We start from the raw sequence: 68,717 nt of genomic DNA, 5'->3' as shown, positions 1-68,717 counted from the left end.
TAAAGACCATTTAAAGGTCCACGGGCTGTGGAGGCAGAGTCAGCATCTCTGGGCCGCAGCATCCATCACTTTCCTGGTGACCCACTCCATCTGTGTGTGAGCCCGGCTCAGGTTCCAGGTTTCCCCACCCCATCCCCACTCCAGGGCTGAAGACAAGGACCCTGTGTGGACGCTGGAGTGAGGCCGAGTGGCATCTCGGCCTCCACTGTGCCTGGCACAGGGCACGGTCTAGGAAACAGTGCTGTGTGAAGGCTGCGTTCCCCTCCCGACCCCACAAGGTTTTGCAAAATGACTGAAACGGCCTCTGCTTTGTGCAGACTTCTTGGGAGTTAGATGTTTCCGTGGCCTGATTTTCTGCATCTGCAAAACCAAGAGGCAGGTCCTGGTCTGCAGGGACCCCAGATGCTGTTCTCCTGGCCACCCGCGCCCACCCCCGACGTGGCCCCTCCTCCCCTCAGCTCCACAGGATTGGCTTTCAGACTTGCTGCCTCCGCGGTGCCTGGGGCAGCTGTCCCTCCATCATCAGACCTTCTGAAGAGCCCTCAGTCACCCTCCACCCATCTCCATTTCCCTCTAGGGCCACGGGTCCCACCCAGGCCTGTGCACCTGCTGTGCCTTGTCCCTGAAGCGCTGGCTCTGTGGGAGAAGCAGAGGGGCATCCAGGGATGGGGGCCCCAGCATTAGTGTCTCAAACTCAGATGCCCGCGGGCTCCGCAGGGAACACACGAGCTGTAACTGATGGGAGAGCATGTGCCCTGGGCAAAGGGCAGAGCCACCCCGCGCCTCAAACTGTCACCATGGAGCCTCGTCTGGGGCTGGTGGGGCCTCATCTTCAGATGTCTGGAGTTCTAAATAAGTTGTCCTGATTGTTTAAATGTCAGCAACTAAGCAACGTATAGCTAGCTGTCTTGACTGGCGGGTGCTGGCGGCTACTCTCAGTGAGCCATTCGCATGTGCCTGGTAACATTCTGGGCCTTTCTGTACAGTCAAGTCACCATTACTGTCGTCACACCTCACAAGTTGGGAAACAAATGCCCAGAAAGAGTAAGTCACCTGCAAAGATCACAATTTAATAAGTGGTATTTGAACACTGGCAGCCTGGGTTGAGCTCCCACAAGCAAACCTGGGGCTTTCACCCCTTTTTATGCAAGTTTCTGAGTCCTAACAGCTGTTCTAATGAGCAGCAGCTTCTACGTGCGTGGTGAGTACACACTATCATGTTCAAGTCTCACGACAGACCTGAGGTGCATATTAACATCCCTGTGTTAGGGGTCAGGAAGCTGAGTTCAGAGAGCATGACTTTCCCAAGATCTCTCAGCCTCCGTGGGGACGGCTACGACCAACACTCAGGTCTGTCTGGCTCCAAAGTCCCGCTCCTTCCACGCAGCTTGGTTTCTCTCTGAATCCCCTGTGTCCAGCCTCGGGCCAGGCTCAACAGGGCCATCGGGGATGGTGGGTGAGTGTCTGGATCTTGGCTCCTGAGGCTGCTGGACGGGACTCCCGGGCAGCCTCCTGCGAGGGGCTCAGTCCAGGGTGGCCAGGGTGGGCCTGGGTCTGAGCAGCGCCCTGGAGAGGCTCACTGCTCTCTGTCCCGCTCTCTTTTCTGCGGCGAGAGGCACTGCCAGATTCCCCTGTGCACCCTCTCACTGCCCAGAGCATAGTTGATGGCGTTGACCGTGGGCACAGCCTTGGCAATGAGAGCGGGCACCTGTTGTGACAGAAAAGTCCAGGAGAGAAGTTTCAGAGCCTCTGCTTCTCTCTCTGGTCCCAGCTGGTGACTGCAGTCCCCCATGCTCACCCCGACATCCCCCCAGCCACCAAGTATCTGTCCTTAGCTTGATTCTGCAACCTCTAAGCCTTCTCTGACTATGACACACGTTGGTGGATGATGCATGGTATCACAATCCTCTGGGCACCAATCTCAGCCCCTGGTCCCAGAGTGTACGTGTCACCATCTGGCTGGCTGTCCCTGTCATCTCAAATGAGGCCTAGGCCATGTCGAGCAGCGGCCCTGCGTGACCAGGGGACAAGCTAATACCCAGTGAGTTATGAGTGTTCAAAGGAAAAGAGAAAGAGAGAGCTTATCTTGGGGGCCATAAAACCAGAAAGAGAGATGGAGTGAAACAGAGGCACAAAGATGGGGAGAGCTTTGGGTACTGGCGGTGTCTGTACCATTTGCAGCTTGGGGGAGATGGAGGTCACATCCGCAACGGCTGCGTATAGATACAGGAGAGCGTAGGGGCCCCAGCCGAGCAGCAGCGTCCTGGCTGGCAGAACGGTGTTCACCTGGGGAGACATGGGTAAAGGAGGGAGGCATCGACTTACTCCAGGTGGTCGGCAGCCCCGTGAGGTCCAGGAACCAGGTTGGCACTCTGCAGGGCTGTGGGAAGATGCTGAGCCTGTGGAGGAACCTGGCACCAGATGAATCTCTCTTCTGTTTAAGATGCCTGACACTAGGCCTCTCGTTCAAGCTTACTTGACCTCAGCTGCCTTGTCTATAAAGTGGCCTGATAACGCCTGACTTGCCTGGAGGCCGGGACTGGCGTGGATAATGAGCTCTCTTCCTGGTCTGTGTTCTGAGAAACCGGGGGCTCTGTGAGTGTGAATGTGTGCGTAAGGGTCCCCAGGCTGAGCTGCCCTCACAACGCAGCCCCAGAACCAGCTGGCCATCAGTAGCTGCAGCCAACTTGCAGGTCAACCAGTCCTGGGTTCAAAGGGGCCGCTTTCCGCCGTGTGAGATGGAATCAAGCAGCAGGCGATGTGGTACCACCTGTGGCCACAGGAGGGCGCACGACTTGCGCTCTAATTTCAGGGTGGAACTTGCTAAATTCCAGCTCCCCACATACACCCAAAGGTTAAAATTCTGACGGTAAAAATCAGTGTCTATTTTCTTATTGACCATGTCGCCTTTTAACAAAGAAGGTGACTTAAGCTCGCAGCCGTGGTCCCTGGGACAACGCGTGGCAACCTCTGCTGATGTTACTGAAACGGATGGTTGAAAGTCAACCCGGAAAAATCCGTGTGGCAGCCTTGTCTCCTGGCCGATTGAACCTCCAATAAAATGTGGCGACTTTGAGCACCCAGGCAGGGATGGGGGAGGGCAGAGCTCGGAGGACAACCGTGGAGGCGGTGATGAGCCGGAAAGCCCCGGCACAGCCCTCGCCCTCCTTCTGTGACCAGGGGAACCTGGGTCCACAGCTAAAATCGATTTGTACAGTGCTTTTCCAATTCACAGAAAAAAAAAAATGTGGCAGATGAAGTTTCTCAACACAGAGAGTGTTTCTTTTATGCACTACGATTGCCCACTTGAGTGGTGGCGTCCCAGACCTGGGTTTGATCCAACTCTGCTATTACTAATTGCATGGCTTTTGAGTTGTTTAGCTAATAACCCCTTTCAGCCTCAAATTTCTAATCTGTGACATAGGGACAGTAAAACCTTCCTTCCTCGGGGAGTGGGTGCAAAAATGAAATGACATAATGCACATATAGTAACATTAGTACCTGGGTTTTTTGGTTTGCTATGTTTTTGTTTTTGAATTTTTGGTACTTCTTACGACTCATCTGCTAGAGACTGTTCAGTTGATAAAGTTAAAGGAAAATCATGGCAAGAGAATATTAATGCAGAAATTGAGAAATGACCAGGAGGGCTTCTTTTGAAGCATTGTTTTTCTTGGACAAATGTGCTTTCAGGTGTGGTTTTATGTTGTGGGTAACAGCCTGTGCCTGTGATTAAATGAAACATCTTGAAGCAATTTAAAAGTAGCATTTAAAATGCATGTAATTTCGTGCCAACCCTCACATTCTTGGGAAGAAGCAAGTGTAACAGCAAGGATGGTGTCCGGTAGGGCACCCTGGCTCTCAGAGTCATGGGGTCTGGGTAAGTCTGAGCAGTTCTGATCCTTCCCCCCAGGTCTTGGTGATACCCAGCAATGGGGAAGGTGTGTTTCTGCCCTAACACCCCATGCTTATTGTACGAAAGCTGGATTTCTTTCCTGATCGTTGAAAACACAGAGAACCCCTGATTGTTGTCACATCATTCATGTTCCTTGGTGTCCCTGAGAGGGACAGAGAGATTTCTCCTGCTCTAGGTGTTGATCCTTACCGGAGGACGGCCAGTCTTCCCGAGTTTCTGCTCCATGAGCCGATAGGATGTGACTGTGATGAAGAGAGGCAGGAGAAAGTTGAAAAAGGCCATGGTGAAGAGGAAGCTGGTGAAGTTTCTGCAGACAGAGGGGATGGAGGAGTCAGGATTGCCTCTCAGAGACGATCAGCTGCCCTAGAAAGCCCACCAGACTTTGCTCTAGACAGGCAGGTGCAGGGAACTGCTCCCATCAGATGCGTTTTCAGAGTGTGGGTGCTCCCAGGTCCCAGCTGAACTCCCCTTGGAACCAGAGAGCTACTAGGTCCTCCTGGAACCTGCCTTTAGGAGCCAGGGAGCTGGAATGAGGGATGGTCCTCCTTTAACTTGCTGATGGGTGCTTCAAGTGCTCAGCCCTGCTCTCTGGATGTGCCCCAAGCATAGAGAACAGGACACTTTAGTTTGGGAAACGTGTTTACCAAATGGAGATGTCAGTGGACCAGGAGGAAGGATCATCCAAGGAGTGTTCCTGGCATAGGGATTTGGAAGGACCCTGTGGATAAGACTGGACATTGTATCACTGAAGAAATCATTGAAGGGACCAGAGAAGAGCCTGGGGTCCCAGGTAGTGGTCATGGGGAGGCAAGAGGGCTGCCCAGAAGCAGGTGGGAGTCACAGGGAGGTAGGCTGCCATTCCATGAAGGGGAGACCATGTCACCTGGGTGCTGTCCACTAAGGAGGGGTGGGAAGGAGGGCTGCCAGAAGGACTGGACACCAGCTGGGGAAATACCTGCAGGGAATGCCCTGAAGGGCATTAGACAAGACCCAGGGTTCTCCAGTGGGTTTGACCAGGGAAGCGGGTCATCAATGCAGGTGCTTTATGAGTAAACATGAATAAACATGTAAAGCAGATGAATGCAAAGTGGCTCTAGTGGAAGCAAGAGGGGAGCTGAAGCCCATGTGGTCCCTCCCCAAGGCAGACCCTAGAGGGAGCTCCGGACTCCCCAGAGCCAGGTCGACCTGACAGTATACTAGACGTGTGCTCCACAATGGTAGGCTCCATCATGCATTTATTCTTGTCTCTCCAGGGCTTGGCTCACAGCAGATGCTCAGGGAATTCAGAGAACTGAACTCTATGCCAAGGAGGTCCCTTCCAATGCAAAGACCTTAACATTCCTTGACGCTATCGAACCAAGGATATGGCTCCCTGTAGAAGTTGGTAAGTCAGAGCTGGGACATCCGACTGTACTGAAGGTGGCAAAGGGGTCATGGGGCTCTGTGAATGTTATAACCAACACAGGCCAATAGCTCCCCGATAGGACTCCTTCTGGGGCCCAAATCTGTACCCCAATTTTCATAACATTCCCATCACTTGGCCAGTCTTTGGAATGGGCTTTCCTTAGTGGGTATCATGACTAGGGAGTTGAGATTGTCTGGCAAATGCTGACATGTCCCCATTTGGATTTTCAGCTGACACTGCTGTCCTACAGACTCAAAGCCAAGACTCCCATGGAAAGGAGCCTCGGAGCCGCTCGCCTCCCCTCACCTGTCCCCCCTGGAATAGTCCAGGGTGCAACATGTCCCCAGCGGTTCGTAATCATAGTGTCCCCAGCCCAGGAGGGGCAGTGTTGCCCAGAAGGCAGAAGACAGCCACACAAAGAAAACCAAGGAGACGGCCGTGTTCCAATCCAGTCGGCTGCCTGCATGGGACACAGGAGGAGGATGGTTGAGAGGAGGAGATAGCTTCGCAGAGTGAAAAATAGTGGACTCTATGGTCATGCAGAATGTCCCTAACTGCTGGCTCTGATGCTTAATAGCGTAGTGCCTCAGGCAATTAAGAGTTTCTCTGAGCCTCAGTTTTCTCCTTCACAAAGTGGGAATGATACTCCCTGCTTCGGACGATTGTTATGAAGAATAAAAGAGATAATTTTTATTATAACACACCGCTCTTCCCTCGTCCCTGGTCCCTGTTTTCGTGCTGCTCCCCTGTGCTCTCCAGCACGGGAAGGGCTTTGATCCAGAGGCCCATGGGACAGGGATTAATTGCTCTGTATTAAGGCTGAGAGCCTGTTGCCATCTGAGAAGGTGTGCATTCACGTGTGCACATGTGAGAGTGCGTGCGTGTGTGTGTGTGTGTGTGTGTGTGTGTGTGTGTGTGTACGCTTTCGTGCTGCTCCCCTGTGCTCTCCAGCACGGGAAGGGCTTTGATCCAGAGGCCCATGGGACAGGGATTAATTGCTCTGTATTAGGGCTGAGAGCCTGTTGCCATCTGAGAAGGTGTGCATTCACGTGTGCACATGTGAGAGTGCGTGCGTGTGTGTGTGTGTGTGTGTGTGTGTGTGTGTGTACGCATGCATGATGTCTGAGGGAGCTTTGGGGACAGGGCTGGGGTAGAAGTGGTGGGAGAGGAGCTCCAAGGTCAGATGGGGTGGGAAGGGCTCAGATAGGAGTTGGGATAAGAACAAAGGCTTTTTTTTTTTTTTTTTTGGCCTGGACAGAGGCATGTGACTTTGTGGAGGGCAGGGGGCCATGTGTGTCCGTGGCCAGGGCAGATTTGCGATTCCAAAGGGGAAATGCTCAGGTCTTGAGGTCATGCTAGCTATGGACCCCAGAGTAGCCTCTGTGCCAGGCAAATCCACAGCTCCAGGACTCAGAGCCCAGGAGACAAAGGGAGAGACTCCCTCTGGAGGCATCCAGACCATGCCCAATCCTAGCTCTGCCCCTATAGCTGTGTGACTTGGGGCAAGCTACTCAACTTCTCTGAGCCTCTGCTTCCCAGCCTGCAAGCTGGGGGTTTGCTGTGAGTGGTAACTGAGCCACGGCCCCCCAGATACATGTTTATGTATCTCTGTGGTGAGTGTTATTCTAAATGGTCTATGGGTGAACACGTTTTTTACTTTAATGTGTATTAAAATGATAAGGACATTAAAGTTGTGATTTCACAGATACTTTTTAGAATGAGACTAAGGCAGGTGTTTAGATTTTTAAAAATGGGTCACTTTTAAGAAAAAAAATAACAGAGCAGGTGGTACACTGATATGGATAATTATGAAGATGGAATTTGACAATACAGCTTGGAAAATCTAGAGCTAGTCTCATTTTCATGAAGCCTTCGCATGACAGAGGCTCCGTGGAAGTGTGGGGTGCGAAGGCACATGCCCAGTTTTACACACACACACACACACACACACGCCACCTCTCTGCCTCCCAAAGGTGCCTGTCTTCAAGGGCATTTTCTGTATCCAGGATCTCATTTGATTTTCAAAATAAAACTGTGAGGTAGGTTATAAAAATCATCCTGCAGAGGAGACTAAGTTCAGAGAGGACCTCTGACTTGCCTGAGGCTGTAGTGAGGGCACAGGCAACCTTCCCAGCATGTGCGTCAACACCTCTCCTGCACTCTCCCCCCACCTCCTTCCCTGAGTGCCCACACCCCACGCTCATGGGCACCTACACCCACCCACACGTCCCTGCACTGGGAAACACTGAGCAGACCTTCTCCCTGATCACCCTCAGTATGTGGATGTCCCTCCACCGCGGGAACCCGAAGACGTACGGGTGCAGTAGTGGTGATAGCGCCCCCAGGCGATGGCTGCGCTACTGCAGATGCTGGCCAGCACTGTTGCAAAGCCCTGGAAGCCGTGAGCCTGGCAGCCTTCTGAGCCATAGGGCCAGCGCCTGTGGGAGACACGGGGCACCAGTGACCCCTCCCCCCGTCCCTGTCTTCCTCCCTCACCTGCTCAGCAGCAGGCTTGGAAGGCACTTTCAGCTCCTTAGAAAAGGGCTTTAGTATCTGTTTTTCCTATGAGGAAACTGGGGCCTTAGAGATCGAGCCGCTGGGGTGAAGGGGTGGAGCCTGATGCCAACTCTCCAGGCTCAGGGTCCTTCACGGCACCTCTGTTGGACCGAAGGGTCTCCCTGGTGATCAGATGCCTGCATCACAGGAAATGGAACAACCTGGTTGGGAGGAGAGCTTGTGCCTGAGGCTCAGAGGGGAAAAGGTACTGAGCCAATGTCACACAGCAGATGAAGACAAAGACAGAGGGTAGATCCCAGGCCTCCCAACTCCCAGCCTCATGGGCCAAGCAAGGTGGAAGCTTCAGTTGTCCCTCCCCAGCCCTGGGAAGGGGTAGGAGGAGAACAAGGCAAGGAATCCTCACTGATTCAGACCCTACAGACTGCCAGCCCAGAGTGTTCATAGGAGGGCGGGGGTGGGGGGCGGCGGCTCTAGCTTTCACAGGAATGTTCTGTTTGCTTAAGAAAACAATCCGGTAAACACCTTCTGAGGCCACTTTGGAAGACCCTGGTTTGCACATAAGGTCTTAGACACTTGTCAAAATCCTGTTTGCTTTCACAAACACTTATTTAAGGCTTCCTAGGTGCCAAGCATTATTTTATGTTATTTACAAATAATAGGTCAATACTTCCAACAACCATATGGGTTAGGTAATAATATGCAATTTACAGAAGAAGCCGAGAGATAGAAATAATGAAGTCAGGATTCCAACCTAGGCAGCCTGGTTGCAGAGCCCATGCTCTTAATCCCCGCGGTCAGCCAGCTCTGATGGTCAGGTCCGAGCAACTCCTGCGTTCCAGAAATCGGCTGGGGTTCTACAGGGATAGTCTGGAATTCGGATTTAACCTAGTTCAGTCTGCCCACCCTCTCCCCTATAGTCTTCTACAGGTAGGCAGAATGTCTCTGGCTTGCTGCCCAGTGCCCAGAGGTCAGACCCCAGAGTCCAGGGACTTGGGAGGGGGCAGGTACCGGAGGAGGCTGGACGTGGCTGCCATGAGGGCATTCAGGCTAATCCCACAGTCAGACAGCGCCAAGCTCAGCACCAGCAGGTGGCTGGGAGTCCGCAGCTCCGGGTTCTTGCAGAAACAGAGGATGGTCAGGCTATTGAGGCTGAGGCCGGAGAGAGCTGAAAGGAAGGGGAGAGCTGGCACTGGGGCTGCAGAGGCCCTCCTGGGCTCAGAATGAGGGGCCATGGGGTGGATGGGGCCTCAGCAGCCTCCCCCGAAACCCTCAGCATCCATCTCACATCTTGGTGAGTGCAGCTCACCAAGCCCCTACACAGTGGCCTGGCCCTCAGGTACCGAAAGCCACGAGATGTACACCCTGCCCTCTACCAACGCACAGTCTGATGGGAAGACAGACAAGGAAGAAGTCCGATAAAATGCAGCACAGTGTGTGCCAGAACTATCACAGTGATGGACAGCCACTGAGCACTCATCACGTGCCCGGCAGGGTGTTGAGCATTTTATGTGGACCCTCCCAGTCAGTCTTCACCTGGACACTGTCCTCCCCACCTACAGCAGAGAGGCCGAGCCTCAGAGATGCTGGCCAGCTTGCCCGAAGTATGCAGCTAGTAAGTGGCAGAGCTGGGACTGGAAATCAGGTTTTTCAAATTCCAGAATGCCTTCTCCAAGGGCTCTGGAACAACATCAGGGAGAGCGTTGGATAAGGGGTGGCAATGTAGAACTGGGAGCTTCCCAGGACACCAGGCAGTGAGGTGAGCTTGAAGGGAGTGGTCTCCAGTGGTAGACAGACCTGACCTTGAATTTCGGCTTTATCACTCATTTGCCACCCCTTATGCTCCCTGAACCTGGGCTTCTCCCGTCTAAAGAGGAATGGGAAAGGATCCTGCATTCAAACTGTGAGAGTTCACTAGGAGGACAGGGTGTGGAAGAGCATTCTAAAAAGAGGGAACAGCACGTGCAAAAACATAAACTTGTAAACTTTCAAGGCATGTTTGAGGACCTAGAGGGATGCTAGATTGTAGGGTCCCCAGTGGAGAGGAAAAGGGGCTTCGGCCACCAGACGATCACGTCCAGGGTCTCTGGGACCAGCCTAGTGGCTGTGGCTCTCTCTCCACTGTCAGTTCTTGTTGTGTGAGAAAATGTGTTGATTATTTCTCTGGATCTGCTTTGAACAAGGGCTGCATCCCCCATCAACCTAGTCTTGGGCTGGCCCAACTCCAGGGTCTACCTGCCCAGCTCTGGCCTCAGTGAGCATCTTAGGGACTCTGGATTGAAGCTGGCACCTCATGGACCCAGGTCACCCCTAGAGCAGAAGGCCTTAGGGCCAAGGGAATGGAGATGGTGCAAGTAATGTGGGGCTGGAAAGGAAGGGAATGAATGAACTGAAAACCCTGGGTGACTATCTAGGCTAGCACTTTATGCCCTGATCCCATCTAACCTTTACCACCACCCACTTGGCACGTCAGGGCACCAAGGGTCAGAGAGCTCAAGTGTCTTGGTTTCAGTAACACAGACAGCAAGTGGCAGAGCTGTCTGCCTCCAGAACCTACCAGGGGCCTGATCTTATATGAGATTCTTAGCAGGACTTCCAGGGAATGGATTCAACTTTCTCTTGGCTGCAGAGACATGCAAAGCCCTGGTTCTTGGTCATGCCCTGGGCAGACGTCCCCTTCTCAAAGTTCCTCCCTCCCTGACCCTTGACCAGCTTCTCTCTCTTGGCTTCCCAGCCTGCGTGCTGCATCCTGCAGGTGCAGCCATCCGAAGACCCCATGGGTCTGGGCACATAGGAGTAGGGTTTGCAGACCTCTCCTTGCCAGCTTTGCAGCTGCGGCCTGGGTTCTGGGACCCCGCTGAGTTCCTGCTCCACCCCGGCTCCTGCCTGGCTCACCTTCCACCAGCAGCACCGTTCCCACTGCCAGGACCTCCAGCTCCCCGAAGCCAGTGGGCAGGGTCCCGGACTCTGCCATTCTCTCTGCCTGTCTCCCAGCTGACCCAGCTCTTCTCTGGCTCCCCCAACCCAGGCCCCTCTGTTATAAAGGGCCATTCCACGTGCTGGCACATGCAGGTTATTATGCTAGACATTGAGCTCCTTTTTGCTGCCTTCCCTGGCCCCTCCAAATCGTCCTCTTGGCCGGGACAGAAGGAACCCATTCACCAGTTAGACAGTGCAGCCTTTGTGAAGCCAGCACGGAGTCCTGCCTCATTCATTTCAGCTCCATCGGATTAAGGACCTGGAATCCAAATGGTGTATGGCTGAAAGCTAAATTAGAAGAGAGTTGCATAACGAAGGGAGGGATGGGGAGTAGAAGGGGGGATTTGAGCTGCAGCTGAGCCTGAGAACGGGTCAGGATCCAGGCCCTTCCATGTTTTCGGGTGCTGACAAGCCTAGCGCCTGTGTGCATGTGTGTGCACTTATGTGTGTGTGCCCACCTGCTCGTGTGTGTGTTCTCACAAGCGATGGGGAAACAATGCTGGTTGGGAAGTCATTTGCTGTCATAGAAAGAGCTCCACCTGGGACTAGAGACGGGTTCTGGTTCTGCATTAACCATTAACTAGCTATGTCCCTGGGGCGGGACCGCTGGGGTCATCTCAGTTGCCTATTTTGCAAAGTAAGCATCTTTGCTCCTGGCCTGTGTGAGTCTTGGTCAGAAGAATACATGGTGGATATAGCCTTTTGGGCTGCATTTCCTGTCTCCCATAGAGCACTTAAACTATGCAAGCATAAGCATCTCCCAAGGCACTGGATTGGGACAGAGGGGCTTCTGTCTTCTTGTAAGTGGCCCATGACCCACTAAGAGCTGTGCCGTCTAAAATGAGGGCCTGCTACAAGTTACACACTGGCTTATAGTGACAGTTACATCAAGAAACACTATTCCTGGGAATTTTCTGGGGGTCCAGTGGTTAGGATTCTTCGCTTTCACTGCCAAGACCTAGGTTCAATCCCTAGTGGGGGCAACTAAGATCCGACAAGCTGCACAGCGCAGCTTTAAAAAAAAAAAAAAAAGAAAGAAAAAAGAAAAAAAGAAAAGAAAAGGGAAAAAAAAGAAACACTAATCCAGAACAACTTAATTCATTTTCAGGTAAAGAAACCGAGGCTCAGAGTGCTACCATTACTGAACACAAGCTCATGTGCTAACAAGCGTAAACGTCAGTCTGGAGCAGAGAAAGTTTATTGCAGGCCATGCAAGGAGAAGAAGTGGCTCGTGTCCAAAAAAAACCGCAAACTCCCAGAAGGGTTTGAGCAAAACATTTTAAAAGGCAAGGTGAGGGAGGGGCATGGTTGGTTGCTGCAGACTTCTTGGCGTCAGATCCTTTGTTCTTGCAGCTGTCCACCTATGTCAGGCCACGAAGTTCTTGTAAACCTTCAACAAGACAAATGTTATTCTCTTTCTGCAACTCTTTATCTCTTTATGAATGGAAAAGTGTTATACTCTTAAAGGTCAGAGCTTTGAGAATGGGCTATTCTGTATATTTCAGGCTATAGGCAACATTCTTAACTCTTAGCCAAAGCAATAGAATAACAAAGTTAAAGAAACAGATCTAATACGGAGTCAGGTTTGTTCTTCCTTATTACACTACCAGTAATATAGCTAATATTTATTGAGTGCTCGCTAAGGACTAGGCACTGTGCTAAATGATCTTAGGATGATACTTACCACAACTGCACAAATTAGATACCATCATCCTTTTCCTTTCACACAAAGAAACTGAGGCTCAAAGCAGTGAAGAATTGGCCTGAGGTCATGCAGTGATTCAAGGATGGAGCTGAAACAGAAGCCCAGTCTCCTGCTGCCTGGGCTCCTGGTCAAGCAGCTCATTTTATCCTGTAAATGTTCATTTCCCATGCCCTTCCTCTTGTTGGCCCCCACTTTTATCCAAGCCTAACCACCCCTCAGGGCTGAGCTGACTGTCCACATGTTCCTGGAAGCCTTCCTTGATAACCCAGTTACCAGAGAGTGTTCCCTGCCTTTCCTGATTTCCATCTTGCATTACTGTAACCAGCAACATATGTCAGGTTTTTTTGTTCATGTCTGCAAGATCGCAAAAGACTTCAAGGGAGAAGAGAAAGCAGGACAGGACCAGGAACCAAGGGTAGAATTTAGGCTGGCAAAAGAGAGCAGGGTTGTTGCATCCCCAACAGAAGGAGGAAAAGCCAGCAGGAAGTCCCTGGTGGTCCAGTGGTTAGGACTCTGTGCTTCCACTGCAGGCAGGCACGGGTTCGATCCCTGGTCAGGGAACTAAGATCCCACATGCCATGCGGCATGGCCAAAAGAAGGAGAAAAAGCCAGAGAGGTGGGAATGGGCAGGGCTGGCTTTCTGGTTTGGGGAGGAGGTACAGGTGGGAAGCACTGAGAAAATCACTTTGGCTGAATCGGAAGAGAGGAACGAATGGGAACCAATGTTTCCTGGAAGCCAATATTGTCCAAACAGGCCTGGCACAGGTATTTTGTGTGTATACCGGGGCCCCAGGTGTCTGCCTTGGTCACACCTCACTGGTGTAGGTTTGTCTAGACGCATGGGCTGAGGAACCTTCTGGAAAAGCCATAGGAGCCAGGTAGGGTTTGCCGAGCCAAAGAGCAAAGCCTTGTAGTCAAACGTGAAGAATATATGAGTGAAAGGTGGTGTCTATGGTGGGATGAGGTTGGGGGTAGGGGACAATCAGTAAAAACCTACAGAAGCTTTTAGCTTTCTCTAAAAGCTCTGGGAGGGCTCCCCTGGTGGCGCAGTCACTTTGGCTGAATCGGAAGAGAGGAACGAATGGGAACCAATGTTTCCTGGAAGCCAATATTGTCCAAACAGGCCTGGCACAGGTATTTTGTGTGTATACCGGGGCCCCAGGTGTCTGCCTTGGTCACACCTCACTGGTGTAGGTTTGTCTAGACGCATGGGCTGAGGAACCTTCTGGAAAAGCCATAGGAGCCAGGTAGGGTTTGCCGAGCCAAAGAGCAAAGCCTTGTAGTCAAACGTGAAGAATATATGAGTGAAAGGTGGTGTCTATGGTGGGATGAGGTTGGGGGTAGGGGACAATCAGTAAAAACCTACAGAAGCTTTTAGCTTTCTCTAAAAGCTCTGGGAGGGTTCCCCTGGTGGCGCAGTGGTTGAGAGTCCGCCTGCCGATGCAGGGGACACGGGTTCGTGCCCCGGTCCGGGAAGATCCCACATGCCGCGGAGCGGCTGGGCCCATGAGCCATGGCCTCTGGGCCTGTGCATCCGGAGCCTGTGCTCCGCAACGGGAGAGGCCACAGCAGTGAGAGGCCCGCGTACCGCAAAAATATAAAAAAAATAAAAAATAAAAGCTCTGGGAGATCCTGCTTTGAGACCCTCCTTGGAGTGAGATAACTTGAGGGGAGGGGCAATCTCCACCCTCAGGCCAAGACACCTCATGCCTTTGGCATTGGTGGTAATGCCCTGAAGGCTCAGATGGCAGTGATCTGAGACTCGGTGCCATAGGGTACCCCAGGAGGCAGCTGTTTGCCCGGCGGGCTGGGAGAGTGCCTGAGTCCATGGGAGACACCTCTGCGGTTGCCCCCAGATAGATGAGTCTTCCCAGCTCCTCCGTGAGCAGGTGCTTGGAAGTGCTTTCCCAAGAAAGCTTCTGTTCCCACAGGCTGTCAAGGTCTGAGAAACTTGGGTTGTTTAATTTTCATAAACACCCTGAGTAGAGTAACATTACTTCCCTTTGGCAGATGAGGACACAGAGGCCACGAGAGGCCGTGTGACTTATCCGACGTCACAGCCTGCAAATGGAAGAGCTGGGATTTGAACCCAGCTGGCCTGGCCCAGCGCTTGGGTTCTTTCTAATGCCTTCACCGTCTTCATCTCAACGCCTTTTCACTATAAGACAAGGTCACTGGAGACAATTTCCAGTGGCCCTTATTAGAGGCCAGTGTTCTGTCTTCATCTCTTTTGAGCCCAGGCACCCTGTGGGGTCTGTGCAGCCGCAGCCTGGCCGGCATAGGGCAGTCTAGCAGCCGCTTGCCCCTGGGTGGCTGCCCACTTCCTGCCGTGCCCTGCGAGCTCTGGGCCTGAGGCTGTGGCTCTGGAAGGGGATCCCCCACCCCCATCTTCAGGACTGGGTGATTCCAGGAAGCAATAAGCCGCTGAGTGCTGTGGCCAGGGCTCCCCTCCTTAATCCCCAGCCTGTCCATGATTATCCGATGGCTTCAGTTGGGGGTGTGGGCAGCCGATGAGCCGGTGGGCAGCTGCTGGGTTTGCTGGGCCGGCAGGACAGAGCAGTCAGGGACAGGCCCCTGCCTGGGCTACAGAGAAGTCAGGAGCCATGAGGGTGGCGGTGGGCATTCTGTGGCTCCTGGCCCTCGGAGGCCCCCCGCAGGCCCGGGGCGCCTGCCCTTCTCAGTGCAGCTGCAGCCTCCATGTCCTGGGCGATGGCAGCAAAGCAAGGTATGGCACCAGGTGTGCGGGGTGGGTTGCCTAGCCTCCAAGGCTTCACCAGCTACGCTGGGCTGGCAGGGGTTGGATGCATGGCCCTAGGACCGTGGCAGGGTGAAATCTCCATCTCCCTGGCCCTCAAGACCCAAGGGTCTCGTGGGGCTTTTCTAGGCTGCATTTTCTTCCAGTCAGCAGGGTGTGGCTCTGTCTCGGGGGTGGAGTGGAAGTACCAGGTACCTTTACACATGGGGCAGGGGTGGGGCACAGGTGTGCCAGCTCCAGAGATCCTTCCTGAGTCTTCCTCCAGGATCCTGTGAGTGGAACCCTCTTAAAGGGCACAGGAAGTCTCCCCCTTACCTCTTTCTTTTCCTCTCCTTCCCTCCTGCCCCCTACCATCCTTTATCTCTCCAGCCCCTTCTTTCCCAGGACTCTTCCATTCTCTTGCCCCACCTCCTGGGGGTACCCAATCATATCCCAGGTATTTCTTACCACCCCACCCATGATGGGACCACCCGATTCCTCACGGTCTTCCCACTTTGGGTATCCTCTGGCCCAGCCCCCAGGAGCCTCAGCCTTGACCCCCTTCGATGGGCTCTCAGAAAGGCCAGGAGTGCCCATTCCATTGCAAGCAAGGGCCCCTCCAGCCTCAGCCTTTTCTTTGACTTTCCTCATCCCCCATCTGAGCCCTGAGAGCACCTCCGTCCTCTCCTCCTCCTCTCCCTGGGACGTCCCCAAGGCTCCCGTGGTTTGTGGACCCTTGCTCTTCCCCCGTGGCTCATTCCCTATCTCTCTTTGGCAGTCTTTAAACTATCTTTTCTCTGACCTCTTCAGCCCATCCATTAATGACCACTGCATTTCCCAACTTACTCAAAGATTTCAGTCCCTGGTTTAGGGTCTTTCCTACCATCTTTCCAACCTTCTGGAATTTCATCCTCCCTTTCTCCCTTGTCTTAGATGGGTGTTGGGGAGCCACTGATGGCTTCTGATCAGGACAGCAATGTTATCAGTGCAACTCTTTCAATGATCTTAGCAATAGGTGTCAGGCTGATTGGGTGTGAGGGGAGGTAGAGAAAGGTGAGGCACCCCCAAGAAAGGATACCCCATGTGGTCTGAAGAACAGGAAGAGCTCCATTTTTGGCCCAAAGCTGTGATGGTCCAGCTCATATGGATCATCAGAGGTAAGGATCTTCTCCCCAAGGGAAGCCAGGGCTAAGCCCTGAATATGCCAGGAGTAACCCATGGCCAGTGTGACCAGGGTGACAAAGAGCCTCCCTTACAACCTACAGAGAGCACAGGGCTCAAAGTCATACAGCATCAGTGGCAGAGCTGGTCCTGGAACCCAAAACTTCAGTTCCAGTTCAAGAACTCTTCTTAACTGGTGATGCTGCCATGGGCAGGGACCAGGGAGGGCTTCTGATAGCAGGTTGACTTTAGGATGGAAAATGAAATTCCAAGGGCAGTTTCCAGGGCCCCTAACATCAGCTAGTGGTTATGCTTCCTCTGAAGCCAGCGCTCTCACCATCAGTTCTACCTGCCCAGAAGTCCCACAGCTGATGGGCACCTGCCCATCTGCATGGAGTGTGAGGAATGAGGGGAATGAGGCTCTGAAAGGCTGTTGGGAAACCTGAGATTCCCAGTGGCCAAGGGCACAGGTTGTGCAGTCAGACAGAGTCTCCTTTTGTGTCTCAGACACCTTCCTCACCCCATCTTTAACCAGGGTCTCTCGGAGGGCCCAGCCCTTACATCTGAGCACCTGATGGGCCTGCCTGTGCTCCACGCTCCCCTGTCATAAACAGAGTGTGTGTACCTGTGGGTCCTGGGGTTTCCTGGGGCGGGGGTTGGGTGAGTCTGGGCACCTGGAGAGATGTGTCCCCTTGTCCTTCATGCCTGATTTGCCCCACCAGGAGCCGTGGGGTTGGCCCGTGCTAGCTCTTATCGGTTTCTTTGATCCCTCCATTGACCTTTTTCTCCCCCTTCCAGCACATGTTTTCCCATCAACTCCCTTCCTCCCACCTACATCCAGACCTTCCTCCCTGCAACACCCAAGCTTCCATTATCCCTGAAGGTATCATTGCCTCCAATGCTTTTTCTTCCTTTGCTGGATTATAAGCTGTATGGGGACAGGGGCTGTGAGTCTGATATTCTTCTGTCACTCAGTAGGGGTTCCATGTATATCGAAAGAATGAATACGAGTGGGCGGAAGTAACTGGGGCTTTTGTGGGCACCATTGACAAAAACAAGCCAAGCCCAGCTGACTTTGAGTACTGTATGCAAGTTAAGCTGAGGGATGCTGGTGGAGTGAGTGAGTGTGTGTGTGTGTGTGTGTGTGTGTGTGTGTGTATGTGTGTGTGTGTGTGTGGTGTCAGGAAGAATGATATGAGCAATGTGTCATGACCTAGTAGGGGTTCCATGTATATCTAAAGAATGAATACGAGTGGGCGGAAGTATCTGGGGCTTTTGTGGGCACCATTGACAAAAACAAGCCAAGCCCAGCTGACTTTGAGTACTGTATGCAAGTTAAGCTGAGGGATGCTGGTGGAGTGAGTGTGTGTATGTGTGTGTGTGTGGTGTCAGGAAGAATGATATGAGCAATGTGTTATGACCTTACAAGAGAACAACCTCTCTTAGCAAAGCTAAACAACCTCCCCACCTCACTCCCACCCCACCTCCTTCAGTCTGAGCAGAAACATCCTCCAGATGAAACTGGGGCTGCACAAGGGCTGGGTCCCTCACGCCCAGACTCAAAGTTTCGTTCTCTTGAGAATCTTTCCCTTTTTACCGTCTGTGTGTGTGCTGCTCTCAGTGATAGCATTTAACACAGTCCTGCATTGTCAGCTCCTCGAGGGTGGGGACTGCCTCCTGTTATCTCTCTATCTGCTTTAGTGTCAAACTTAATAGAATGAGGTTTAAGAAGTCACTGTTTGGGCAGAGGATCATTGGAAGGAGCTGGTAAGACTGACCTGATGTACTTGCAGTGCTGGGATGCAGAAACGTACAACAGTGGTCAATAGCAATGGGGCTTCGAGAGGTGACAGGTATGCAGAGCTGGTACACAAATGAACACATTTAAACACCCAAACCACCCTGTGCGGTGGAGTCTATTATTCTGGGGAAACTGAAGGAAATAGAGGTTACATAATAGACTCAAGGATACACAGCCAGCAAGCAAAGAGCCCAGAGGTGAATCCAGCTGTGGGGCTGCAAAATTCCAGCTTTTAAACACCTTGATCATCTCACGGTCCCTCAGTGTCAGGAGAGGCTTGAGGCATCCCGTGTGTGGCTTCCAGTTCTGATGCCATTGCTATACACATATTTTTTAAATGAAGAAAAGCCAAAGCAGTCACAAAAACTGAGCTATAATTTAACAAAGGAACCCTTTTAACTCATAGATGCAATGCTGCAATGCACAAAATGATCTCAGGATTTATAAATACTATTCATTCTTAGTGCACTGCAGGTGGTGTAGGCTGTAAGGGGACATAGTAGTTCAAGCTTGAGGTCCTTCAGGCCAGTGACTGAGACCAAACGGCCCTCCTGGGACACTTGTGAGAGGCTCTGCAAGCAAGAAGCTCCCAAAGAGAAAACAGAAGGAATCTTGTTACTAGCCCACCTCCAGGGCACACCGCAGTCTGGGTTTGGTGTCCTATGAGGCCGTGCGCACCAGGGGGTCTCTTGAAAGGAGGTTAAGTAAGGGGGAATCTCTGACCCCGCAGGACCTTTGCTCAAATACTCCCATTTCTGTAACCAGGACAGTGGTGTGCAACGACCCTGACATGACCCTGCCCCCAGCATCTGTCCCTCTGGACACCTCCAGCCTGCGCCTGGAGCGGACGGCCATTCGCAGGGTGCCCGGGGAGGCCTTCAAGCCGCTGGGCCGCCTGGAGCAGCTGTGGCTGCCCTACAACGCGCTCTGCGAGCTGAACGCTCTGATGCTGAAGGGCCTGCGCCGCCTGCGCGAGCTGCGCATGCCCGGGAACCGCCTGGCCACCTTCCCCTGGGCGGCGCTCAGGGACGCCCCCAAGCTGCGGCTACTGGACCTGCAGGCCAACCGCCTCTCGGCTGTGCCCCCGGAGGCCGCGCGCTTCTTGGGGAACCTCACCTTCCTTGACCTCTCCAGCAACCAGCTGTTGAGGCTCCCTGAGGAGTTGCTCGCCACCTGGACTCACCTGCAGACGGGACCCTTCTTTCCCGGCCACCACGCCAAGCTGGTCCTAGGTAAGAGATGGCATCCTTCACTTGGAACCACTTTAGTGAGACTTGGGGATCTTAGGCAAGTTTATTAAAGCCTCTTTGAGTCTCAGTTCTTTACCTGGAAAATCACACTTGCCTTCTGGGTTTGAGTAAAGATCGAATGAGAGGCACACATTGGTAGGTAGGTTTAGGGGCTCAAGCTCCCAGCCAGACTGCTGCAGTTGAGACCCCAGCTCTGCCTCTTTTCCCTGTCCCATGAGGGTCTGGGAATCATGGTGAGGCCCTGGCAGAAAGTGGGTGGTAGAGAGTGGGTGGGCAGTGTCAGAAGAGAGGTGTCCTGGCAGGTGTCCCTGGAGCATGCCTTGGCTCACGTGAGGTCCAGCACTGGGGGCTGGAGCAATCTTAGAGCAGTTTGGGGCAGCTCCTGCCCTGAGGCCTGGGAGAGTCTCTCAAGGAGGGAATATTGAGACCCCTCACTTTCTGGATGTGGGGTAGGGAACAGCAAAGCCCATTCCAGCTCCATCTACCCTACAGACGTTCTCACCTGATAAAGGACATTGTATAGTGTAGTACTTACATGGAAAGACGTAGTTTCTTTGAAAATCAACTTGGAATGTCCTATATATATATATTTATATTTTATGCCCTCTTCTGATTATCATTCCTTCTCCCCCTCCTAAAAGGTAGCCACTGTTACGTTTATTTGCATGTTCCCTGTCATTTACATTTACATACACATGCATATACAAACATACATGCACATAGAAATTTTAGCAAACATACATGCACATAGAAATTTTAGCTGAGTGTTTTGCATAAAATGTCATCATATCATATGTATCAACCAGCACTTTTTTTGCCCCGCAATATGTCTTGGAGATCTTTGTAAGTTACTACAAATGGATCAACTTCATTTTTTAAAACTCTGGCATAATATTCCATCATACAGTTATACTACAGTTTATTTAGCCATTCCTCCTTTTATTGGCCTTTAAATTGTTTCTATTATTTTGTTAACACCTGTGATGCTTGAGAACATTCTTGACAATGCATCCTCTTGCACCGAGACAAATGTTTCTCTAGAATAGGAACTGAGAAGTGGAATTGCTGGGTCATGGAGTATGCACGTTAGATGTTTTAATATTAATCATAGTCTCTAAAGTGCCAGTTCTTACCCCCCACCAGTAGTGTGCACCACCATCCATGCTTGTGTCCACTCTGCAAGCTTATCTGAATGCCAGCCAATGTGTGGGCTCCATTCTAGGTGCTGCGGATACAGCAGTGAACAAGATGGATGAACATCTATTCCCTCATGAAGCTAACAGTTAAAGTGGTCAGAATGTTTAACGTTTGCCAGTCTGACTGGTGAAAGTTTCATTGCCCTTTAACTTTGCCATTTGTGTTAATTCTTTGGGGATTCTGTGTGAAGTCAGATAGCTCACCACCAGAGCTGGGCAGTGATGACTCTTGGGGTGCAGATGCATCATGAAATGCATTTAACCAGTGACACAAGGTAGCAGTCACCTGGATGGGGTGGGGCTGGGGAGTAGGAGAGGAGCCGGCGCCTTCCCAGCTAGGGCTGTAAAAGACCCGGGAGTCATGGATATACAAGCAGGTCTGAATCCACCTTCCCCAACCCGAGACATTTCTATTTCCAAATATATCAAATACATGTATGCAAACATATAATATGCTATTGATTAGATGGTATCAAATTTACTAACAATCTGTGGAGGGTAGAAAGGACATCACATTAAATGCATTCATTTTGTATTTAAAAATGCAAACATATGAAAAGGAACTGTATATTAGAATTGAGGACCCACAATACCTCTCTATATGTTGAAGATTATTTGACAGGGTAGGTGCAGTGACCTGCTTTCAGCTCTATAAAAGTGTTCAATTTTAAAGTAAAGAGGGCTGGGAATATAACATAAGATTTGATTCCCTGTCATCCTCACTCTTGTCTTTTTGAGCCTGTGTCAAAGGGACCATGGCTCAGAACAGCCACACTCTTTGCTGGGGTGATGCTGAAAGTGCCACTTATACTGGAAGGACAGGGGTCAGGAATTCCCTGGATGTCCAGTGGTTAGAACTCCAGGCTTCCACTGCAGGGAACCAGGGTTCGATCCCTGGTCAGGGAACTAAGATCCTGCAAGCTGCAAGGCGAGGCCAAAAAAAAAAGGGGGGGGGGTGTCAGGGTCATGAAGCATTTCTAGAAATGGATGGATTCTGGCATATTGCAGTTATTGCAGAAATACCCACTGCCCGGCCAGTAGCCTGAGAGGATCAGTCCAAGAGCGGCAGCAGTAACTGCCAATTTTGTCGGCATGCCGTATGCCTTACCCAGTGCTTAATATCATTTATCTTTATTTATGCTTATAGCCACCCAGAAACGGGAGTAATGCTGTCATTCTAGATGAAGAACCAGGCTTAAGGTTGTAGTGAAGCGAGGAGCTGGGTCTGGAGGCCAGTTCTGCTGACCCTGAGCTCACAACGTGCCTTGTCCTCCCTGGGGGAGAAGGGGGGCTGGGCCTGGGGATCTGAATATCTAGGGCTCACCTCCTGCCCTGCCTTTCACCCCTGCAGGGCTGCAGGACAACCCCTGGGTGTGTGACTGCCGACTCTATGACCTGGTCCGTCTCCTGGAAGGCTGGGCCCCAAACCTGGCCTTCATAGAGGCCAGGCTGAGGTGTGCCAGCCCGCGCAGCCTGGCCGGAGTGACCTTCAGCCAGCTGGAACTGAGGAAGTGCCAGAGTCCGGAGCTCCGTCCGGGGGTGGCCAGCATCAGGTCCCCCGTGGGCAGTGCAGTATTGCTACGCTGTGGGGCCTCCGGGGTCCCCGGGCCGGAAGTGAGCTGGAGTAGGGCCAACGGGCACCCACTCAATGGCACAGGTGTGTGAGCTCCGGGGACGGCTGTGCTGAGATCCAGACTGGGGCGGGTGGGTCATCATCCCACATGGCGGGGGGAATGGGGCTTCAGGTTTGCCAGGGAGAGGGAGGTAGGCTGAGCAAGCCTCTTTACTCCCATCCTGTCTGAGTGGAGTTGGGGGACTCCGCCCAGAGGCTGGGCGTGGGGACAGTGGCTTCAGTAATAACAATGGATCTCAACCTGTCCTGTCATATTCCACCAGCCACTCTATCAGAGACTTGGGGCCCACCCTGAGAGGAGCAAAACGCTGGCTTTTTGGTAGAAGATGCTCTCTTAGTGTATTTAATATTGATAGTAAGGTTCCAAGTTGTAAATATGAAGCCAGCATCACTAGGAGTAATTAATGCTAGGAGTTACCATCTATTGAGCGCTTCATGTGTTAAATGTATTACGTACAAGGTGTCACTGAACTTTAAAGAACAAACTGCTTATCCTTCTATTTGGGGTATAAGTAAACTGAGGCTAAATGGTTGGTCTGCATCACACAGCTCGTACAAGGAGGAACTGCCTGTGCCCTTTTTGCTGTGCAGACAGAGGTGGTCCGTCCCTGGCACTTGGTGGGGGAGGTTTGCAGGAGTCACATCCCACCTACATGCAGAAAGAGGGTGAAGGAGGAATAATTTCTTGGCACCTGACCAGAACACCTCCCATCCCTCGCAGCTTTCTTCTGTGTTTCCCCCAACTCGGTTGGCAAGCGTTGCTCTAGGACTGTGGGCTTGAAATCAATGTACAAACAAAACTGTGTAAGGAGCTCCACTAATGTAATACAGAAAGTTGGAGATGCTGTGATTGAAGTGGCAGTGGGGCCAGGCAGGGGTGTGCAGAGCACTTCTAGCTGGGCCTCCGCCTCAGGTTCACCAAACCCACCGTACTCCCAAAGCATCAGCCTGCCACCCCTGACGGGTCAGCTCTGTAGAACTCAGGCCCTTGAAAGACACAGTTGGAGCATCTCAGATTTAGAAGGCTGATCATTCTTAGACTCTGCCTCAGCCTGTGTCTCCCCAAATTTGAGCCCAGGTGATCTCCATCCCCATGGCTAATCTAAGAAAAGTTCAGTGATGCCCAGTCTGTTCTCGGGATAACAGGGTGTTTGGCAGAAGGTACACAGTCCAGGGGCCGTGAGCTCGGCCCTGGAAGGAAGCTTGGGGCAGATGGGCGCGTTCATTCTCCCACACGTGCCTCTTCCCCACAGTGCACCAGGAAGTCTCCAGTGACGGCACGATCTGGACCCTGCTGGGCCTGCCTGCTGTGTCCCACCTTGACTCTGGAGACTACATCTGCCAGGCCAAGAACTTCCTGGGAGCCTCGGAGACTCTTATCTCCCTGGTCGTCTCTGAGCCCCAGACATCCACGGAACACAGTGGGGGCCCAGCGGCACTGTGGGCCAGGACAGGTGCGGGGGCAGAAGCAGCTGCATACAGCAAGATGGTGGCCAGGCATGTCCCCCACATCCCCGAGCCTGCCGTCCCAGCCACTCGGCCCCCTGGGCCCGACACAAAGAAGCAACTGATCCTCCAGCCCTTCCAGATGGGGGCCCCAGGAGAGCACTTGGATGTGCAGGCAGGACCCCAGGAGGCCCAAAGGGTGAGCTCTGTCAAGGTGGTGGGGGACACTTACCAGAGCGTGACATTGGTGTGGAAGGCCCCCCAGGCTGGGAACACAACTTCCTTCAGCGTCCTCTACGCGGTCTTTGGGCAGCGCGACATGCGGCGGATGGTTGTGCAGCCTGGGAAGACCAGTGTCACCATCCATGGGCTGGTGCCCAAGATCAAGTACGTGGCGTGTGTCTGCGTGCAGGGCCTGGTGCCCCGGAAGGAACAGTGTGTCATCTTCTCCACTGACGAGGTGGTGGATGCTGAAGCCACTCAGTGGCTCATCAACGTGGTGGTGATCAGTGTGGCCACCATCATCGCCCTGCCCCTCACGCTGCTCGTCTGCTGCGGTGCCCTCCAGAGCCGCTGGCGCAAGTGCCACACCAGGGGCTCCACCGAGGCCACAGGTGCCTACGTCAACCTGGAGAGACTGGGCCACATTGAGGACGGCTCAGAGGAGCTGTCCCAGCACAGCCTCAGTGAGGCCGACAGGCTCCTCTCTGCCTGCTCCAGCCTGGACTCTCAGGCCTTGGGCGTCAGGGTGGGCCGACGGATCAACGAGTACTTCTGCTGAGAGCCGTGCACACAGATGCCTACACGCCTGCTCCCGACCACTCGCCCTCTTCGCCTCCCACACGCTCACTCTGACACCTGAGTCCATGCTCACCCACTCTTACCTACTTGGGTATCTGCTTACTCATACATTTACACACAACAGCAACAACAGCTAACACTTATGTAAGCACTTACTATGTGCCAGAAAGTGTTCTAAGTGCTTTATATACATTAACTCATTGAATTCTTATGACAACACTTTGCAGCAGGCACCACTCTTCTCCCCACTTACCTGGAGAAGGAACAGGGTGAGTAAGTAACTTGCCTGTATCAGTCAGTTTTTGCTGTGTAACAAATAAAGGCAAAATTGCAGTGGCATACAGCAACAAGCACTTATTTTCACACAATCCATAGGTCAGTGGGTTGACTGTGGTGGTTCTGCTCCGTGTGTCCTACTTGGGGCTCAGGATGGAGACTCAGTGGCTACCTGGGGCAGGCTTCTTTCATGGAGATGTCAGATGCTATCAGAGAAATGAGCAAAAACATGTGATGCCACTTAAGCTCCTTAACACTGCCATTTCTGCCCATATTCTACCTGCCAAAACAAGTCTCATGGCCAAAACTAAACTTTAAACAGGGCAGGAAAGGACAGTTCTCTCATGGAGGTAATGGTAGGGCAGGACATATTTTGCTGAGCAGTGATCTAATCTATGTTCCCCCCAAGTACACAGCTAGGAAGTGGCAGCTCTAGAATTTGGACCATGCACTTGATTCCAGAGTTGATAGTCCTCGCTACTTTCCTATATGCATCTTGATTCCATTTATGCTAACTTGTAGGCACTCACACATAATCTCTTTATGCATTTGCCACATTTGTACAGCCACATACACACACATGCAGGGACCCTCGCTGTGGACACATGGATTCTAACATTTTTTTCTCCGGATGCCATTCTGCCTAGAGATAATCATCTGATTTTCAGTAAATACTAGAGGTTTAGATGATGCCCAGGAGACTACTGCTCATTTACTCTCAGAATGTCAGGCTGGAGGGATCTGAGAGACCCTCCGTGGCAGGTGGCACAGTACACTCAATGCTGTCTGGCACACAGCTCACCTCTGTCCCCATGTAGCAGCATTTGTGATTCTAACTGAAACTTACCTGGGTTCCTGAGGGTGTCTCAGAGCCTTCTGGGTCACTCAGTAAGCCACTTCAAAGGAAGATTCCTGTTCGGTTTGCTTAAAGCTGGGAAACCTCTGAGATGTCATCTCTGCACATGGGAGAAGACAAACATTCCCAGCAGAAGGGCCAATGTTCTGTCTTGTCTGAAGGAGTGGCTTCTAATGAAGGGAGCATCCAGGCTGTTTGGTGCCAAGGCCTTTGGGTAACAACTGAGGAAATTTGGGGACAGCAAGTGATGCAAGAAAGCTATCTTGCTAGTATCACCTAAGAGACCCCATATTGTCTTGACTCTTTGCTAAATATAAAAACCAGTGTGATGCAGTGATGTCAAAAGTTACTGTACTTCCTCTCACATTTACGAAAGACCTTACAACAGATGACCTTACAACTTTTTTTCTTGTTTTCTCTCATTTTGATCTTCACAATGACCTGTTTTGAAGGCTGGGCTAGTTGATTTTACAGACAAGAAAACTGAAACCCAAAGAGCTGAATAATTTATAGAGCACAGGGATGGATTTTCTTGGAGGATCCGTGTCTTTGATAATGTTCTGGCCAGGCTGAGGGTCTTTGTTCAGTATTGATCTCTGCAGTGTGACCCACAGCAGTTTTGCTATGGAAATGGATTTTTTTGAGCTACTGAAACCTGGGATCAGAACCATGAGAGCACCAGTGCATGTGAATGTGGGATTTCCATACACGGCTATTTCCTGCCCATCACCTGTAGGGTACGTCTGACTTTAACTTGGGGGCTGTTGCTATTGGTTAGAGAAATTATTTGGTTGGAAAATGACAAAGCCACTGTCTACAGCATAGGTTGGCAAACTTTTGTTTTTCTATAAAGAAAGCCAGATAGGAGATACTTGAGGCTCCATTACTACTACTCAACTCTGCTGATGTAGTGTGAAAGCAACCCCAGACAATATGTAAGTTAATGAGCGTGGATGAGTTCAAATAAAATGTTATTTACAAGAACAAGTGGCAGGCTGGATTTGGCTCCCAGGCTGTAGTTTGCCAACCGCTGATCTAGATTTGTAAAGGCATTTCTGCTATGCCTTGTGAGACTTAAGACTCAACTCTGATTGTTTGGTATATGAGACTGACAGACACTCCCCAAATCAGAACAAATATAAGTGCAGTGGATGACAGCAGCCATCTGTTGAAATGATAAAGATGTTTTCTCTAGATGATTGGCTGAGCCAATCGAGACTGAACAATTATTGACCCAACTAACATGCAGTCATTTTTATTGAACCCTGTTTGAAGAAAAATCAGGAACTTGAAAGCAAGAATGTGTTAGTATTTATCCAGTATCATGTGTGTGTGTGTGTGTGTGTGTGTGTGTGTGTGTGTGTGTGTGTGAAAGAGAGAGAGAAAGAAAGTTTCAACTTTCCAATGATTCATGAAGACCTACCTTGGTGGTCTGAATGGAATGGCTCCCAAGATGGTCAGCCTCCAAATACCCATATGTCGGCCTTTCTTTGTGTGTTCTGTCTTCCCTGGTTTGCTCTTGTAGAGAAGAATCATCCTGGATTGTGCTCATGAATATTCAAGTCACTGGAAAAAACAAATTCACATTGTAAAAAATAAAATGACATCCTGTTTATTATATATTAGTCTTTTGGTATATGAATCTGGTTAGTATGAGTCAGTCCCTGGAAACCTAATGTCTTCTTAAAATCCTGGGAGAAGAATTTCTAGGACTTCCCTGGTGGCGCAGTGGTTAAGAATCCACCTGCCAGTGCAGGGGACACGGGTTTGAGCCCTGGTCCGGGAAGATCCCACATGCAACGGAGCAACTAAGCCCGTGCGCCACAACTACTGAGCCTGCGCTCTACAGCCCACGAGCCACGACTACTGAGCCCTCATGCCACACAATTACTGAAGCCCGCACACCTAGAGCCCGTGCTCCACGGCAAGAGAAGCCACTGCAATGAGAAGCACGCACACCACAAGGAAGAGTAGCCCCCGCTCGCCGCAACTAGAGAAAGCCCGCGCGCAGCAATGAAGACCCAACACAGCCATAAATAAATAAACTAATTAATTTAAAAAAAAAGAATTTCTAGTCTCTCAAGTGCTGAAGACCAGCCTACACTAGGGTGATCCCACAGCACGTGGGCCTTGGAAGCCTTGTTAGGAGGTTGGTTGGAATCATGTCATCTCCAACATGTCTTTTTTTCTTTTTTTGACTGCAACATAGTTATATTCCTCCTGACCTCGGCAGAGGGTATGTCTGTTGTCACTTGATGTAGACGTGTAAACTTACAGGGAACCAAAAGGCAGACAACAGAAATTTTATCCTGGAAAGTGGATGTGGCTATTAAAACTAGGCTGTTAGTCAAGGGGCTCAGTGAGCAGTGCATTTAGAGGACTAGAGCTGGAAACTTTTGTTTTAACTATCATATAATCCAGGAGAGACAAAAATCAATTTACAAGTACTTGAGCATATTTTATTGTATGGGCATTGTAGTCAGGATTGGTTAGGCTTATGCTGTGCTAACAATTCTCAGATTTCAGTGGCTTAACAAAGAAACATTTATTCCTGCTCTCACAGAGTCTACTTGAGTGAGTGGGAAATGAGGATGGAGGGAGGGCTCTGCTCTCTTCTTCACTCAGGGACCCAGGCTGATGAAGACTTCACCACCTGGAATGTCAACAGTTACTGCAACAAGGGAAAAGAGAACCTGGAGAATCACATAGGGGCTTTTAAAACATTATTTCGTCCAACATTTCATTAGCCTGAATATTGGTCACGTAGCCCACCTGTTTCAAGGGGGCTTGGGGGTGCAGTCCTCTGTGTGTCTATCACAGGCATGTGGAGCCAAGAGGACCGTCTGAGACATGGTTGGAGCAGGTGGAGGAGTGAAGGAAAAACACCAGCTTGAGAAAGAGGAAGGACAGCCTATCTGCCTCCTGGTAGGTTGCCTAGTTCTCTGTCTGAGCTCTCCCAAAGTTCCAATCATATTGGGGGATGGGGGAAGGGCGCGTTTTCCAGTTGAATAGATAGGAAATCTAAGACAAGCCAGGGAGCTGCCCCTCAGAAGCCATTTTTATCTAATTAATTTCACAAATGCAGAGTAACTCCTCCCCCAAGACTCTGTCTCTACTAAAAATCCTAAGAGCCAAGCTCCTAAGAGCATCCTTCCAGAAGGGAGATGGGGCTATAATATCCTCAGATTCCTTCCTTCCTTCCCTTTGTTGTTTAGTCTCTTGAGTTTAGGGACACCACTTAACCATTAGTTGTTTAAGAGAAATGACACGAGCCAAGCTAACTTTAATTGTTCTAGTCTCCTGTTTTAACCGACAGCACAGCTACTCCCTATGCCTATATACAAAATAAGGAAACTAGAGGATGAGGGAGTCAGGAGAAAAGAAGGAGCAGTGCAGAAGTGACCTGGGTGATTCCAGAGATGACATACCAGTGGGTGTCCTTCTCAAGTTTCCGGCAGACCACTGGAAGGTTGAGTTGAGCTGGATTCATTTAAAGAGGCTAGATGGCATGAACAGAGAAGAAATTGTGGGGATGTAGGGCTCTTTAGGCCTTTCTATTTTGGGGTGAGAAAAGAACTCACTAGTCATTTGTGATACCCATGGATTGAATCACATTTTCCCACAAAGCAAGCCTGGCAAAATTTTGGCCAACCTGGTAGGGAACTCTGGAATGAGAATCACCCATCAGAGTTGCCCCCATCAGGCCAGACTGGCCAGGGCACTGTGCCCTCACCACCCTCAGTCTCTGCATGGGGCTGCCTGGGGAAGGGCATGACCTCATGCAAGCACTCCTTGGAGTTGAGCATCGACTCATCCCTTGAAGGGTGTCTAGGCAGCACCTCTCCACATCTGCCACAGCTTTGTGCTCATTGTACTCTCCTTGCTTTTTAAAATTTCACTTTGAGAGGAAGTCCAGAGATCTAGCCAGATTGTAGAGTTAGACTGTCTGGAAACTCCAGCAAATATATCTGGCTTGGATGGAAAGCCTGGGGTGTAATCAGCTTACTTGGTGACCCATTTCCCCTCTCACTGGTTAGCTACTAAGAGGATTTTCTTCCCTGAGGTCTTTTATAGGATATAATGTATATCATGAATCTTAGGGGAACCCATGGAATTTCAATAGTCATCAGAAAGTACCCCAAGTAATGGAAAGCAGGCTCTCTTCCAGAGTCTGTTGGTGTGGGAGGTGACTTAAACCTTATTGGGCACCTACTCTATGTTAGGTACTTTATTTTGCATAATACTAATATTTCCTAGAAACACTATAAAGAATTCATTAATTTTCTCACTTTGTGCAGGAGAAACCAACTTTCCAAAGATCTCAAGACTAGGAAGTATAAGCCAGATAGAAGACCCCATGGGACCGGATCTATAACAGTCTTGCTCACCATGGCCTTCCTTGCACCTAGCAAAGGTGTGGCTTAGAGCAGATGACCAATATATATTTGTTGAATGAATGAAGAAGGGCAGATCAAGTATACAAAACCACGTATTATCTCACTTAAACATTTTTAACATAAGAAATACACAGCATTCAGGGGAGATTTATAACTTGTGAAATACACAGCATTCAGGATAAACTATGTGATCCAGGATAAGAAACATGCTTTGATTTAATCAGAAAACACAATCTTGTGGTTTAACCTCTGTACCGTGATGCTTCTCTGATTCTGGTCATCCAAGCAGCAGGTGCAGCTGTCTTAACGCAGAAGAAAAATGAATCCACCACACGAGGTGCTGGGGAGATTACCACTGATAGGAGTGGTTGCCGAATTGCTTTGTTAACCATTATCTGCATTCACTTTTAGAGACTGGTTGAAAATTCTAGGTTTCAGAAGCCAATTGTGATTGATGAAGTATTAGATGGATTCTGGCCAAATCTCCTGAACCATAGTGCTCAGGATAGCATTACCTGCTTGTTTCTCAGATCTTTTTTTATGAGACTGAGGGGAGGCAGTATCAGGACTGACTTGGACATCTGGCTTATAGTTTGCTCTCTGGTCTCAAGAACCAGAAAAACGGTGAATCTTCTGACCTTAGTTAAGAGACATAGCTCCCTCTTCTGGGTTCTTACTGAGCTTGTGATCTGGGCCATAACAGACCTCAGAGCATCCAGGGGCTTTGCTGCTGCTGTGCTGACCTACATCATTATGGATTACCAATAATAGGATTTGCCACTCGGAAGCTTGGACTATACTTATTCAAGAGCTCATAAGGTAGTTTCTTACAGAAGAATATGGCTTCAGTTTCTCACTATTTCTTGCTAGTTCTGGTCTTTCTGGATTCACATGCAGCTCAGCCATCCTGTCTGCCAGGATGTACCTGCTCAGAGGAGAGTTTTGGCAGGTGCGCTGGGCTAACAAGATCCCAGAAGCTTGTAGGGGATGTGGGCTTTCTTTGGGGATGATGTAAAGTGGGAGCAGGCCAAGATTTGGCAGGAAATCAGCAAAACCTCTGTGAGACTCCCTCTAACTGGTGCTGAACGTTGATAAACTGTGCGCTTTTACCAAAATGGGTCTAACTCTTGTATTTCAAGAGAAGCGTATTTTTTTTCCTTCTAATTCATATGTCTAATGCCAGGAGAAGCCTGCTCCCACTTCACAGTTTTCCTGATGTACATCTCAAAGCTGTTCTGGTTTTTTGTACAGGACTCTGCAGTGCGTGTCTATCACTTTGGGAAAGATCCCAAGGAAACTTCCTGAAGAGTTCAAGCAAGTGAGAATTGAAAATTCACCCTTATTTGAACTGCCCCGAGGGTCTTTCATCAACATGAGCACCTTGGAGTACCTTTGGCTCAATTTTAACAATGTCACTGTGATCCATCTAGGAGCCCTGGAGCACCTGTCAGAACTGAAAGAGCTGAGACTGGAGGGGAACAAACTCCGTTCAGTACCATGGACAGCGTTCCGTGCCACCCCGCTTCTGCGGGTCTTGGACCTCAAACACAACAGGATTGATGCACTCCCTGAACTGGCTCTTCAGTTCTTGGTCAACCTGACCTACCTTGACCTATCCTCCAATAGGCTTACAGTTGTAGCCAAGAGTGTCTTCTTGAACTGGCCAGCCTACCAGAAACACGGGCAGCCTGGCTGTGAGGCCGAGATTCTCTCCAGCATGGTGCTGGCGCTGCACGACAACCCCTGGTTATGTGACTGTCGCCTAAGGGGACTTGTCCAGTTTGTAAAGTCCATCAGCCTTCCAGTAGTCCTGGTGAATCCCTACCTCATGTGTCGAGGTCCTCTCTCCAAGGCAGGTCAGCTTTTTCACGAAACAGAGCTCAGTGCTTGCATGAAGCCGCAGATCTCAACCCCCAGTGCCAATGTCAGCATCCGGGTGGGACAGAATGTGACCCTGCGATGCTTGGTACAGGCTAGCCCCTCACCAACTATTGTCTGGACTTATCCCCTGAGCACGTGGAGGGAATTTGATGGTAAGTGCATGCACCCTCTCCACGTATCTGGGGGGTTGGGGAGGTCTGTAGCAACCCTGTCCTCAATAGAGAAGTTCTAAACTGGGTCAATCATGAAGGAGGGGTGCAGGTAAGACTGGGACAGACCTGAATTATACTCACCACGACAGAAAAAATTCCGAGACAGTGTTCCACTATTGGCATTATTTTATTATTATTATTATTATTTGGTCATGCGACTCAGTGAAAGCCCGGAATCCTAACCACGAGGCCGCCAGGGAACTCCCTATTGGCATTATTTTACATGGTTGCGTACAGATCTCTATAGGATATAAGATGTAAATACATGTACTCCATATAATGTATATTTATATATTTGTTGCATACAGATCTATCTATCGATATAATATATATTTGTTACACACATATATGTATAATATATATTTATATATTTTTGCATACAGGTCTCTATAGGAAGTAAGATGTAAATATATATATTACATACATATTTGTTGCATATATATATATATTTGTATATTTGTTGCTTACAGATCTTGATAGGATGTAAGATGTTAATATATATGAATTGACTTAACAGTTGTATTGATATAAATATTATAGAATTGTATATGAACCCATATATTCTTTGAAAGCCTTCTAGATGCAAAACCCCGTACCGTGTATTTTTAAATCATAGAATTTCTGACTAGAACTGATTCTAGAGATTATCTATTACTTATTTCTTAAACTTGTCTGAGCAGACTCACCTGGGGTGCTGGTTTCAAATAAAATTTTCAGGCCTCTCCCTGGAGATTTGATTCAGTTAGTCCAGGGGAGGGCCTGAGAGAATGTATTTTAACAAGTGTTTCCTCCCTTTGCCATTGCCTACCCCCCAGCTAACTCTTACCAGGCAAGGTTGGGAAGTCCTAGACATTGACTGAATGTTACACTTCCTACCACTGTGTTGATCAGACCTTACTGGCTTGAAGTTGCCACACTGGGACCCAGGGAGAGGGAGTGATCTTCGTGGGCCCCACCGCTGGGATTCTAACCTGCCTCTCATTTCCTGAAGCTCATGCTCTGCTATCACACCTCAGCTGAAATCACCTCTAATGCCACCCTTCAGCGTTGGGGTACATCACAAAGCCAGGGATGGCCTCTTTAGAAGTATCTTGACGCTATCTAGAAGACAACTAGAAATATCTAAGTGAAACTTGAGAAGTACAATCAGTCACCCAGATATTTGTTACATATGGTGACAAACCTCTGGATGATTAAAAAATACTTAATTAGCTGAAATTTTGACTTTTTCCTATCATTTGATTACGTCTTATTGGCTTGAGGTTAAATACCAGTGAAGGAGAAACATAGGATCTGTTGTCATAGCCTCTTTGAGAATGATGAGATGCATCCAGATGTCATCTTTTGTGATGTTCTATTATCATTCTCTTTGGTACCATGTTAGATCCATTCTCTCAGTAATAATAACAGCTAACACTTACTGAGCACTTACTATCAAACTTACGGAGTAAACACTGTTATCATCCCATTTTACTGATGAGGACATTGAGGCCAAGAGAATCTAAGCAACTCATCCAAGACCATATATTTAGTAATGGATAGAATCCAGGCATTTGGCTCCAGGCTCTGAGCCACTCTGCATCCGGGAGGTAAAAAGGCACTTCCTGAAGCTCACAGCATTGTACAATCACACTGTTGTTAGAGAGCTCCTGGAAACCACGTGTTAGCTCAGCGAGGCTAAGGTCATTTGGTGGGAGGAGCTAGTGAAGTTAAAAGAGTGTGGTCTTCATAGACGGAAAAACTAGGTTCCAGATCAATCGACACCCCTGAACGATTCTCATTATAGGCAAGTTGCTTAATCACTCTAGTCCCCAACTTCCCATGTGTAAAATTTGGGTGCTTACCTTACAGGATTGCTGAGAGGCAACACCTGGCACCTAATACATGCTTAATAAATGGTCGCCACCACCTTTTAACAAAAAACTGGCATTGCTGGACACTCTCCAGCTGACTGTCTCTCTGAGCTGTTTTGCTGTCTCTCTACCCAGTGTTGACCTCTTCTATTGCAGAAGATGCTGCTCTGTCGGAGCCGGTCATACCTGCTGCCCACCTGGTAGACAGGGGCAGTTACACCTGTGTAGCCTCCAACTCCATTGGCAGGAGCACCTGTGTCATCTCCCTCCACGTCCAGCCCGCCCAGGCCCCGCCCACACGCCATTCTCTTTTCTCCACTTCGGAGGGCAATGCCTACGTTGACCTGCGGGTGGTTAAGCAGACAGTGCGTGGGACCGTGCTGGAATGGTTTGTGGCGGCCGACACCCCTGAGAAGTGGTTCACCCTCTACATTGGGTCGGATGAAGCCCTCAGGAAGGAGGTCGTTCATGTCGGCCCAGGAATCAGCACATACTTGGTGGATGATCTCCTCCCTGGAACAAAATATGAGGTCTGCCTTAGCCTGGGGCGCCAGCCCCCACGCCAGGGCCGGTGTGTGGTCTTTGTGACGGGCCGAGACCACGGCGGGCTGGAGGGACGGGAGCGCCTCCTGCACACCACGGTGATCCTGTGCGCCGTGCTGCTTGCGGTGCCCGTGGGCGCCTATGTCTGGGCAGTCCAGGCTCCCTGCAGCTGCAGGGAGTGGGGCCCGCGCTGCTGTCCTCATCGCAGGAAAGCTCCCAGGTGCCCCCTGGCAGTCCCAGAGCACAGGGATATCTCCTACAGAGACCACACAGCTGTCTGTGAAGATGGCCTGGGGCACGGAGATGCTGAGGGGGAGGGGGGCGAGGAGAGAGATGAAGCGGGAGACAGTGGCCCGGGAGGAATGGTGTGGGCCTCCAGCCCCTAAATTAAATCTCTGTGGCAGCTCACCTTGGCTCCACCCATTTAGTCAACAAGTATTTATTGAGCAGCTACTCAGTTCCAGGCTCTGAACTTGACACAATGATCCAGGAGACACAATTCTTATCTTCACAGAACTGGTGCCAATGGACCTTTGTCCAGTTATCCATGGTGACTCGAAATGAATAAATGTTATTTTCTGAATATATAACCCTATAACATATGTTTACATGGAACATTTACATATAACACATTTCACATGTGTTATCCTCCTGCAGAAAGGTAGGAGTCTAGCCTTTGTTACAGGTGAAGAAACAGAAGCCCAGAAAGTTACAATGGCTTGACCAATGTCACCCAACTAGTAGGCAGGTGGCACCACCCAAAAGAGGTTCTCGTTCCACTGTTTCCTTTAAATGTTTGCTTTGAAGTCTCTTGTGTCTCCGGTTGTTCAGAAAGTATTATTCTTCCTTTTAACAGCAAACTCCCAACTGAGATCACATAAGTTTGATGTTCTAAAAAAGCTGCCTTTTGGGGTGATGAGAGCCTGGCGGGTGATGTGAGTCTCCATTTGTGGGTGTCTGTGTCCCTGTGAGCAGTCCTTGGTGCTCCTGAGAGCCTGGTGCCATCAGCAGTGAGGAACAGGGGACTGGCTGCAGCACGGGGCTCATGGTCCAGTGATTGATGGAAAGCAGGGTCACAGGAGCCCTATTTGGAAAGAAAAGAATTTATATAAAATCATATAACTATAATTATTATTATTGCTCTTATACTTATTACAAAGAGGAGGCTACACAGTCCTGATTCCCACCTAGTTTCATGCGATTGTGAGATTAAGGCTTATTTTTTCAGCCCTGTGTCCCTAGTATTGCAGTGCTGAGTGTGACAAATGTTTTTATATGAATAAGGGTGTAATCCGCACTCCCTTCCCCAGTTAATGTTCCAAGCTCTCCTATTAAACCCCTGAGAGGTGGTTGTTTCCTCTCACCGGGCTCACGTGGAGTAGGGGGGGTCCCCCTGAACCTCAGGGACGGCTCAGTGTCCATCCACGCAGCCCTGCTAGTGAAGGTCTTTCCCAGGATTTAAACCGACATCTGTGTCCTCACAGCTTCTCCCACTGGCCACAGGGAAACGCTCTGAAGACTCAAATGTGAGCTGACCTCCTTGTGACATCCCCAGAAATATTTTCTCCCTCCTTCCCGCCTTCCTTACCAATTCCTACTCATCCTTCCAGACCTATCTCAAGTATCACGTCCTCCAAGTAGCCCTCCTTGACTTTACATGTCTAGGAAAAAGAAATAATGAGTGGTACAGGATGTGCAATGTTTTTGTTGCTTTCAAGCCCTTTGGGGCAGAGACTGACCTTTCTTGCTGTAGCTGCTGGGTTCATCCAATACCTCGACTGTGTTGATAATCAGTGTTGGTTATGATGAATTTAAAAAAATTGAAGACAGATCTCATATTCAGACCAATTGTTACCTCACTTCTTCAAGTTCTCCTCATTTATCTTTTTTCTGAGCACCAGAAGCTTTTTTATGGAAAATTTCAGTCACACCAAAAGTAGAGAAAATCTTGTTCTTCTCTTCAGTCAGCTTCCATAATTTTTTTTTTTTTTAACATTTTCCATTCTTACTTCGTCTAGTCCTTGCTCTCAACAGGTTTTTTAAACTGTTGTATTTATGGTAAATACAAAACTTACCTGTGAATATTTTAGTTCTATCTCCAAACAGATAATGAAGTTTCAAAAAGACACGACCACAATTCCGCTGTCACACCAAAGAGCATGCATTTTTGAACTATATGTACATATATATAGTTATATATACATATGTGTACAAATAACACACACGTATATGTAATGTAGCAGAGAATTTTTTTATGAGAGATTTCCCATGATAAATTTTGAAAAAAAGTGGTCGGAGCAGGGTAAGAACGTACTTCCATTGGCCTCTGCGTACTCCTTTCATAGGATCAAAGGCTGTCTGTGGGTCTTGAGGGGGTGCAGTCATCATGAAGGGGCCTGGGGCTACCTTGAAGGCAGGAGTGGATGATTGGCCTCCACTTGGGGCAAAGAAATCTTCGTGGTGGGTGTGGACGGAGGAATAGGAGGAGGGAAAGGGCTGTGGAAGAGGAGGGTGGGTAGCAGGGAGAGTCAGGGACATGTCCTGAGCAGGGGCAGTGTTCAGCTGCATCTGTGACACGGAAATTTAGGGAGAGGGAACATAATCTAGAGAGGATTTCTGAGAATCTGAAATTTTAAGACCCTTAGACTGCCCCTTAAAAAATCCTAAAGATGCACGTTAGATCGATTAGGCAATATGATGGTAGGGGTAGTAGCACAGACTCTGGAGTCCAGTTTCCTGGGCTTAAATTTTGGTTTTGCTTCTTACTGGCTCTGTGACTCTGTTTCCCTGAGCCTTAATTTCATCATCTGTAAAATGAGGATAATAATAGTACCTACCGCATAAGGTTGTCCTGATGCTTGTACGAATTTATACATGTAAAGATCTCAGAACGATGACTGGCACATAGTAAGCCCTCAATAAGTATCACCATTTAAGGCATCCATGTCCATTTGTGTTTTCTCTGAATGTGACTCAGCAGACAGACTGGTCATTTGGAACAGCAGATCTTATTAGGATTACATATGTGTGTCTATGTAGAAATACATACATATATGTATCCATACATATAAAGACAGGGTATCTATGCTAATGTCCTTCACATTCTGTTTAATTAATGCTTAATTAATGTTCTGTTCTGTATAAATAATGTTTCAAATATGCTATAGTTTTAGATTCAGTTGTCATGCTCTTGGGAATCTGTTTAGAGCTTAGACCATGTCTTTTTAAGGTAAGTGCCTTTGGTACAGGAGACATTTGTAAGCAGGGCTACTTGCTTTTATTTTTATTTTTATTTATTTTTTTTTGTGTGGTATGCGGGCCTCCCCTTGCTGCGGCCTCTCCCGTTGCGGAGCACAGGCTCCGGACGCGCAGGCCCAGCGGCCATGGCTCACGGGCCCAGCCGCTCCGCGGCATGTGGGATCCTCCCAGACCGGGGCGCGAACCCGGTTCCCCTGCATCGGCAGGCGGACGCGCAACCACTGCGCCACCAGGGAAGCCCGGGCTACTTGCTTTTAGAATGAAGCCATTGCTAGTCCTAGGCATCTGTTATTAGCAACTTGAGAGAGGTGTTTTGTCCTTTTTTCTTTTTGCTTGTTAGAGCCTGTGTCCCTAACACCTACAGGAGGGCCTGACACAGATGATATACTCAGAAATTGTGCTATTGAAAGAATGATTGAGTAAATTATTGATTAATAAATAAACGACTGGACCTCACTCAGCCGAAGAGGTGCATTTGTACAATTTTATAATGTCACCAATATCAGCAGCCCATTGCTACAAAATAAGGTCACTTACTTTATTGATCACATTATGGTTGCTTAAGCCTTACCCCCTTCATTCTAGAAACGAAGACTTTCTATTAAAAAAAAATTTATTTATTTTATTTTTGGCTGAGTTGGGTTTTAGTTGTGGCACGCGGGCTCAGTAGCTGTGGCGCGCGGGCTTAGTTGCCCCGAGGCATGTGTCATCTTAGTTCCCTGACAAGGGATCGAACCCACATCCCCTGCATTGGAAGGCTATTCTTAACCACTGGACCACCAGGGAAGTCCCAGAAACTAAGACCTTCTGAGCACTGCCCCCTCACCCAGTTATTTCTGTGAATCTCCTAAGGGGTCCTCCCTGTGTCCACATAACAGTCAGCAGCCTTAGTCCTCACATGGCATCCTCCCCATTCTCTCTGCCTATCCTCCCATGCTCGGGGCCCTTGAAGACTGTCAGGGAAGTAGTCCTGCTTGCCAACAGATGCCAACATCCATGCTGGGTGAGCTGACCCAGGATTTTTCTCAAGCCTTCCAGTCCTCATGGTGGGGAGGGATAAATTGGGAGATTGGAATTGACATGTGCACACTACTCTATATAAAATAGATAACTAACAAGAACCTACTGTATAGCACAGGGAACTCTACTCAATACTGTGTAATGACCTATGGGAAAAGAATCTAAAAAAGAGTGGATATATGTATACGTATAACTGATTCACTTTGCTGTACAGCAGAAACGAACATGACTTTGTAAATCAACTATACTTCAATAAAAATTAATTTAAAAATTTTTTTTTTTTTTTTGTGGTATGCGGGCCTCCCTCTGCTGCGGCCTCTCCCGTTGCGGGGCACAGGCTCCGGACGCGCAGGCCCAGCGGCCATGGCTCACGGGCCCAGCCGCTCCGCGGCATGTGGGGTCCTCCCAGACCGGGGCGCGAACCCGGTTCCCCTGCATCGGCAGGCGGACGCGCAACCACTGCGCCACCAGGGAAGCCCGGGCTACTTGCTTTTAGAATGAAGCCATTGCTAGTCCTAGGCATCTGTTATTAGCAACGTGAGAGAGGTGTTTTGTCCTTTTTTCTTTTTGCTTGTTAGAGCCTGTGTCCCTAACACCTACAGGAGGGCCTGACACAGATGATATACTCAGAAATTGTGCTATTGAAAGAATGATTGAGTAAATTATTGATTAATAAATAAACGACTGGACCTCACTCAGCCGAAGAGGTGCATTTGTACAATTTTATAATGTCACCAATATCAGCAGCCCATTGCTACAAAATAAGGTCACTTACTTTATTGATCACATTATGGTTGCTTAAGCCTTACCCCCTTCATTCTAGAAACGAAGACTTTCTATTAAAAAAAAATTTATTTTATTTTTGGCTGAGTTGGGTTTTAGTTGTGGCACGCGGGCTCAGTAGCTGTGGCGCGCGGGCTTAGTTGCCCCGAGGCATGTGTCATCTTAGTTCCCTGACAAGGGATCGAACCCACATCCCCTGCATTGGAAGGCTATTCTTAACCACTGGACCACCAGGGAAGTCCCAGAAACTAAGACCTTCTGAGCACTGCCCCCTCACCCAGTTATTTCTGTGAATCTCCTAAGGGGTCCTCCCTGTGTCCACATAACAGTCAGCAGCCTTAGTCCTCACATGGCATCCTCCCCATTCTCTCTGCCTATCCTCCCATGCTCGGGGCCCTTGAAGACTGTCAGGGAAGTAGTCCTGCTTGCCAACAGATGCCAACATCCATGCTGGGTGAGCTGACCCAGGATTTTTCTCAAGCCTTCCAGTCCTCATGGTGGGGAGGGATAAATTGGGAGATTGGAATTGACATGTGCACACTACTCTATATAAAATAGATAACTAACAAGAACCTACTGTATAGCACAGGGAACTCTACTCAATACTGTGTAATGACCTATGGGAAAAGAATCTAAAAAAGAGTGGATATATGTATACGTATAACTGATTCACTTTGCTGTACAGCAGAAACGAACATGACTTTGTAAATCAACTATACTTCAATAAAAATTAATTTAAAAAAAAGCGTCCGGTCGTCAGAGAACCAGGAGACTCTGGCTCCTGCCCAACTCTTGCCAAACTTCGCCAGCTGGACTCTGGGGGACAGCTGTTCAGTACAGAGTCCCATGGGTCGTCTTAGGGGCAGTCTCATTGGTTCCTAACTCCCTGGGAGCATAGATGCTCAACCGCAATCTGTAGGGCTGCAAAGGTCATAGATGTTGTGGCGTCTGCCCCGCCCTCCCCAACTTGCCTGCTGGCCGGCTCTCCTCTTGTCTCCTATCAGAGGGTGGAAACACCCTGGAGTTAGGATGAGCTGTAGGAATCCTTTCCTCAGGGTATGATGCTCTAGCATGGGGACCGTCAGCCGTCCTCAAATGCCCTCGTGTACAACTAAGAGCAGCGCCTGTCTTCTGAGCTTGCATCCGCAGAAACAAACCTGGTAGCAGGTGCTTTGCACAGATTAGCTCTTGTCATCCTCCTAGCGGTGATTTTTTTGCATCCTGTACTGATGAGGAAAGTGAGCCCCAGGGATGCTTGGTGTCTTGTCCCAAGTCACACTTAGGTGGCAGAACCAGGATTCAGACCCAGGGCTGTCAGACTGTAAAGGGCAATGTTTGTTTGTTTGTTGTCTTGTTTTTGTTTTCTCAGCCACACCACGCAGCTTGTGGGATCTTAGTTTCCCAACCAGGGATCGAACCCGCGCCCCCTGCAGTGGAAGCACGGAGTCCTAACCACTGGACTGCCAGGGAAGTCCCGAGCACGATGTTATTTCATATAATTAGAAAGTCTGAGCTCAACCACAGGAAAAAAAGCACACACAGTTCTACAGACTTCTTGGCAATATGATGGTAGGGGTAGTAGCACAGACTCTGGAGCCCAGTTTCCTGGGCTTAAATTTTGGCTTTGCTTCTTACTGGCTTTGTGACTCTGTTTCCCTGAGTCTTAATTTCATCATCTGTAAAATGAGGATAATAATAGTACCTACCGCATAAGTTTGTCCTGATGCTTGTACAAATTTTTACATGTAAAGATCTCAGAACGATGCCTGACGCATAGTAAGCCCTACAGTCACATCTGTTGGTTGTCCATCTATCCTTGGGGCCCAGGGGTGGTAGAGCCCACCCAATCTGTTACCCCTGCCTCCCAGCTCTTTACCTTGAGGTCTAACATTGTGCCTGTCCTAGCGTGACTGGGCAGGCAGTCCCTTGGCCCACACTGTTCCCTAATGCAGTGGCACCTGGCCTGGCCTCACTCCCACCGTCCAGAGGGTCTCCTCCAGTGCCACCACATTTGCTAGTCCCTTGGCGTTAGCCATATCTTCCTCCTCTTTCTCAGTATGGCTTGTGCTGGCAACTCTGCAGTTTTGCCATGCTTCCCAGTACAAGAGTTGCTCACATGCCCAGTTTCCAAGATTGCCTCTGCTTTGGTTCAAGTTCCTGGACTTGTCCTGGAGCCCCCATTCCCCACCCCTGGGCCTTGATACTGGCCTGAGCTTCCAGCCCAGGGGCCTTCATGTCCCAGAGACAGCACTGCTTCCTGGGCTTTCATGCCTATACCAGGCCTCCCAGTTCCTGCCCTCGCTGAGCTGGGCTGGGAGATAATTAATTTTAGCTCCAGATCCCATTCCTCCCCAAGCAGCCCTGCTGAGGCTTGTCCTGCTCATCTAGGCTCTGATAAGCCACACTCAGGTAGACAAGCCCCACAAACGTGTTGCTGTTACAGATGTATGCGCGGCAATTTGGACAACATTTTGCAGGCCCCCACAGTCGGATGTGGGGGTCGGGGGGTTGATCGCACCAAAGGAGCCAGGCAGCAGGCTGAGCTTGGCTGTCAGGACAACTGGTCTCTACAAGTCAGCTTACACTGATGTGAAGCAGGCAGCCAGAGGTCAGCTTGGCTTTTGGTTAACAGATTTTATTTACCATGTACAAAAGAGGTTGACTGCATGCAAGTTGTAAGGATGCTGCATTGCCTATGGAGGGCAAACATGATCCAGCACAGCCCTGGCCTGAAACCTGTACCTGTTTGTTCAGTCTGGGCTCCTGGGTTGTTAGAGCCCAACCCTTAATACAGCTTGGGTCGTGGACTGCAGAAACCCTGGCAAGGAGCCTGCACACCGGCACATCTGAGTAACACCTTCAAACACCAACTCAAAAATCAAGAAAACCACATGTGCATGTAATCTGTTTAAATAAAATCACGGACATATTCTAGAGAGGTTATTAGTGAGTGGAGTGAAACGTAAAGAATTGTTCCGTTTCTCTCTCTGGGCACACATTTAGATTTCCTCTTGGCAGATTTCCTTAAAGTCAGACGGAACTTCTTTGCATTAATAGAGGCCTGCGTGTCGTCTCTGCTGGAGGCCGTGGTCACAAGCTGATCAGGTGCGCCCCAGCTAGAGAAACATGCTGAGGGGCCGGGAGCCCTCAAACCAGGTCCCTGCCGCCAAGCTGCTATGTGGCCTCTGGCAATCACTCCTCTAGGGAACTCATTTTCGTCATCTTGGCAAAACGGAGCCTTGGCTGGATGTGCTGCCCAGCTCTGGCCCTCTCTGGCAACGGCTGTCCTGGGCTGCACGGGGGATGTAGTTGGGGGGTGGGGGTGGGGAGGGAGGAGACATGGAAGGGAAGCTACGCCATCACCCAGCTCGGGCTGCGGTGGATCGGTGGCAGCGCCCTCACCCAGCACAGCGCCTCCTGGGGGTGCTTGGAAGAATAGCTGAGGGGCTCCCAATACTTTGTGGAAGAGCTGCACCCCAGAGAACTGGGCTGCGGAAAAATACTTTACATTTGTGCTGCTTTGCACTTGGTTAAAGCCCCTGTCGCTACTATTTGTTTTGATCCTCGCCCCAGACCCATGAATGAGGCAGACTCACTTTCTTCATTTTCCAGATGAGAAAGAGGACGAACAGGAAGTTTAAACAGCTTTCCCAAGGTTATGGCATGTAAGCAGAAGAGCTGGATAAAAATGGAATTCTCCCCAGATCTCAGCCCTGCACTGTCTCTTCAAGGACTTCAGGTGGGACAGCTCCTAAGAGGACTTGATACTTTTCTGGATATCTCCAGGGCTGTCAGCGTGGCTCCAGCTATCTCTGGGAGCAGGGCAGGCCCATGTGGGCCTAGCAGGGGCCCACAGTCTCTGCCCAGACGCCATCCTCCAACTCCCAATGGCTTTTAGGCACAGGCCCACAGTCAGCGTGAGTTTTCAGTGCATCTTTGCCCTCCCCTGCTGCATTCGGTCTCCTACAGCCTGCAAGGCTCGCTGGCCCTCAAACTTAGTCAGCACTGAACCTCCTTTTTCCTGCCCCTGCTCTTAGCTGAAGACTTCAGGATCCAGGCTCTAGTTGGCCTTGTCACATGTGGCCAGGGCCCTGCTCCTGGACTGAGAAAGCTGGGGCCCCAGCAGGACCCAAGAGACACTGTGAGGTCTGGGGTTGGTGAGTAGAAGACATAGATCTGGCTCCTCGTCAACTCCCAGCCTCTGCGGAACAGGGAGCATTGAAGCTGTGCCGAGGATCTGGGTGACGGGAAAGCATTTGCCAATTTCATCCATAACCAGAGAAATAAATTCCTTGCCCAAGGCACTGTTCAGAGCCCTGGGTAATGGGGGCTACGCCATTGTACAAAGCAGGGCTGACCCTAAGGAGCAGAGCTGGGGAGTACGGCCCAAGCAGCTGGGCAGCTGGGTTGGGAGAGAGGGACCACAGGACACGTTCTAGAAGTAAGCTTTGCTCTGCACATTCTTCTCAAACTTTTGCCTGAGCTCAGAGACCAGAGCTGACTGGACGGGTCTTCCCGCAGCCTCGTGTTTTGCCAAGGCCTTGGGCTTTGGTGACGGATGGGGTTGCTGAGGGGCGAGTGAGCCGGAGACTGTAGGCACCACCCTACAGTGGGCTGGTCCCATGCTGGGTGCCATGCTGGGTGGTGGAGGGGGAGCGGGGGCTTTGGGGGGCGGTGCACTTCCCAGGCTGTTGTTGTTGCAGTTCTCATTGGGAGGATCCTCTCTGAGCGCAAACTTGTCAGCGGCCTTGGTCCTTCTGAACTTGAGCCACTCGATGCGGACGGTGCGGGGCGCAGGGCTGGGCCGCTTGCGGAGCACACGCCGCACCGGCAGGACCTTGCTGGACTTCTTGTTGCGCCAGAAGGTGGCGGTGGAGATGAGGACGGTTATGGCCACAGTAATGGCCATGATGCCCGCCAGCACACCCACGGCCTTCATGGGGTCGTCTTTGGTCTGCATCAGGAAGGCAGCCATGGGGTTTCGGGACAGCATCTGGAAGAAAGATGCACTCGGCTGCTCCTGCCTCATCCCTGGAGGACAGAGCAGGGGCCGTAAACTCCCTTAAGCCTGATGGTTTTTTAGCTTTCTGGGGTCAGGCATCCCTTGGAGAATCCGATGAGCACTGTGGGTTTCATTGCAGAAAAAATGCACACAGAGAAAACACAATGCATGCACCTCTGCAGAAAAATGCACACAGAGAGAGCATGATGCAGGCACCTCTTCTGGATGAAGAACTCCTGCATTAGCTGCTACTGCTTTCCTTTGACTGGGGGGAGTGTGTGTCACGTTTGCCCAAGTGCATTAGGAACCTCTTAAGTGATGACTTCCTGCCAGACCCTGAGCTGAGAACTACACATAATGATTTTACTTCTGCCTTTCAACACCCATGTGAAGGAGGCATCATTAGTCCCATTTTACAGAAAGGGACTGGGGGCTTGGCAAAGTTCAAAGTCACACCATTACAGAGTGTTGAAGCTAGGATTTCGACCTGATTTCAAACCCTGTGTGTTTGATGGCACAGGTGGTCTTCGAGAGCATTGGGTGGGTGCCTTTGGAGGAAGGTGGTCTTCCTCCCTCTGGCCATGCTGCAGCGAGGCCTGAGCTGGCCCTCTGGCCCTCCCCCCGCCACCCCAGATCAGGGCTCCGTACCCACCTCAGTGTCTACGATGTCAATCTTGAGTAAGGCCGTGGTGCTGAAGGATGGGGAGCCGCGGTCCTTGGCCTGCACCTCTAGGGACCACGTGTGGTCCCCGCTGGGTGTGATGTTGTGCAGGGCATCCAGGGAGCGGATGGAGTTCTTGAGCCGGATCTCCCCCGTGTGTGTATCGATGTCGAACACGTTGGCTGGCTCTGCGTGGGTGATGGAATAGTCCACCAGGTTGTTGGGCTCCTCTGCGTCCTGGTCTGTGGCCTGTGCGCAGAGAGGGACAGACAGAGCTGGGCTTCGAGGGCGATACTTGTGTACCCTGGCTAAACCAACACATCATATAGAGCTGGCTGGGCTGAAGGGAGATGGTCCTGATCCTGTCTGAGTGACTGGAGCTAGGAGAGGAACTGAATGAGCCAGGGTGGGTCTGTGCTTGGCTCTCTATGTGTGTTGTAGCAATTCATTCTCAGAACAAGTCTAGGCAGTCCGTATCGTCAAAAACCAGAAGCCTGCAGGCTGAGGGACTTGTCTAAGGATGGAGAGGTAGAAGCAGGGGAGCTGGGACCCAGAGTCAAGTCTGTTGGGTTCCAGGGTTCATGCTTTTTCCGTATCGGGAAGGCAGTGCAGCGGGGAGAGCAGTGAAAGCAGGCAGACCAGCTGTGTGAACTCCGGCAAACCAAACATGCAACCTGCCTGAGCCTTAATTTTTTTTTATGTGTAAAGTGGCAAAAATATCTTCTTTCTCCGAGGTTACTTCTGGGTTGAGGTGGGGATGAGGGTATATAAAGTACCTTAAAAACCCTTGCTTATTTCAGGAATCCAATATATTTTAAAAGAAATTCTTATGCTACAGTGCCGCTTGCAGTTGCAGGAACAAGACTTTTAGGGGAGCTCAGCTACCTTCGAAGCCCACCTCAATTTTCACTGGGGTCCCCAACACCATTGTCTTCTCCTGGACGCTCTTTCCAAACTGGGGGTAGTGGTCATTGACATCCAGCAGCGTGACGAACACCTCGGCTAGGCTGTACCTGCCCTCCATGTCCTCCGCCTTCACATAGAAGTTGTACCTGGCAGTGTCCTCGGCGTCCAGGCTGGCCCAGGGCTGGGTGTAGATGATCCCAGAGGATGGGTGGATCAGGAAGCTGTCGGGCACAGAGAGCGCAGGCAAGGGTGTGCACAAGCACACTCACGTACACGCGTGTACACTCACAGAGGTGCACACGTGCCTGCAGTTAGGAGCCGCCTACAGGAAGGGGCGGTAATGCATCAGGCAGCTTCCCCAAGGCACCCCGCCTGCTCCTCTCCGCATCCTTGCAGTCTAACTCAGGGAAGCAGGACCACCCACCTACTTAACAGTCTATCAATGTAGAACTTAACCCGAGTCACAGCCCTTCCCTCTCCTCCCACGACCTGCCCCTTCCTAGCCCAGCACTGCTTGCCTGGCCCCCAAGGCCACGAGCCCCAGCTCCAGGCCATAATGATGTCCCTTCTTCTCTCAGACTCACCTCACCTGGTGGGTCCCCACACCTCTACCTCAGGCTCTCTACAGCTCCCCTCCATTCCTTACTCCCAGGCTCGCCTCCCCGACCCAGGTCCTGTTCTTCCCAGGTTCCTCCTGCCTTTAGCACAGATCCTCCTCCACCCTCAGCCTCCCAAATCCCTTGCCTGAGGTCCTGTCCGCGATTCTGGATCTACTCACAGGTCTGCCCCAGATCCATAGATGGAGTATTTGACTTCACCCCAGGGACCTGTGTCTGGATCGACGGCCTGGAAGAGAGAAAGCTCCCAGTAGTGGCCCCTGCCCCTTTGTCAGGGCATGTTGGCAGCTCTTGCTTTCAATGGCAAAACAAGGATTTGGGGGGTTTGCCCAGCTGGGGAGAAACTGATCTGGAGGCATGCTCTGGAGCCCTGCTCTGGAGCCCTAGTTTCGCCCCAGGAGATCTCAAGTATTGGAGGAACCAGATCTGGAAGGCCTTATATTTCTCATCATATGTCCTCATTATAGTCCTGTAAGGTGCTGTTATTCCCACTGTATAGAAGAAACTGGGGCTCAGAGAGGGCAGGTTAGCTTGCTTAAGAACACAGCCAGTGAGTGTGGGCTTCGCGATTCAAACTGGAGCCCCAGTTTGCCTGACTTCACAAGGCCCCCTTCACCCCCAGTCCCTGGGTCAGCCCCAACCCACTGTGACAGCCAACACGTTGGAGCCCCCTGGGGCATTCTCGGGGATCCTGGCAATGTAGTAGTGGGAGGTGAACTTGGGGACATTGTCATTGGTGTCCAGGAGCTGGATCACGATGTCCGCTGTGGAGCTCAACTTCTCTGGGGTGCTCACTTCGATGGCCAGGAGCTGGGGAAGGAAGGAAAAGGAGGACTTGTCTGGGTGGCAGTCGCTCTGCAGAGATCCTGCCACGTCCCATCTCAGTATCATCCCTGCCCTATCTCCCGTTTTCTCAGCTGCCAGCCAGCTATGCCTGCCCCCACCTGCAGGGGGCACCTCTAAGGCACACATCATTTCCCTCCCCACTGACCGCAATGCCCCTTTCCTTATGGTTGCCATTTGCATTGGGACCAATTTCTTTTGCTCCGTTGATTTGTATATTCCTTTTTTTAAAACTTCCATTCAAAAAACTATTTTGCTTCATAATATACTTTAATATCTGTTAGAGCAAGTTCCTGACTCATATTCTTTTTTCCTGAATTTCCTGACTATTCAGGTTTATTTCTCCAGATAAAAACCAGTATAATTGTGTCAAGGCCCCTCTCTCCTCCCCTAAGGAAATTCTGGGTAAGACTTAATTGAGGTGGTGTGATTCTTTATTAATTGACGAGAATTTGCATTTTTAAACAGGGTGTGTCTTTATATTTCTTGCCTTCTTTATGTCCTTTTGTTAAATTTGTGCATTTTTTGTCATTTAGATGTGGCATATTTCTTGTTATGGTAATTCCTAGAAATTTTATCTATTAGTTGTTATTGTAAAAGTGATCTCTTATTCCATTATTCTCATTGCTTATTTTTTTTTTTTTTTTGTAGTACGCGGGCCTCTCACTGCTGCGGCCTCTCCCGTTGCGGGGCACAGGCTCCGGACGCGCAGGCTCAGCGGCCATGGCTCAGGGGCCCAGCCGCTCCGCGGCATGTGGGATCTTCCCAGACCGGGGCACGAATCCGTGTTCCCTGCATCGGCAGGCGGACTCTCAACCACTGCGCCACCAGGGAAGCCCCTCATTGCTATTTTTTGTACGTAGGAAAACTATTAGGTTTTGTGTATCAACTTTATAATCAATCATGTTAGCAAATTTGCTGTGTCTAACAGTTTTTTGATAATTTCTTTTAGATTTTTCTAAGCAAACAATCACATCATCTAAAATAATGATGATAATAATAATCATAATTTTTATCTCTTTCTAATGTTTGTACCTTTTGTTTCCTTTCTTTATCCAGGAATAATGTTATTCCAGGAATAGTGTTAAAGAACAGTGGTGAGAGCAGTTATTCATGTTTTGCTCCTGACTTCATAGAATGCTTTTAGAATTTCACTTTTATCGATTGACTGACTGATTGAAGTATAGTTGATTTACAATGTTGTGTAGAATTTCACTTTTAAGCATGATGCTAGCTATCGGTGTCTATGCATTTATAATCATAAATAATTAAAGCAATTTAAATAATATCAACAAAGTATTTTCTTTTTTATTAATATAAATTATATATTTATGTATAATATGCATTATTATTTGTTTATCATTTTAAATAATTACACGTACAAAGGAGTTTATTTTTCATCTTCTGCTAAAGTTTTTAACAGAATAGATGACATATGTCAAATGTGTATGAGAAAACATCTATCCTGAGGATCAAATAGTTTTCTTCTCTCAATCTATTCACATGGCACATTGTATTGGTAGTTTTTCTTTGGACACCCCTCCTTGCATTCCTGGGGATAGTCGGAGTTTAGAAGCGGGAGCTCAGTGAGGCTGTGTGAACAGCAGGAGAAGGTTCTTGTATCATGAGTCTTCTTCTCCCTTTCCACCTGCTCAAATCAGCAGGAGGGGCAGAGAAACTGAGAGGAAAGGAGTAGGGCCAGGAGGGGCAGAGTGTGACAAGGGACCCCTTAGGAATGAATCTAGGTGCTGCTGTGACCCCCCTATTCAGGGTAGTGCAAAGCATCACCTACCTTGAAGGTTAACACTTTGAACTTTTCAAAGTCAATGGTGGCTGAGTTCTCTACAATGATCGTGACTTGGGCTTCATTCAGGACCGTCTGGGGGACCACTCGGAAGATGCCCCCGGGGCCCACCAGCCGCAGGTTGAATTTGGCATTGGCTCCCTGGGCAAGGGTTTGGAGAAAGGAAACAGGGAAGATGAATGAGAATAGAAACTCATTAGAGAGTCGCGCTATGCAAGGAGCCTTCACGTGCCCTTGACCCCGGGAAGTGAGTATTATTACTTCTTTCTATAGGGGAGGTGATCAAGAATCAGAAAGGTTGAGAAGACTATGAAGACTAAGTAAGGAAACAAGCACAGAAAGCCTAGCCCTGAGCCGGGCACAGGAGGCAACAGGCCACGTTTGCAATATCTGGAGGGTCAGATGCAGAGGTGCTTTTATTTGACTGGCTTTTTCTTTTTAATTGATTGTGAATATATTTAGGCCAAGCAGCTAGTCTTTGATTATCTACCCTCCCTCCTCTCTCTCTTGGTTACCCACTCTTGCGTCATTCATTTTGTGACTCTCCAGGCCCCTGTGACATCAGCAGGAAAGGCTCATGCAGGCTCAGCTTTGGGACTTGGTCCCGTGTGGTTTGCGGGAAGACAGAGTGGAGGGCAGGACCACATACCTGGTCTGAGTCATTGACAGTGATCTTGAGGCCCCGCAGGATCTCCCCCTGGGGCGGGTGCTCATACATGGACAGCTCAAATCGGTTCTGGGGTCCACTCTCTCCATAGAATGTCGGTGGATGTTTGTTGAGGTCCACGGTCCGGATGGTGACAGGGGCCATGGCCTGGGCAGCTGGGGTCCCTGCAGAGCTGACCTCAGTCACCTGGGGTGGGGACAGGTGGCTATGGCTGTGTGGCAGGCTGATTCTAAGATGGCCCCAATGATCCCTGCCCTTATGTAATCTCCTCTTTTTCACTGTGGCCTGGCCTAGTGACCTGCTTCAAAATGATAGAATATGGCAGGGGTGATGAGATATCACTTAGTGATTAGATTAGGTCATAACTTCTATCTTCTAGCAGACTCTTTTGCTGGCTTGGATGAAGCAAACAGCTGTGTTGAAGAGGCCTGTGTTCCTAGGAACTAATGGTGATGTCTAGCTAACAGCCAGCAAGGAACAGAGGTTCTTAGTCTGACAGCCCACGAGGTACTAAATCCTGCCAATAACCACGTGAGCTTGGAAGCTAATCCTTCTCCAGTTGGGCCTTCAGATGAGAACCCAGTCCTGGCTGAAAATTTGTTGGCAGCTACGTGAGAGACCTTGAAACTGAGGACCCAGCTAAGCTGACCCTGTACTCCTGACTCACAAAAGCTGCAAGATATAAACGTGTGTTTTCTTCAGACACTAAGTTTGTGGTGATATGTTACAACAGTCATAGGAAACTAGTATAGTGCTATTACTAGTCCTGTTTTACAGATGAGGCAAGAGGGGTGAGGCAGTCACCTGGGGTCACACAGCTGGAATAGGAAGAAGGTAGATGTGTCTGATTCCTTAGGCAGTGCTCTCTCCACCTCACCGCACTGCCCTCTCCTTGCAGCCAGACGTGGGTTCAAACCCTAGCTTTACCATGCTCTGCACTTGTGTCCACTTGTCCAGGGAGAGGCTGCAGGGAGGGGAGGTGTGGCGATGCAGCAGTGGATGACTAACACAGGCTGCAAAGCCAGGACCAAGAGTCCACAAGCACCTCAGGAACGGGTGGCAAACACTATATGAGGCCCTGCAAGGGCTTCCTTCCGCTCTCCTATAAGCATGTCTGGTCTTACCTATCCTCAAATGACCCTCCCTGGCCCCTACTCCATCACACACTAGCTGCTTCCTAACTCTTCTTTGGTAGAAGCTTATGCCCTCCGCCCCCTTTCCTCCCATTCAATGCTCAGCCCGTCCCCAACTCAGATACTTCACACTGACTTCTATGCTGCAGGTGGCACTGCCCGCTCCCCCTCCCCCTCCCGAGCATGCTGTCCCCTTGGCTAAAGTGGCTCCACTTTGCAGGTTGGACTTGACCCCTGGTCTCTCCTTCCCTGGCTCCTCCCTCTTCCTCACTCTTATCCTGGGGTGCTCCCGCAGTGGCCTTCTTAGCCGGTGGCTCCTCTCTCCCCCCAGCCCTCCTCTGGGTGGCCTCATGCCCTCCCCTCCTTTCACAGCTACCTGTAGGTTGATGCTGTCTGCCCTGAAGTCCAAACCTGTACCCTCAAGTTTGGATGTTTCAACTTGAATGTCCCCGAGGCACCAGAATGCCTCATGCCCATCCTACTCAACTTGCTTCCTCACCTGTGTTCCTGATGGCATGGTACCGCCCTAGATTCATCCCTCCCTCTCCTTTCCCCCACCCTTCACGGCCCCGTTCTGAGGAGTCTGTCTCCTTCACAGTTGGTCGTTTGTCCATTTTCACCGTTCCTCCTCCGCTCATCGCCACGGCCCCTCGGCATCTGTCACCTGGGCTGATGGCTTTGCTTCCTTACCTCTCATCCACTTCCCTCCAAATGCAAGTTGGGACCAGTGCTCTCAAACACCAGGCTGAGACTGGTGCCAGAATCACGTGGGAGCTCAAAACACGCAGAATCCTGGGTTTCCCCCATCCTCAGGAGTGTGTCCTGGAAATCTTTTTTTTCCAAGCTCTCTGATTTTGGGAATCCCACTGGTCTAGTGAGCAGCCAGAGTGAGCTTTTAACAGGACTCTAATTCTGCTCAAACCTTTCTATGGCTCTTCCCTGCTCTTGGGCAGGACTAGCTATGTAGTTCGCAGGCCCAGTGAAAAATGAAAATAGGGGGCCCCTTGTTAAAAAATTGTTAAGAATTTCAAGACAGCAAGAGCAGAGCATTAAGCCCAGCATGGGACCCATCTAACTGTGGTTCCTGTGTCATCTCACAGGTTGCATGGCCGAAAAGCCGGCCCTGTTGCAGGGAAAACCCATGCCTCGTATTCGAGGGCCCTTCCTCCTCCGGCACCACCCGGGGTCCAACCGTTTCTCCTTTACGTGCTGCCTGTGGACTCTTGGCTCCAGTCCCACCTGACTCCTCATTGCCCCCCTGCTACATCATGTGCTCTCACCTCCAGCCTCGGCTCACTGGGCTTCCCTAGCTTTGCAATGCCTCCGCCTGCCCCACCCGAACGGGTGCTCCCCAACACCAGTCTCCACTTGCTGGGTCCTACCCATGTTCATGGCATCGCTGCTTCCATCCTTCCTTCTCCTGCCTCATCACAGCTCCCCTCGCCAGCTACTACCTCTTGTAGGTGCTCCTTGAAGCAACATCTAGATCCTTCCTCCCTAGATCCTGCGAGCCCTTGCGGGGTAAGGGGGCAGCCCAGGTCTCATCACCTTTGGAACCTTCCAGGGCCGAAGGGTGGGGAAGGCCAAGCTCGTGGGAGGGTACCTGTACATGCAGCTCATACACCTCTCTCCGGAGCTGGGCAGGGCTCTGGGTGATGGAGATAGCTCCAGACGTCTCATTAATTTCAAAGGCTCCATCACCGCCTGTCACAGAAGAGAGATGTACCCTGCAGTTCTGAACAAGGCCACACGGTGGCGCAGGGTGCCGTACGTTCCTCAGACGTTATCTCATTCAAGTCTCCCCTATTATCATCTGTGTCTTGCCAATAAGGAAACTGAGTCTCAGAGGGGCTAAGTAACTTATCTAAGGTTACACAGCGAGTGCAGAACTGGGACTCAAACTCACTACTTTCTGGCTCCCAGGTCCTCCAGTATTTTGCTTCTTGCGTGTGTGTGTGTGTGTGTGTGTGTGTGTGTGATAAAAAGAGAAAGGAGAAATAAAGAGGTGTAGAGGAAGGGAGATGGGGGGTGGAGAGAAGGAGAGAAAATAATGGAGGGAAGAAAGAAAAAGACTGGAGGAGGAGGAGTAGAGGGAGATGCAAGAAGACAGGACAGGAGATGGTGTGGTGTGGGCACTTGGTAGGTGTTTGAAGGATTGCAGCGGTGGAGGGGAGGGAAGGCAGTCAGAGGTCTGCATGCCTGGGGAGAGATGCCTGTGTGTGATAGTCGGCACATCTGCATGTGTGTGAGCTTCTGGAAGGGGAGTGTGTACCAGGCATGTCCCAGGAAGAGGGTCAGAGGAGGTGATGGTGTCTTGAGTGAGAGCATAGAGCTGTGTGCATGTCTGGGACCAGGTACGAGGTGTGGTGGTCCCCTGGAGGGGACCAGCTACTGAGGGCTGAAGAGCCCTCCCCAGGGCTGGCTTCTTCTGCTCAGTTGCTGCCCAGTTGTGGAAAGAGCCAGCAGACTTAGGTTCAAACCCAATGGGAACTTGGGATAATTTAGCTTCTCTGAGCCTCAGTTTTCTCACCCATGTACAGGGCTAGTACTAGGGACATGCAAAATCATCATTGCATTTAATTCACTGAATTCAACTCTATGCTCTAGGCCAAAACATTTAAAAGAATGAGAAAAACACATGGCAATTTAAAGAGTATAAGAAATCTTGCCACCCCTTCCGATTAACGAGGTATGCCCAGGAGCATGAATGGGAACATGAATTGGCACCACCTGTGCCCCTCTCAGTATCCACCCCCCCCCCAGCCCCTCCCTGCCCAATGCATCTCTCCCTGTTGCTGGACATAATGAGAAGCAGGGACCAGAGCAGACGCCCGAGGAGATGTGCCGCCTCCTGCAGGGACCCAGCCACTCTTCTCCATGCATCTTGTGCTTCTGGCCTATAGATGAGGAAACTGGGACCCGGAGAGGTTGGATCTCACTCTGGTTACCCAGCGAGTTGTAGCTGCAGCCCAGCAATGAGCCCCAGACTCACCGTTCACGAGGCTGTAGAGAACACGGTTGGGTTTGCCGCGATCTCCATCCATGGCGACGACCGTCAGGACCTCTGAGCCCTTGGGGGGAACAGGAGCAGCTGCCTGAGGCCGATGGGGGATGCTGGGGCTCTCCCTTCCCCAGACGCTGCCCCACAGTGGGGAGGTGAGGGGAGGTGCCGCCCCACTCAAGAGCCAGGCCTCTGCGTGACCCTACCCTCGCTCTACCTGGAGCTCGTGGCCCCCTGGCCTTCCAGGGCTGGAGGGAGCGCCTGAGCCCCACTGCTTGCCCCCCACGTGGCTTGGCACATGGGCTGCCCCGCTGGGCACAAGGAGCTCCTGCATGGCCACGTCCTCACACCTCTTATGCTGCCTCTTTCCCCATACACCACTCTCAGGCCTTGCCTCTACTGCCCTCCCTCCAGCCTCACCCCTGTTGCCTCATCCATCTTTGGCCTTCAGAGGTGCCTGAAAGGAGAGGTGGGAGAGGGCCCAGGCAGAGGGGCTCCAATGCAAAGTCCAGGAACTAGGATTTTATCCTGTGGCCCCGGGGGGCCGTTCGAAGGCTTTGGCGAAGTTGTCCGACCTGACAAGCCCTGCTCTATCCTGGCCTGCCGCCCCCTCCTGGTCTCCCTACTCAGGGCCGTCTCCCCAGAGGCCTATCCATCCTCATGGCAGCTTCCCGACTGTCCTCTCCCCCAGCCCCGGCACCTCCTTTCCCCTTAGCTCCTCAGCAGGACCGTCTGGGCCTCGCCCTGCTCTGACCTGCGGCCCCCATGGGAGCAGCCCGTCCTTTCTCTCTCCCTCACTCTGTGCCCTTCTGCACCACTCGGCTGCCAGCATCCGAAAAGGTGATGTCTTAGCTTGGGCCCAGCACATGAGTGCTGCTCAGTAAGCGTTTTCATTGTTGTATAAAGTTGGGAATAATCAGAATCCGGGGAAGTGAACATTGAGAATGCAATTCCATTCCACGGAGAGTTCTTGAGCCGTGGCCACGGGAGGTCTGGCTGGCGGGGGGGGGCATATAAACACACGGGCTCACCCCCAAGGAGGGGCGTGCCCGTGGAGGGGCGAGCCGGGCGTAGGAGCAGACATAAACCAAAGATGTCCGCGAAAGCAGTGCCTGGGCTGAGCCGAGAAGGGCAGGAGGCGTTAGGCCCATGGGCACGTGTCAGGCAGAAGGAAAAGGGTGCAGTGGTGAGAGGCCTGGGCTGAGTAGCGGATGGTGCGGGCTCCCGGGTGCGGGGGAGGCCGGCCCCTGGATGCCAGGCCCAGGACTGCAACCTGAGAGGCCAAAACACAAAACACGGGGGTGGGCGGGGAGGAGGGACGGAGACTGCGCTGAAGCGGGAGGAAGCCGAGACCAGCCTTCCAGCGGGGCCCACGTGTGATGTCTGACAAACTGTGGGAGAACTACCGACTTGAGGGGCCCCAGGTTACAGGCTTGGAGGGAGGGAAGTGAAAGGCACCTCACCTCCTGTACGAGGTGGAGAAAAGGGCCACCTGAACCAAATCATCAGCTCTCTTCCTAGCCTCTCTTCTCAGTCCTTTTGAAGGGCTGACATGTGCAGCCGGGCTGGCATAAGCTTGAGTGAGTGAAGAAACGCCTGGCATAGCCTGGGCACCCGGTAGGTGCTCCAGACGCAAGCCGCCGCTGCTTCCCGGGCCCACTTCCCCATGCAAAACAACCCGTTTGTGGCCTGAGTGAGGGTCCAGAGCCGGCCTCCACGTGAGCTGAGGCGCGCGAGCCCGGGGCGAGCCCGGCCATCCAGCAGGGGGATCCTCGGGCAGCGCGAAGGACAGGGCAGCAGGTGTCCGGAGGTGACACTGGGCTGAGGGGCGCAGCCACCCACCGGAAGGGTGTCCTCGTACACATAGCCGTAGTAGGGCGTGCCCACGAAGACAGGGGCCATGTCCTGCACATCCTCCACACTGACTGTGACCGTGGTGGTGGCCGAGAGCACCACGCTGGCCCCTCGCAGCCTCCCTCCGCCATCCTGCGGAAGGGTCGGAGAGGGAAGAGAGGTTGGGCTCTGGAGTTGAGCACACTCCCACGGAATCCGGCTCCTGTCACTTACTGGCTGCCCTCCCTGATTTCTGTTTGCTTCTGTGTCACCTGGAGATAATTTTGCCCTCATACGGGTGTTAGGAAAATTAAATGAGATGATGCCTGAAGGTCTTCGATCAGTGCCTGGTATGCAGTAGGTGCTCATAGGCATTCCTTGGGAAAGAGGGTTAGGTTTCTCTCCAGGGAAAGAAATCATGTCTGATCAGTAGCAGAGGAGGAGGGGGTCAGAGCCAAATCCCCTCGCCCAGCCAGGAGGCAAGCCTCAGACACTCCTGAGGACCTGCAAAAAGCATGATGTGGACCCGCACCTGAGCGTATATAATGGAGCTGTGCGCCCACCAAGCCAGCCCTCATGGAGTGACTGGCAGGCAGGGCCGGCACGAGCCTCCTGGTGCAGACTGAGGGGGATGCCCTGTAGCCAATACGTGACCAGCAGGGGCCTTTCTGGAAAAGAAAATGGGGGGCTTAGAGGGATGGCTGGGGTTTCCTGCCCTCAGGAAAGAGCAGCCGCTTTGGCTGAGCACCTGCTGAGTTGCAGATCCCATGTCACAGGCTTTAGAAGTACGAGGAATTTAGTTAAGTCTCGGGGTGGGCAGATGAGAACACTGAGGCTCAGATTGGGTAACTGGTCACACAGAGAGGAAGAGGAGGGTGAGCAAGCCCGGGCAGAGAAACGGAGGTGCCCAGAGGCCAGGTTGTGTGGATGTGAGGGCCATGAGTCTCCAGGCACGGCCACCTGGGCCTACAGAGGAGAGCCAGGCCTGCCAGTCCTGAGGGGGCGTACGCCCTCTCCCAGGAGGGAATATGCCCTCTCCGGCTCAGAAACACCAGCCTCCCTGGAGAATATGTCCATGTCTGGGCAGGCTCCACGCAGTAGAGATTCCGAGCAGCTACACGCCCCCCTCCCCTACCCCATCGCACCTTCTGCCCCGAACTGCCCCCCAACTGTAGAACCTAGCTGCTCCAATCCAAGGGCAGCTTCCCCTGACGGAGGCTGAGGAGAGTCCAGATGCTGACTTTTCCTCGCTCTCTATTACCTTGGCAACCACAGCAATGAAGTGGGCCCGGGCCCTCTCGTAGTCTAGGGTGGCCCCAGCCTGGAGGCGCAGTACACCACTGTGGCGGTCCACAGAAAACTTGGTGGAGTGTGGATTCTGTAAGAGCGAGGGGCAGGCTGGGCCTTGGGGAGGGACCCAGGTGGCCCCAGGATCGCCTGCTCTGCTTCCTGAAAGGGGGTCTTCACCGTCCTTCCTTCATCACACGAACTCTGGTCTCAGGGCTGAGGTGCAAACTTCAGAGCACTCAGTCTTCCCGGACCCCAGGGCCCCGCTTCCTAGGGCTCTGGGCTTCCCCTCCCTCTCCCTCAGTCCAACAAAGACGTTCCCTTCCAGCAGGGCCTCAGCTCTTTTCGCGGCTCAGCTAGAAAACAACGGGGCCCAGCTCAGGGCTAAGCTCTGGCCTGGAGTTTCCAGCAGGCAGAAATGTCAGCAGAGTGCTCTACCCTAGAGGAGGTGAGGGCTGAAAGCCATAGTGACAGAGAGAACCTTCAGGACCTTCCAGACCCCCCATTAGGTGACTGTGGGCCAGTCAGCAGCATCTGGGTAGGGAGTTGGGGAGGTCAGGTGGGGACAGGAGACAATCCTCAATCTGAAGAGGCGTCACTGTGTGTCAGGAGCTGTTGGTGGAGCTTGACACGTTTTTAATCCTCACAACTATCCAAGAGGGTGCGCTTTCAACTTGCCCATTTTACGCATGAGGAAACGGGGCTGGCAAAGTCATACAGTGATCGAAGCCCCATGCGTGGGAAGTGGTGGAATCTTTCCAGAACCTGTGGAGCCCAGGGGCTTTCTCCAGAACCTGTGTCTCTAGCCACTGAGCTATATACTGACTTGAAAATGGCGAGAGCAAGTGATTAACTGTGGAGAGCAGAGAAGATGCTGCGGAAACAGCAGCCATGGGCAGGAGGGCAGTGGGTTCCGGAGGAGTCCAGGGAGAGGCAGGAGGTGTGGGGAGGGGTCTCCGCCTTCGACAGGGTGGGATGGATGGACAAGGGTAGGGTGGGGGTGTCACAGCTCTGCTCATCCTGAGATCTGCCCCTTCTGCCTTTTTTCCTATTGACAATTCTAGGCTCAGACACGTTTCTTTTACTTTGTGTACGTGCAAAGTGCCCAGGCCATCTTCTGGGGGAGGGGTTGGTGGGGGGAGAGCTGAGGGTCCTGAGATCTGGGGAGAGGGAGGCAGGTCCACTCAGAGGGAGCCAGGATGGGCCAGTCAGGGGAAGATAGCTTCCTCTCAGGCCAGTCTTAGGACCCCACCTATTCATCCCACGCCAGCATTTACTGAGACCTCTTTGGGTGGGATGCACCATCTCTGACAATCTTCAGGAATAGTTGAGGCACTGACCTAAGGGCTTTAGTGATGGAGATGGGGGCTGTCCAGGTGTCCCCGCTAGCCCAGGCCTCTGGTTATTTCCTGTGTCTCCCACCTTACCTTCAGGAAGTAGGTGACACTCCCTCCAGAACCTGTGTCCCTGTCCACTGCACGGACCTTGGCGATACTGCTCCCGGCAGGTGTGTCCTGAGGGGTCACAGCCACAGAAGGTCAGTCCCAGGGGCAGTGACAGATGCTCAGGGAACTGGGGTCTGGGGGCATGGAAAGGTGGAGTCAGGGGAGTGAGGTGAAAGGTGGTGATTGACCCAGGGAGCATCCAATAGGAGGAGGGGCCTTGATGGAGGAGACACACTGGAGTCAGAGTGGGGTCAGGAAAGGGCAGAGGAAGGGAGGAACAAACAGACATCCTCCCCCTGAGAACAGCTCCAAATAGACAAAGGCTTTAAATATGAAATGACTGTAAACAGTTAACAAACACAGACATATTCAGTATCACCAGGGATCACACACATGCAGTTTAGAGCCAGCGCAAATATCTTTCTCCTACTGAATTAGCAGACATTTAAAACTCCCAGAATTGCCAGCGTCGGCCAGGAACCAGGAGACAAACCCTTTCTCACATCCTAGGGGAAAGGCAAACAGATGCCATTCTGGAAAATCAATTTGGTAACACCTCACAGGCACCCATGCTTTGACCCAGCAATTTCAAATCATTCCAATTAGAGAAAGGAACTTTTATTTTATTTTTTATTTTTTGTTGTTGTTGTTTTGTTTTTTGCGGTACGCGGGCCTCTCACTGTTGTGACCTCTCCCGTTGCGGAGCACAGGCTCTGGACGCGCAGGCTCAGCAGCCATGGCTCACGGGCACAGCCGCTCTGCTGCATGTGGGATCTTCCCGGACGGGGGCACGAACCCGCGCTCCCTGCATCGGCAGGTGGACTCTCAACCACTGCGCCACCAGGGAAGCCCAGAGAAAGGAACTTTTATGCTCAGAGTTTGTTGTTTGATGTTTCTTATGATGGCAAAAATTTAAAGTATCTTTAATATCCAAACATAAAGGAACAGTTCAGTAAATGCTGGAATATGCACTCAAGGAAAGCTATTAAAATCTTAGTTATGGCAACTTTACAATTACTGAGGAAAATTCTTATGTTATAAATTCAGTGAAAAATAGAATACGAAAACATGTTTAGTATAGTCACAACTATGTGAAACAAAGAGAAAGCAAGAACCTATGATCATGAAAATGATGAGGAGGAAATATCCCCAAATTTAACAATGTTCTCTCAAGCTGGAGGGATTAAGGGTGGTTTCTGAAACTCTTTTTTTCCCTACATTTCTGTATAATTCACATTTTCACAGTAAGAGTACATTATAGGGAATTCCCTGATGGTCCAGTGGTTAGGACTCGGCATTTTCACTGCAGGGGGCGAGGGTGCCCCCCCCAAAAAAGAAAGTGCTTTATAATTCTAATGGAAAATGGTCAATGAACATTCCTTTGGAATAAAAATGTGAGGGGCTGGCAACTGAGGTGACAGGAGGACACAGAGGAGAGGGGTCTCCAGAGGGTAGTGAGTGACGGAGGAGAGGGCTCTTCACTCCAATGTCCGGTCCCCTTGGCCAGGTCACAGGGCAGCCCAGAGGCCTGGGGCAGGAGTGCATCGACCCTGCGTGGTGGCCCCTTGCTCACCTCGGGAACCTGGACAATGTAGGGCTCCTGGATGAACCTGGGTGCCTCGTCATTGGCATCAGTCACCAGGATAGTGACTTTTTCCGCCACCTGAGAAGGGGCAAAGGGGACAGGTGTTGGAGCATTGAGACCTTCTGGGTGATAAAGGGACAATGGCCTCTAACACCCTAGGTGTAAGTCTCTGTCCCCTCCTTCCCCCTCCCTTCCCATCCATCCCTCCTTCCTTCCCTCTTTTATTCATTCATGCAGCACATACTGTTAAGGAACTACTTGGTGCCAAGCACTGTGTTCCATGCTGGAGACAGAAGACACAGGCTGATGGTGTGAATTTTGCAGGGTGGAGTGGTGGGCAAAGAGCAACATAGAAAAGAACAGTCGTGATATCATTCAGGGCGACAACCACAACAGGCTGGGCGCTGAGGGCTGGGGCCTGCACCACATGACTCTGGGGGCACCGTGCGCCCCAGCCTAGGCAAAGGCACCAGTTTAGGTGGCTACATCCAGAGGCCCAGAGAAGAGGCATCAGACCCAGCCTGCGGTGGATGACGGCAGGGAGGCCTCACAGAGGTGTGAGAAGTAAGGTCTGCAGCACTTTGTCAGGTGAGAGGGAAAGAGGAGGAAGGTGTGTCAGGAAGAAGCAGCAACACGGGCAAAGGCAGAGTGAAACACACACATGGGTTCAGAGCGCATAAGCAGATTTAGGGCTACACGGCTGGTAGGGTGAATGTGGGAGAGAAGGCGGGTGAGTCTGATGGTGCTCTGAATAGCAGTCTGAAGCTTGGAGTCCACCCAGAGGGCAGTGGGGGCCAGCTGCTAGCGCTTTCTGAGCTGGGATCTGTGGCCAGGTCTGTGCTGCACAGTGATGGCTCCAGATGTGGATTGAGGTCGGGGAGCCTTGGAGGGAGGGGAGCCCCCAGGATTATCCGGGAAGCAGTGATGAGGGCTGGGCGAAAGTGGCAGCTGTGGGGAAGGAGGGGAGGGAGGAGGGGTCGGGTGCCCAGGTGTTCAGCTTGGGTGATGGGGCAGAGCCAAGAGCCAGGTGGGAGGAGATGGATGGGCAAGCAGGTTTGAGGAGATACTGCTTGAGGAACGTGGGTGTGCTCTGTCAGAAGTGCAGCTGACAGGTCTTGCTTTCTTCCCTCTCTCTCCCTTCCTTCCCCTCTCTCCCCCTTCCTTCCCCTCTCTCCTATGAGCATGTTGGGGCAGATCTTGCGGGACCTCAGCTTGGGTTTGCTGAGAGCCCTGCCCTGCGTGCTGCCAGGGGCTGGCTGGAGTGTGTACTCACCAGATTCAGGCCGTCGGAAATGCTGATAATGGCTTCAATCTCATCCTCCCTCTGTGAAGCACAAGGACAAAGTGTCCAGGAGTCAGGCACCACAGGGACCCCTGGAGGCTGGGTGCATCAGAGGAGGCCTGGGCATTTCAAGGGAGCCCTGGAGCAGGGCGGAGTGGCTGAAAGCTGCCTCTGGCCATGCTTGAGACCTTATTTTGGGGCTTGGCCCATCAGAGGTTCTCATAAACCCAGAGGGTTGAGGTGCCAACCGAAAATGCACCCCTGTTAGAATGAGGAGAGATGCTAACTAGTGTGCTGGAGGACCCAGGAAGAGGTTTTTAATCCATTTAAAAATTTTCCTCTTTTTGCCCCTTATCTCTCCCTCGACTCTCCATATTCTACAGTTTCTCAGAGGTCCAGGTCTGTGGTGTCTCAAGCTCTCCCCTTGACATGGTGGGTGTCGAGGTCCTCAGGTCCCACAGGGTGACAGGGAGGGGAGAACAGTTGCACCTCCTCTGCTGTGTCCCCACAGCTGTCTCTGGGACCCACCCTTTCCTTTCTCTGCACTGGTGGAGTCTGCCATTGGATCAGAGCTGGCAGCACCCCACGGCTGAGGTCCAGGTACCTGGTCCACCAGTCTGGTGTGGGATCTCCCAAGGGAAACATAGCCCATGCCCTGTCACCTGCAGGTTCAGAGGGCACAGAGGGGAGGAGTTTTACCAAACTCAGACCCGCTTTCTAAGCCAGTCTTTCCAGCCCTGATCTGCTGGCTGAGTTTTCTGTGATTTATGGGAGCTCTCCAAGGATGCTCTCTAGGGCACCTTCCCGCCCACAGAGGTCTGTCTGCATGCCTGGCAGGCAATGTTCCTCGCAGGTCCCCATACCTCTCTGTCCAGCTCTTCAATCAGGGTTATGTTTCCAAAATTGGGGTCAACCGAAAAGACGCTTCTAGCGCTGGGGTCAAAGCTGATGTGGTAGGAGACAGGGTCTCCCTCAGGGTCTGTTCCATTCAGGGTGTACACATGAGAGCCTGGAAAGAGACAGTTGAGCACTCACTGCGGACCCGTCCCAGCTGGCTGCTTCCTACTCTTTTTCTTTATTCTTCACGACTATCAGTTAGCTGTTAGTGTCTGTCACTTTACAGATTGTAATCTAGAATACAGATTACAGAGGGCTTCAGGGCTGCTGGGTCTAACTCTAGGGTCTCTGCCTCGAAATGACTCCTGTCCCAGGAACCAAGACTGGGGATGGGGGATGAGGGAAAAGGGAGGATCCTTAAGGTGGAGGGGTGACCCACGTGCAGCACTGTTCCCCATGCTTGGATTATTCAGGGAATTCTGAGCAGGTGCTTCTTTTACACTGCAGTGGTCCTTTTACTCAGGGTTCCCAGACCAGGTGATGGAGAGGAAGTGTGAGTCTCCCTCCGTCTCCTGCCCCTCCTCTCCCTGCAGATCCCACTGAGTTCATTGTTCTAGGGCCGTTTTAAAGCCTAGAGCCCTGGGGCTCTGGGACGTTAGTACTTTGCTCAAGGTCACGAAGTGGGTAAAGGCTCCAGTGCTGAGGACTCCGCCTGCCCCTGGGACCGGCCCTGTCTCCGGGCTCAGTGGCTGGGTCTCCAGGACTGGCCCAGCTTAGGTGTCCACGGCCGGGCGCCGTGCCCTCCTTTCCTGCAACTGCCCTGGGGAATTCAGAGCGCAAACAGGGTGTCCCGGGAGTCACGGGTTCGGTCTCTACGTCCAGCGGAACGTGGGCCGCCCCTCCGGGAGACCTATGCGGGGCAGACGCCAGGCGTACTCACCCACAGGAGTGTCCTCCGGGAGGCTGAAGAGGGCCATGTTTCCGTTGGTGCTGCCCACCCCGTTGTCGAAAAAGTAGGGGGCGAAGTTGGCCTGGGCTAGGAAGAGAACACAGAACAGAGGACACCCGGACACGCGCAGGGACAGCCTCCGCACCGGCGTGGTCGCGCGTCTGGCCCACCCGCGGGCAGGCGAGTGCTCCCCTGCCAGAGCCCAGCGCGCCCACCGGGGCCCTCGGCCACCTCCTCCCGAGGGCTCCGGCTTGGCTCGGCTTGTCCGGGACACGCACCATCTGGGCGTTTGGAACTCAGGCAGCGGCCAGTCTCAGCCCCATCAATGGGCAGACTAGGAAACCTGGCCCAGAGAGGGGCAGTGCCCTGGCCAAGGTCACACGGGGAGTGGGAACACCCTCCCACTGCCCTCGGGGCAGGTGCCAAACCTCCGACTCTGCTTCTGAAGAAGCGGAGAGCAGCGAGAATCCCCCCTCCCCAGTCCCTGTCCCCGTCCCCCATCCCGAGCCCCGCTCTGCAAGTGAACGGTCCAGAACTGTCCCTGGGTCCAGCCGGCTGGCGCCGGCACCCACGCCTCGTCCCTACCGGGGCCCGCGGGGCCTGCGGCCACTCACCCAGGCGGAGGAACAGCAGCCCCAGGGCCAGGACGGCCCGCAGGCCGCGCCCCATGTCTCCGCGGGCGGGTCTTGTTGCTCCCCGCAGCCGAGGCCGGGCGCCGGAGCACGGAGCATGCCCTGGGCCCGCGACGAGTGCAGAGCCGGGGGGCGGGGTGCGGGGGACGGCGGGAGGCGGGCGTGGGGCGGGAGCGCTGAATGGTGCGGAGGGCGCTAAGCGGATGACACGGCTCGGATCGGCGCCGCTGGAGCGCTCCCGCCCGCAGCGGAACGAGACCAATTAGTGGGTGCAGAGCTGAGGAGACCCGCTCCCAGCAGCGGGCGGGGATGGGGGGCGGGAGGGCATTCCTCTGTGCTACCGCGACCTCTGCCCCCAGGTCTGGAGCGCAGGAGCCAAGGGGACCCCAGGGCCGCAGGGCACTGGAAAACTGGGACTTTTTCCAGGTCTGCAAATCCTGGTAGGGCTGGACTCCACTGGAGTTTTCCCTTCTTATGAACTTCCTCTGTGACTGTCAGGGAGTTTGCCACTCTCTTTGAGCCTGACTGTAAAACAGCGGCAGGGAAAGGGCCCAACCTCAGCGCAAAATGATCCCTCTCACTAATCTCTAGGAGAAATGAGGGCGGGGCAGAAAGGGGGTGGGTGGGCTCTGGGAAGGGCATGGCCTTAAAAATCCAAATGGATTCCAGGGATGTGTTCCTGAAGGCTTTGGGGGTGAGATTTGCTGTTGGGAAAGGGGCAGATGGTGGAGGGATTATCAGGACCACCTCTCTGAGACCTCAGCCCCTGCCGCCTAGGCCAGGCTAGCTCTCCCAGAGGGTCCGATTACTAGTCTGGTCACTAGTGGGGGTCCACGTGTGTGGTGGGCAGCAGAGAGGGCCTTCAAGTCTCTAGTAAGGTGGAAGGCAGAGATTGCCAGGCAGCAGGCTAGTCTCCCTCCCCATCTGCAGTGCCCAGTCGTGACCATGGAGAAGCAGCTGACCCACGCAAGCCTTGCAAGGAAGGGCGAACTGTTTGAAAGCAGATTCAAGCCCCATCATGGGACAGACTTGCTAACAGAGCTGGCCAACACAGGTACGGACTGTCCCAGGAGGGGTGAGCTTCTCATCCCTGGAAGACGTTTAGGCAACAAGCAAGGCGCTGCTATGGGGGCCCTGGGTGCTGACAGCTGGGAGAAATACTTAAGCTCAGGAGCCTTCCTGGTTGCTGATAAGTTTCCCTGGGCTGGACCTTCACTTTCTTGCTTAGACACCAGCATCTGGTTGAAGAAGCATCCTGTTCTCCTTATATTCACAGGGTGTACAGGGCGGACACTTCAGGCCCGAGCTTGGTCACTCTCAAGGATACCCTTGGGCGGGTGTGGCCACAGACAGAGAAGACCCCTTTGTGTGCTCCCCAGAGAGGCTGGGGTCCCAACATTTCCTTCCCAAGGGCGTTCACAGGAGTAGAGCATCCCCCATCCCCCGGGCCAGTCCCCCTCCATCTACTGTTAGCAAGAGTTAAGGATTCAGGCCAAGGAGAAGATGAATGAGCAGTCCCAGAGTGCTTGGCACTTTTCAGGCCCAATTAACCGAAACCCTTCATGTTGAATCCCCTCGGGCTTGGCCCTTTCACTGAAAAGGTGCACTTTATTTATTTTTTGAAAAGGTATAACAGTTATTTTTATTTTTATTTTATTTATTGAAGTATAGTAGATGTACAATATTACATAAGTTACAGGTGTACTAGTGATTCAAAATGTTTAGAGGTTATACTCCATTTATAGTTATTATAAAATATTAGCTACTTTCCCTATCTTGTACAATATATACTTTTTTTTTTTTTTTTTTTTTTTTTTTGCTGTACGCGGGCCTCTCCCTGTTGTGGCCTCTCCCGTTGTGGAGCACAGGCTCCGGACGCGCAGACTCAGTGGCCATGGCTCACGGGCCCAGCCGCTCCGCGGCATGTGGGATCTTCCCAGACTGGGGCGCGAACCCGTGTCCCCTGCATCGGCAGGTGGACTCTCAACCACTGCGCCACCAGGGAAGCCCGTTTGTAGCTTATTTTATACCTAATAGTTCGTACCTCTTAATTCCCTACCCCTACATTGCCCCTCTCCTCTCCCCTTTCCCCACTGGTAACCACTAGTTTGTTCTCCGTATCTGTGAGTCTGCTGGAAAGATGCACTTTAACTTGCACAGACATTCCTGCATCTTTCGTGTTACAAAATGCTGGGACAAAGGCAGGGCAAGCATTCCCTATGTTCTACACAGAGATGAGGAGACTGCGGCTCTCTGTAGATCACCCAGTGAGCTGGAGGCACAGACAGGGTTTCCTGGGGCAAGTGTCAATGTGCTGAGAAAAGCCAGCTCTCCTTGTGTCCCATCTGCCCATCTCCTCACCAGTGGTTGTGGTGCTTTTGACTTCTTTCTCCTCAGTTCACTCAGTCAACAGACTTGTACTGGAGAGGGATAGAGAAGGATCACCCCACATGCCGTGTGTGTGTGTGTGTGTGTGTGTGTGTGTGTGTGTGTGTGTGTGGTGTGATTGTCCCTGCTTTCGAAAGGAAGAAGTTAAAGCACAGAAAGGGTAAGTCACTTGCCCAGACTCACACAGCCAGTGAGGGAAAGAGTCTGGATTCACACCCAGTTTGGCCTGGCTGTAAAAATAGTTGAAACTCTTTCCATGGCAGAGGAAGATGACTGTGAAGCTCCTGAAGCTTCAGCTCCTGAGCCCTTTGCTCACACGTCCTTCCAGAGCCCTAATTTTGTATTTGTAGTTTATATTCTTCTGTCCCTCGTCAATTGTACAGGTTCAGATCTGCTATAGTGACTAGCGGCCTGGTTTGCCTGGGACTGAGGGGATTTCCAGGGATACAGGACTTTCAATGCTAAAACCATTAAAGTTTGACTTAAACGGGAATGAGTTAGTCACTCTAGACAGGCCCCTGTCCTCAAACAAAGCATCTGAGAACGTAGGAAAACAGCAGCTCTTTATGGAGGTTCTCACCTTGGACCCTGATCTTGACCTTGTGGTGCTGAGGGTCTGGAAACTGCCTGGAGGGCTCCGTTTCTCATAGCTGGGAAGGAAAGTCCCACCTGCCATGAGACATGGGGCTTGGCCCTCACTCAAAGACCCTGGGCAGTCTGGAGCACACCTGTCTCCTTATCCTCCACATGCCCATTACCCCTGCTTGGTGACAAGCTCCCTCTCCCCTGGGCCTCCTCCCCATGGCCCCTGCTGTGAAATACCACATCGGGTCATCTCTAGGTCAGGTTCCGTCAGCTCTTCCTCGGGTAGATGTAAAACAGCTGGTCCCGCTGTTAGTAAGTGGGAATTCGAGTGCCAGCTGCCAGACTGGACATGCATGTGTGTTCTAGCCTCACCTGCCAGCATGTCACCCCAGGCTCTTGTGACCTCTTTGATCATGTCTGATCTGAGTGTGCTAACCCGCGGTGCCTTGCCCACATACATGCGCGCACATTCACACAGCTGCCCCAAAACACACGAGTTCTAGTTCCATTTGCAGACCCATTTGTGCACACATGCGTGCACACCCAGCGGATCGCTCACATCTCCTCATTTAAACACGCATGCCCAGGTCACGTGTGTGCATCTGCACTAGGAGAGGTTGGGCAAGGAGCTCTCTCAGCTCCTATTGCTGAGCAACAGATGCCTGCTTTTGGGCTCATGTTCCTAATGACTCTGATCTAGGAGGGGGAAAGGGTTGGTCTCCAGCACCCTGCTACTGCCCCAGCTGTCTGGGATGAGACCGTCTGGCAGACTAATGTCTGCCCTGGAACTTGGCATCCTGAGCTGTTCTGTTCAGTTGCCAAGTTCCAACAAAATGACTGCTCATGACAGGGAAGCCGTGGTCCAGGATGGGATTTGGTACTGAGCATGAAGGCATCGGGTCAGGGGATGTACCCTCTCTGGACACGACTGTGAGGTCCCACCTATCCCAGCCCAGGTGAGGTCCTGAGGACTGTCCTCTACAGGTCTGGGTCAGGTATACCCACCTGGCTGGAATTTGGGAGTCCCTCCCTACAGCAGTGGGCTCTGCAGGGCTGAGGAGTCCTGGACATTATCTTCTCTGAAATGTGGCCACTCTCTGTCCCCTTGCTGTGTCCAGGCCAGGTATAAGGTGGCTGCCTCAGTGTCCTTTGACATGGGGGTGGCATTCCTCCTCTTATCTGTCTAAGGCCCGACTTGTTCCCCTAACTGAGAGACTCTGCAGGAATCTGGGGCTGCCACCTATTCCCCCAGTCTCCATCTAGCTGGAACTAGTACCCACTTGCTGGGATTCCTGTGTCTTAACGTTGGCTCTTGGTCACTGCGGCATTCACACAGGTGGCAGAAGCTCCAGTCCTGGCGTTGCCTATTTTCACCCTATAGCAGTCTCTTTTGCTATCTCAGCCTGCCAGATGGCTGAGTCTGGCTGGGTAGGGGATATTCCCAAGAATGTCTTCTCCAGAGAGTAGTATGCTTCTGTCCCCAGACAGAACTGGTCCTTACTTGGGACCCTGACAGGGTCCTTAAAAGAATTTAGTGCTGTAATCTGTCTGCTTTGGTGTCTCCCCAAGAGTGCCATGAATCCTTTAGGGGAGAGACCATGTTTCATGCATAGGTTGCTTCAGTATCCACATAGGTCCTGTCC

At 51.5% G+C, this 68,717-nt stretch overlaps 4 protein-coding genes across 4 annotated transcripts; 2 read left to right on the top strand and 2 right to left on the bottom strand.

Moving 5' to 3' along the window:
• Nucleotides 1-1,040: 1,040 nt before the first annotated feature.
• On the bottom strand, nucleotides 1,041-10,837 carry RGR (retinal G protein coupled receptor). The gene is made up of 7 exons (XM_007104038.2): nucleotides 10,728-10,837; nucleotides 8,844-9,000; nucleotides 7,635-7,756; nucleotides 5,625-5,778; nucleotides 4,103-4,220; nucleotides 2,173-2,286; nucleotides 1,041-1,708 (listed from the first exon to the last, which is right to left on the bottom strand). Exons 1-7 carry the CDS (start codon nucleotides 10,804-10,806, stop codon nucleotides 1,577-1,579), a joined length of 876 nt encoding a protein of 291 aa, XP_007104100.2. The 5' UTR covers nucleotides 10,807-10,837; the 3' UTR covers nucleotides 1,041-1,576.
• A 4,160-nt stretch (nucleotides 10,838-14,997) lies between these two features.
• LRIT1 (leucine rich repeat, Ig-like and transmembrane domains 1) lies at nucleotides 14,998-24,518 on the top strand. The gene is made up of 4 exons (XM_007104037.2): nucleotides 14,998-15,241; nucleotides 18,978-19,444; nucleotides 22,010-22,315; nucleotides 23,545-24,518. The coding sequence occupies exons 1-4, from the start codon at nucleotides 15,027-15,029 to the stop codon at nucleotides 24,516-24,518; spliced, it is 1,962 nt and encodes a 653-aa protein (XP_007104099.2). The 5' UTR covers nucleotides 14,998-15,026.
• A 6,388-nt stretch (nucleotides 24,519-30,906) lies between these two features.
• On the top strand, nucleotides 30,907-34,942 carry LRIT2 (leucine rich repeat, Ig-like and transmembrane domains 2). The gene is made up of 3 exons (XM_007104051.2): nucleotides 30,907-31,016; nucleotides 31,319-32,100; nucleotides 34,149-34,942. The coding sequence occupies exons 1-3, from the start codon at nucleotides 30,907-30,909 to the stop codon at nucleotides 34,940-34,942; spliced, it is 1,686 nt and encodes a 561-aa protein (XP_007104113.1).
• Nucleotides 34,943-43,829: 8,887 nt separating this feature from the next.
• CDHR1 (cadherin related family member 1) lies at nucleotides 43,830-64,233 on the bottom strand. The gene is made up of 17 exons (XM_007104036.2): nucleotides 64,084-64,233; nucleotides 63,461-63,556; nucleotides 62,547-62,692; nucleotides 61,675-61,725; nucleotides 60,390-60,479; nucleotides 58,799-58,885; nucleotides 57,346-57,462; nucleotides 56,094-56,237; nucleotides 54,243-54,321; nucleotides 52,854-52,954; nucleotides 50,100-50,303; nucleotides 49,439-49,591; nucleotides 47,449-47,613; nucleotides 46,965-47,032; nucleotides 46,179-46,407; nucleotides 45,272-45,529; nucleotides 43,830-44,610 (listed from the first exon to the last, which is right to left on the bottom strand). Exons 1-17 carry the CDS (start codon nucleotides 64,136-64,138, stop codon nucleotides 44,053-44,055), a joined length of 2,601 nt encoding a protein of 866 aa, XP_007104098.1. The 5' UTR covers nucleotides 64,139-64,233; the 3' UTR covers nucleotides 43,830-44,052.
• Between the last annotated feature and the right edge of the window lie 4,484 nt (nucleotides 64,234-68,717).

The sequence above is a fragment of the Physeter macrocephalus genome, chromosome 20, assembly GCF_002837175.3.
Source record: "Physeter macrocephalus isolate SW-GA chromosome 20, ASM283717v5, whole genome shotgun sequence".
NCBI classification, from domain to species: Eukaryota; Metazoa; Chordata; class Mammalia; order Artiodactyla; family Physeteridae; genus Physeter; species Physeter macrocephalus.
This window is presented reverse-complemented; position numbering and strand designations above follow the sequence as displayed.

Excerpts from the sequence above, each read along its gene's own strand:
- RGR (XM_007104038.2), bottom strand. The coding sequence starts at position 10,806 with ATGGCAGAGTCCGGGACCCTGCCCACTGGCTTCGGGGAGCTGGAGGTC. Across the intron at positions 7,757-8,843 it reads GCCACGTCCAGCCTCCTCCG|GCGCTGGCCCTATGGCTCAG; the intron begins GTACCTGCCCCC and ends TGTCTCCCACAG. Across the intron at positions 2,287-4,102 it reads GGAAGACTGGCCGTCCTCCG|GTGAACACCGTTCTGCCAGC; the intron begins GTAAGGATCAAC and ends ATGTCTCCCCAG.
- LRIT1 (XM_007104037.2), top strand. The coding sequence starts at position 15,027 with ATGAGCCGGTGGGCAGCTGCTGGGTTTGCTGGGCCGGCAGGACAGAGC. Across the intron at positions 19,445-22,009 it reads CCACGCCAAGCTGGTCCTAG|GGCTGCAGGACAACCCCTGG; the intron begins GTAAGAGATGGC and ends TCACCCCTGCAG. Across the intron at positions 22,316-23,544 it reads GCACCCACTCAATGGCACAG|TGCACCAGGAAGTCTCCAGT; the intron begins GTGTGTGAGCTC and ends TCTTCCCCACAG.
- CDHR1 (XM_007104036.2), bottom strand. The coding sequence starts at position 64,138 with ATGGGGCGCGGCCTGCGGGCCGTCCTGGCCCTGGGGCTGCTGTTCCTC. Across the intron at positions 52,955-54,242 it reads TCTCTACAGCCTCGTGAACG|GCGGTGATGGAGCCTTTGAA; the intron begins GTGAGTCTGGGG and ends CTTCTGTGACAG. Across the intron at positions 47,614-49,438 it reads TCAAAGTGTTAACCTTCAAG|CTCCTGGCCATCGAAGTGAG; the intron begins GTAGGTGATGCT and ends TTCCTTCCCCAG.
- LRIT2 (XM_007104051.2), top strand. The coding sequence starts at position 30,907 with ATGGCTTCAGTTTCTCACTATTTCTTGCTAGTTCTGGTCTTTCTGGAT. Across the intron at positions 31,017-31,318 it reads TCAGAGGAGAGTTTTGGCAG|GACTCTGCAGTGCGTGTCTA; the intron begins GTGCGCTGGGCT and ends TTTTTTGTACAG. Across the intron at positions 32,101-34,148 it reads CACGTGGAGGGAATTTGATG|TGTTGACCTCTTCTATTGCA; the intron begins GTAAGTGCATGC and ends CTCTCTACCCAG.